This window comes from Panthera pardus, unplaced genomic scaffold (genome assembly GCF_024362965.1).
Source record: "Panthera pardus isolate Hobbes unplaced genomic scaffold, ASM2436296v1 HiC_scaffold_18, whole genome shotgun sequence".
Classification (NCBI taxonomy): Eukaryota; Metazoa; Chordata; class Mammalia; order Carnivora; family Felidae; genus Panthera; species Panthera pardus.
In genome coordinates, this window is record NW_026526743.1 from 13,886,423 (window position 1) to 13,957,641 (window position 71,219).

General features: G+C 47.7%; 2 protein-coding genes across 3 annotated transcripts in view; both read left to right on the forward strand.

Annotated features, from left to right (window-relative positions):
* The first annotated feature begins 5,993 nt into the window (after positions 1-5,993).
* Positions 5,994-21,959, forward strand: LOC109261906 (cytochrome P450 2B11-like). 2 transcript variants are annotated; one of them, XM_053905896.1, is made up of 9 exons: positions 5,994-6,299; positions 9,629-9,791; positions 9,938-10,087; positions 11,728-11,888; positions 13,676-13,852; positions 14,151-14,292; positions 16,292-16,479; positions 16,679-16,820; positions 20,687-21,959. In XM_053905896.1, the coding sequence occupies exons 1-9, from the start codon at positions 6,009-6,011 to the stop codon at positions 20,875-20,877; spliced, it is 1,605 nt and encodes a 534-aa protein (XP_053761871.1). In that variant the 5' UTR covers positions 5,994-6,008; the 3' UTR covers positions 20,878-21,959. The 2 variants fall into 2 exon arrangements, with proteins under 2 accessions (XP_053761871.1, XP_053761870.1); XM_053905895.1 differs by having other exon boundaries at positions 6,037-6,299; positions 13,676-13,858.
* A 36,500-nt stretch (positions 21,960-58,459) lies between these two features.
* The window catches only part of CYP2B6 (cytochrome P450 family 2 subfamily B member 6), a 15,928-nt gene continuing 3,168 nt past the window's right edge, over positions 58,460-71,219 (forward strand). The window contains exons 1-8 of the mRNA XM_053905897.1: positions 58,460-58,765; positions 62,089-62,251; positions 62,398-62,547; positions 64,190-64,350; positions 66,139-66,315; positions 66,609-66,750; positions 68,515-68,702; positions 68,902-69,043. Coding sequence (XP_053761872.1) covers positions 58,475-58,765; positions 62,089-62,251; positions 62,398-62,547; positions 64,190-64,350; positions 66,139-66,315; positions 66,609-66,750; positions 68,515-68,702; positions 68,902-69,043 — 1,414 coding nt within the window. The 5' untranslated portion in view covers positions 58,460-58,474. The remainder of the gene's footprint in view (positions 58,766-62,088; positions 62,252-62,397; positions 62,548-64,189; positions 64,351-66,138; positions 66,316-66,608; positions 66,751-68,514; positions 68,703-68,901; positions 69,044-71,219) is intronic.

Here is a 71,219-nt window from a genome sequence, read left to right on the forward strand (position 1 = left end):
AGCTTCTGCACAGTGAAGGAAACAATCAGCAAAACTAAAAGGCAACAGACAGAATGGGAGAAGATATTTGCAAACAACATATCAGATAAAAGGTTATTATCCAAACCTATAAAGAACTTATCAAACTCAACACCCAAAAAACAAATGATCCAGTGAAGAAATGGGCAAAAGACATGAATAGACACTTCTCCAGAGAAGACATCCAGATGGTCAACCGACACACGAAAAAATGTCCAACATCACTCATCATCAGGGAAATACAAATCAAAACCACAATGAGATACCAGCTCACATTTGTCAGAATGGCTAACATTAACAACTCAGGCAACAGATATTGGCGAGGATGCAGAGAAAGAGGATCTCTTTTGCATTGCTGGTGGGAATGCAAGCTGGTGTAGCCACTCAGGAAAACAGTATGGAACTTCCTCAAAAAATTGAAATTAGAACTACCCTATGACCCAGCAATTGCACTACTAGGTATTTATCCAAGGGATACAGGTATGCTGTTTCGAAGGGGCACATACATCCCAATGTTCATAGCAGCACTATTGACAATAGTGATAAATGGATAAAGAAGATGTCGTGTATATATACACACAGTGGAGTATTACTTGGCAATCAAAAAGAATGAAATCTTGCCATTTGCAACTATGTGGATGGAACTAGAGGGTATTATGCTAAGTGAAATTAGTCAGTCAGAGAAAGACAAAAATCATATGACTTCACTCATATGAGGACTTTAAGACACAAAACAGATGAACACAAGGGAAGGGAAGCAAAAATAACATAAAAACAGGGAGGTGGACAAGACATAAGAGATTCTTAAATATAGAGAACAAACAGAGGGTTCCTGGAGGGGTTGTGGGAGGGGGAATGGGCTAAATGGCAATGGGTAAAGGGCATTAAGGAATCTACTCTTGAAATCATTGTTGCACTATATGCTAACTAATTTGAATTAAATTAAAAACAAATTACAATTAGAAATGAAAAAAAATTTTTAAAGGAGAGAGAAAGAAAGGGGCTGATAGCCAGGCAGAGACACAGAGAGAGGTGAGGATAGAAAACAATTTGAAAAAATAATGGCTGAAAAAAGTTCCAAATTTGGCAAAAATGTAAAAAACACAGATCTAAGAATCTTAACTAAACTCAAGCGTGCACGCGCGCGTGCACACACACACACACACACACACACACCAAACTTATTACAGGAAAAAAAAAACTACCCAAGACATGTCATAATCAAATTTCTCAGAACTAGTGTTAAAAAGAAAATCTTGGGGTCCTGGGTGGCTCAATCAGTTAAGTGTCTCGCCCTTGATCTCAAGTCATAAGTTCAAGCCCCTGTGTAAGGCTCCATGCTGGGCATGGCGTCTTCTTAAAAAAAAAAAAAAAAAGAAAAGAAAAAAAGAAAATGTTAAGGCAGGCACAGAAGAAAGACACATGATGTAGAAAGCAATAAAGTGGGCATCAGATTTCTCATCAGACACAGTACAGCTAAGAAAACACTGGAGCCACATCTTAAAATCCGACGTGGCAAACCTCTAAATCTAGAATTCTACATCCAGCTAAAAATCTTCTATAAACAAAGACAAGACACAGGTGTTTTCAGATACACCAACGTTAAGGAATTCCTCACCAGCAGCCCTATACCCCCAGAAATGTGAAAGGGAGTCCCCCAGGCAGAAGGAAAATGGTATCAAATGGAAATATAGGGATCTACACCAAAGAATGAAGAACCTGGACATGTAATTGTATAGGCAATAGGTAAGATTTTCCCCCCAACTATCTAAATCTTTTAAAAAGATATTTGAATGTTTAAATAAGATAGTCACAATGTAGTGTGAGGCTTACAGCATATGTAAAAATAATCCATGTGAAAACAGTAGCCCAGAGCTCCAGAATATTTTATGGGCAGGTTCTTATGAGATATGTGACGTGACATAATACTACCTGAAGAGAGACTACGATAAGGTAAGGATGTATTCTGTGAACACTAAAGCAACCACAAAGATAAATCAAACAGTTGAAGCCAGTAAGCCAGTGAAGGAGATTAAAGGGGATTTGTTAAAAAAACAAAACAAAAAGCACAAAAAAACCCCAAAACACATTAAGTTCAAGATGTATGCTGTCAACCACAAAAGTAAGCTAGCAGACAAAATGGAATTATGGAGACTATGTGATCCCAAAGAAGTCTGAAAAAGAAGAAAGAGAATGAAGAGCAAACAGATACCAGACTGAACACCGAGAAACATCTCGGATCATATTCAGTGCAGACGGTTGGAACACCCAAATGAAAAGGTCTGGGAATGGAGGGAAACAAAAGCAAGACTTAACAATATGCCGCCCACAAGAAACATACTTGAGATGCAAAGACACAAGTAAATTAAAAGGGAAGGATGGGGGTGGGGGGAAGGCACCGTAGCAATGCTAATCAGAAGAAATCTCAAAAGGACTAATATTAGTATCAGAAGAATCAGATTTCTGAGAAAAGAATCTTACCAGGGATAGAGAAAGCTATTTCATGATGATAAAAGTCAATTCATCAAGAAGACTGACAGTCCCAAAGGTGTATACGCTTGAAAACTGAGCTTTAAAATGCATTCAGCAAAAACAAACAGAACTGCAAGGGGACACAGGCAAATCTCAGTTATACTCAGAGATGGGATTACCCCTCTTTTAATAACTGATAGAACAAAGGGGGTGGGAATTCAGCAAGGATATAGTAGCAGAGAACAGCACTACCAACCACTTTACCTGAGTGACATTTATTGCACACTGAACCCTGCAAGGGCAGAACACATTGCTTCCATGTCTTGGCTCTTGTAAATGATGCTGCAATCGGCAATATGTTTGTGTGTGTGTGTGTGTGTGTGTGTGTGTGTGGTGCGCGCGCACGCTTGCCCAGGCAGATATCTTTTTGAGTCAATGTTTTCTTTAGATAAATGCCCAGAATTGCAATTGCTGGACCCTATGGTTCATCTATCTATGTATCTTTCTATCATCTGTCTACGTATGTATCTATGTATCTATCTATGTGAGGCGAAGGCGGGGGGGGGGGGGGTGGGGGGGGTGGGGGGGGGTCGGGGGGGCGGGGTTGGCGGGGAGAGGCAGAGGGAGAGAGAGAGTCCCAAGCAGGCTCCTTGCCCAGAGCGGAGCCCAACACAGGGCTCGATCCCATAACCCTGGGATCATGACCTGAGCCGAAATCAAGAGTTAGATGCTCAACCAACTGAGCCAACCAGGTGCCCGGGGAATTTCTATTTGTAATTTTTGGAGGGACCTACCTACTATTTTCCACAGTGGCTGCACCAGCTTACAATCCCACCAACAGTGCACGAGCGTTCCCTTTTCTCCACATCCTCGCCAACACCTATGTTTCTTGTCTTTTTAATAACAGCCATTCTAACAGGTGTGAAGTGATGTCTCATTGTGGTTTTGACTGGCATTTCCCTGATGATGAATGATGTTGAACACATTTTCACGTAATTTGGCATCCTTATCATTGGCCAAGTGATTGCAACATTGGCCTATTTATATAGTCCAGGATAATCTCCCCATTTGACAATCCTTCATTTAATCCCATCTCCAAAATCTCTTCTACCATTTTAGGTAACACTCACAGGATATGGGGATTAGGACAAGGACATATTTGAGAGGCCACTATTCAGTTTACCCAGAATGCAAAATAATGAATACCTGGTGGAAAGAAGGTAGGCAAAAGAGAGTGTATACCATATGATTCTACTTAACAGAAAATTTACAAAGTGCAAGCTAATCTCTAGAGACAAACAGCAGATCAGTGGTTGCCTGGGAAGGGGATTAAAAATGGGGGAGGGAGAGGAGTGCCTGGGTGGCTCAGTTGGGTGAGCATTGGACTCTTGATCTTGGCTCAGGTCATGATCTCACAGTTCGTGAGTTTGAGCCCCATGTCGGGCTCTGCACTGTGTCACCACGGAGCCTGCTTGGGACTCTCTCTCTCTCTCTCTGCCCCTCCCCTACTCCTGCTCTTTCTCTCTCAAAATAGATAAATAAACATTAAACAAACAACCAAAACCCCCAACTTTTCCACAGCTGGCAGCCCCACTTGTGCCCCCTGCAGACTCTGTCCCCATGTTTCTGTATCTCTGCCTCTCTCTTGCTCTTCTGTTCTCTTGCTGTTTCTTTTGTTCCCTCCCTTCCTCTGCCTCCATCCCTACACTATATTCCTTGTCTATTTCTTGGCTTCTCCCTGTCCTGCCTCTGACTCTCAGCATATCTTTTTTTGTAATCTGGTGTGTATTTCACACTTACACAACACCTTGATTGGGACCTTGACTTTTCTTCAGAAATACTTAATCTGTGTTTAGATTTCATGAAATTTGTAACTGAAAAACTAGGTTCACATACCCAAGTTGCTCCAAATGTACTTGTAAGTTTTCTAATCACTGAAGTGAGTATCAATTCTAACTAAAATTAAGTTTCACATTTTCTGCTGGCCATGTTTCGAGTGCTTAATAGTTGCATGTGGCAAGTGGCTACCATATTGAATGATGCAGCTCTAACCTGCCGTTGTGTCTCTCGGTAAAACTGTCCACCTCTCTCTGCCTCACTCTCCCCATTTATAAAGTGGGGATGACAACCGTACCTACCTTAAAGGGTGAGGATTGAGTGATTTACTCTGTGTAAAACACTTTATGGCTCTCCTTCAGTGATACCCGGGGCTCGAATGGGGCCATGGCTCAGTGCCAGATACACAGCACAGCAGGGGCCAGGTCCTGGGTCAGGAAATGGGGGCATCTCTCCCACATCAACGAAGTTAGGGCTCCACCCGTGAATTCAAGATATCGGGACTATCAGTCCTTTTCTCCTGGATCGGAAGGGTATGATTCAACCTCTGAGGCCAGGGTCCTGCAGCCTGCAAAGGGTTTGTCCAATATTGCAAGATAGACGTCCCCTCGTGTCCCTCCGGTCTCTTTTGAGGGAGAGAGTGACAGAATGAGGTGGAAAGCCAGGCCCAGGGCACGACAGGTGGATGTGGCCACATTCATTTACATCCTGGGCAAATCTGGACTGAGCCTGCCGGAGGCCCAAAGGCCCAGCGTGATGATGGAGACACACATGAGCCCAGAGGACATCAATCAAAATGCACCCAGTCCCTGCAATACTGGAGCTGAGAGTCTAAAGTCAGAAACAGAGACACCAAGATAGTGAGAGATGGCAAGAGATAGAGTCACCTAAGACTGTTCCAGAGGGTCAGAGAAATGTCCTGCACTGTAAGGGCAGAGCCCGAGGCGGGGACAGAAGTGCCAGGCACTGCTCAGAGCAATCAGAGAGCCAGGGGTAGGCGTGGGCGTGGGGAGGGACCTGAAAGCTGCACCCGCCAGGCCTCCGTCTCTATCCCTCTCTCTCTCTCTCTCTCTCTGAGTCTCTCCAGTTCTGTGCCTCTCCCCTCCTCCTGTCGTCATCATCACTCTCATCAGTGGCTGTCACTGGGGGGGGGTTGACGGGGGGGAATAGGGGGGTGGAGGTAGACACCGGGCACCTAAAAGTCCCACACAGACAGGGACCAGGAGACGCACAAACAACGCAGGCACACCCAGACTCACGCACGGAGACGTGCACCCAGATGCACACAGCCTTTCCCAAATGAATCCACACAAATACATGTAAGCCCCCACACATGCAAAAACATATACGCAACCTCATGCAGACGCATACACAGAAACAGACCAGCACGTTCACGTGAATACAAACACCACTCTGCATATAAACTCCTTCCAGCACACGCACAGACGCAAGCAGGCTTAGGGAAACGTACGCAAGCGCGAGCACGTCAAGGCGAACGCGCATGCTCACCCAGAGCCGCAAAGCAAATACACAATGTGTGCACCAGGCACGTGCACTCTTGTGGACTTTGGAATCGCTACCACCTGGTCTCTGACAACATGTACAGGGTTGTGTGAGCCGGAAGAATGGGACGTCCCATACTTGAAAAAGCACATCACTCTTTCAAGTTCACACTCCTGGACATGATGAGAAGGGAGGCGGGGAATGAATACAGTTACATAACTGGGTGGGGCAGCCAGCTCAGGATAAAAAGCCCAGATCAATCAAGGCTGAAGTTGGGACAAAGACAGTTGGGTCTGGCCATGGAGCTCAGTGTCGTTCTCCTTCTTGCTGTCCTCACGGGACTCCTGCTTCTGCTGGCCAGGGGCCACCCGAAGGCCCATGGCCGCCTCCCGCCAGGCCCCCGTCCTCTGGCCTTCTTGGGGAATATTCTGCAGATGGACAGAAGTGGCTTACTCAAATCCTTCCTGAGGGTGAGATGCCGATGCATGGGCTCTGAGGGTGTCTCCCTGCCCCTGGGTCTGGGGATCACTCCCCAGAAGGAGTGAAGGCATCCTTTCAGGCTCCGGGGGTGGGGTGTATGAAGGTGGCGAAGAAGGTGCATGGAGGTGAAGCATGGTAGCTGGTGGTCAGATGGTCAGAGGCGTCCCTGCTCAGTTGAAGTGTGTGGGCACTGGCCCCGGAGTGGGTGGGTGGGCACGCGGAGGCGTCTGGGCGCAAGCCATGGGTATAGAATTTCATACTCTTCTGCCACCGCCTATGGAGTCTCTGGCGCCTGCCCAGCCCTGGAAGAGAGAGAAGGGGCAGAGTCACCAACTGTAAGTTTCTCCTCTGGCAAGAAAAGAGAGCAGCAATTGGCCCAGGTGGATGCCAGGAGGAGAAGGAAGACGGGAGGAAGCACAAGGTTCTTACCAATAACGGTCACAAACAAATGTGCAGTAATGGCTGACACTGGAGTGTTTACCAGGCTCTTTATCACCGCTTTCCACGCCTGATTTTACATGTGATTATCAATTTATTTATGAATAATGTAATCTACACCGGTGCACCCTCTTGGCAACAGAAGAACTGGGTCACCGACATAACTGCCAGCTTACATACCCCAAGGCCACCACACTCCTGAATCTTGGGTTTGTCATCCCTTTGCTTTTAAGAGAGAGAATTTTCCCACAAGTGGAGGGATGGGTATGCATAGGCCCCGAGTACTTTTTACTTCAGTGCCTCCCAGGGCACCACGTTTTTCTGTAAACTGCTGGGCTTGATTTCTTTGCTCAGATTTACATGGCTAGGATTTATCTGTATCCCCGTGGGAATTCATCAGGTCTGGCTTACCACACGCCTGCGGGGGAGGTGAGGTGCTATCCTTATCTCACAGGTATGGACCGTGAGGCTCAGCCTGGGGAAGACACTTGTCCTCAGTCACACAGCTGGGACTTCATGGAGGGAAAGCTGGGGTCTGGCACAGAGGTGTCCTCATCTCCAATGCCCTCCTAGGCCAAAGCTACCTAATGATTTGGGGATCACAAATCCTTTGAGAATTTGGTTAAGCTGTGGGCTCTCTCCCTTCCAAATGTCCACAAAGATTTTTACATAAAATTTTGAGAGTTCCAGACCCCCTAAAGTTCTTCCATGCAACCTCCAGGATTCTTTAGGGGTCCATGATCCTCCATTATTATTGCATCTTTGGAGACAGGAAGGGAGAGAATGGACTAAGGGGTGTCACGATGGGACAGGTCGGAGAAGGTGGCCCCGCTCCTCCTCCATTCCCTAGTATGCTCCCAGATCTTTCTAGAGTCAGACAGATTTGGATTTTGTGTTCCAGAGTCAACTCTTACTCATTGAGTCTCAGTTTCCTCCTCTGTTAAAATGAGATGGTGGTAAGAATGTGTGTCTCATAACATTAATGAGGACTGGGTGGCATACTGCATAGAGAGCCTGGTGTATAGTAAGTGCTCATTAAATGGCAGCTCTTTTGATCCATTCATTCAAAGGTCATTTACAGGGCACCTTCTGTGTCCTGGGAACATTCTACACATTGATGATGTGGCTTTAGACAAGGCATACAAGTTAAGCAAATTAGGAAATACTAGGTAGACAAGAGCTATGATTAAAAGAAAGCCAGGTGCTATTTTAGAAAGTGGTGGAGCTACTTTAGATTGAATAGTGGGGGAGAGGCTCAGTCTCGCTGTGTCTGTGAGCAGACACCCTGCAAGATGCAGGAGCAAAGCACCATAGAGAGGCAGGTGTCAGTGCAAGAACACTGAAGCGAGAGCAAGCTCGGCATGTTTGGGGGAAAACATGGAGGCTGGATCTGAAGGAGGGAAGGGGCGAGGGGGAGGACAAGCAGAGGGGTGACGCAGCCACCTCATGCAGGGCGATGTGGATCAAGGTGGAGACCTCAGATCTTACCCTCAGTGCAGTGGGGGGCATTGGAGGGTTTGGAGCCAGTTAGGGGTATTAATTAATTTACATTTTCATAGGGAATACTCTGGCTTCAGACTGGGGTGAGGTGGGTGGCCAACTGATTATAGGAGGATGGGAATGGCAGTAGGGAGACCATAAGGAGGCTCTGCAGAGATCAGTGGGAGAGATTTTGCAGTAAACTTAATCTTTTCATGATTTTAAGTCAATTTTTAGTGAGGCTTAACATGACCCCTAAAAGTGCACAAGTTGTAAACGTTCAGCTCAATGAATTCTCTCAAGCGGACATACTCATGTAATTGACATATAGGTAAATAACAACACGTCCTGTCCCCAGAAACCACCCTCCAGTCCCCTTCCAGTCACCACCCTCTCACTATCTTGACTTCATAGAAATAGAGTTAGGACATATGGCACTTTTGTGTCTGGTTGATTTCACTCAACACTACGCCTGTGAGGTTCATTCAAGTCTTGGCTGTAGCACGGGTTCTTTTTCATTGCTGCATAATTATTCCATGGCATGACTATATCGCCATATATTTATTCTCTATCAGTGTTGCTGAGAATTTTATTTGAAAAACTTCAATGGGCGCCTGGGTGGCTCAGTCCGTTAGGCTTCCGACTTCGGCTCAGGTCATGATCTCGCGGTTTGTGGGTTCAAACCCCGCATCGGGCTCTGTGCCGACCACTCAGAGCCTGGAGTCTGCTTCGGATTCTGTGTCTCCTTCTCTCTCTGCTCCTCCCCTCTTCACGCTCTGTCTCTCTCTCTCAAAAACAAGTAAACATTAAATTTTTTTTAAAAAACCTTCAGCGAATCAGGTTGTTGGTATTTTGGTGAACCTACATACACATTTTGGTTGGGCGTGCATCTGGGAGTGAAGTTAATGAGTCGTTGAATATACATGTGTTTAGCTTCAGTAAATACCACGGAGCAGTTTTGCAAATGCCTGTGCTGATGTTATGTCACAATCATCCCCGAAGCCGTTGTTTTCTCTTCATGTCTACCAAGCAGTTTAGGGTAGTTCCCTGGGGACATTGTCAGGAGGCAGACAGCAGGTTGACGCTGGGTCACAGGAAGGATGACCCTTCAGTTTCAATGCTGGGGAGATTTGGTTCGACTCAAGGGTATAGGCAGAAGTAAGAGATATTTAACCATCTGTACTGCTTAGGGCACCAACCATGCAGACTCTGTCTGGGTCATGGGTTAATCCTTTAGTTGCTGGGTCCTGGGAAGGGGAAGGCACCCTGGGGTGGAGGGTCTTGGGGTACTCAGTAGCTAATTGCCAATCTATACATGAGTGTGTTTATGGTTTAACAACTGGGATGGCCACATGGGTGCACATTGGCTAACAGTAACCTTGGGCGTGGATATGCTTCACAGCTCCGAGAGAAATACGGGGATGTCTTCACGGTGTACCTGGGGCCAAGGCCTGTGGTCATGCTGTGTGGGATAGAGGCCATACGGGAGGCCCTGGTGGACCAAGCTGAGGCCTTCTCTGGCCGGGGGAGAGTGTCTGCTGTAGAACAAATCTTTCAAGGCTATGGTAAGGACCTCAAAGACACCTGGAGGGGAATGATGGAAGATGGAAATTGGGGAGGGTGAGTCTGGGAAGGGGGGATAAGAGGCGCAGAGGAGCCCGGAGTCCCCTTCCAACCCTCTTGGCAATCCATGCCTTCCCTACACCTGCAGGTGTGATCTTTGCCAACGGGGAACGCTGGAAGCTCCTTCGGCGATTCTCTCTGGCCACCATGAAGAACTTCGGGATGGGGAAGCGGAGTATAGAGGAGAGGATTCAGGAGGAGTCTCAGTGTGTGGTAGAGGAACTGCGGAAAACCCAGGGTGAGTCCCCGGGGAATGGGTATGCTGGGTGCGTGGCAACAGAAAGACTGAGGTGTATCTGTGGGCAGAGAAAGAGAGGCAGAGATAGAGAATGACCCTGAGAGACCATCCAGCAGAGGGACAGACAGAGATGGGTAGGAATGGAACACAGGGAGCCAGAAGAGATGTGGGGTGTATAGTGTCGAGAGTAACTCAAGGACATAAACTTGGTTATGTATTAGCACGCTATTTACTTGGGTTCAGGGAGACCAACCCATGGGTGAATTGTATCTGCAAGGGCAAAAATAACACTTACATAAAAGCAGGCAAAGAGAGAAAGGGGAAAACGATAGACACTTTGAAAATGCCAAAGTGGGTTTTTATTCTTCTTGAGTGGACTATTGACAAGCTGTCAGCGAGCAAGATGGGCAGCTGGGGCGTCCTGCCCTCAGGCAGCTGGGATGGGCTGTCAAAGAAGCACTTCTGAGGGGGGCCTGGGTTGCTCAGCCGGTGAAGCATCTGACTCTTGATTTCGGCTCAGGTCATGATCTTACGGTTTGTGAGTTTGAGCCCTGTGTCCGTCTCTGCGCTGACAGCACAGATTCTCTCTCTTTCCCCCTCTCTCTTTGCCTCTCCCCCACTCATTCTCTCTCTTTCTCTCTCAAAATAAATAAATAGACTTAAAAAAAGAGAGAAGCACTTCTACTTACTTTTGGATTCTCCATATAAGGGTGTTTATGAGACATAAAGATGACAGGGTCCTTTCGTAAGAGATTTTGAGACGTAAATGTACAGGCTGGGAGGGAGAGGCAGAGGCAGAGACATAGGGGGTAATAGAGGACTAGGGGCAGCAGACCATGAAGACAGACTCAGGTGGAAAAAGAGGGACTCAGATGGAGAGAGATAGGGAAGGGAAAAGAGACACAGATGGAGAGATGAAGACAAAGAGAGAGACTGGAAGAGACCGGGAGAAGCAAAAAGAAACCAAGGCAGACAGAAACCAAGGTAGAGAAAATGAGACTGACAGACAACCTCAGGAAAGGGTGTGCAGGGGAGCAAGAGAAGATGGACAGGTGAGACCCGCAGAGAGAGGCTGATGCCATGACACTTCTGGGTGGGTGCACAGTCCCTGCTCCCCTCCCATCCAGGGAGGTCAGGATGTATACAGACATCGGCTGTCAAGTGCAGAACGATTCCATGGAGACCAAAAGCCCTGGAGGTGGAGAGAAGAGATGAAGGGAGGGGATGACAGACAAGGGACAGGGAGAGCAGAGCTTTTCAACTTGCGCATGTGATTGACTGAACACCAGCCCTGCACCCATCTGCCCCTGGGACTTAAGTACCTGCCCCCAGGGTCAGAGCTGAGGCCTGAGAGGGACCCACCACACAGCCTCCATAGCTTGATGACCCTGCAGACAATAGCAGAACGGCACTTTCCCCCCAGGGTTGTGGTGGGAATTTAGTAAAATAATACATGAAGTGCTTAGAACAGGACCTGGCTGGCCCATCATCTGGGCTAGTGAATGTTAGCAGTTCCTGCTCCTGCTTCTTTGTCACCACTGAGCCAGGGAGGGCAGTCACATGGAGATGGGGCAGTGGTCAAGTGCTCCCAAGGCCTTTGTTTGAGTCCGTGTCCCATGACCTGTGCCTCCTCCTCCTAGGAGCCTTCCAGGACCCCACCTTCCTTTTCCACTCCATGACTGCCAACATCATCTGCACCATTGTCTTTGGAACACGCTTTAGCTACAAAGATCCCAAGTTCCTGCGGTTGCTGGACTTGTTCTACCAGAACTTCACGCTCCTCAGCTCCTTCTCCAGCCAGGTCAGGGAGCTGGTGTGGGAGGCTGGTGTGTGAGGTGGATGTCTAGGGCACAGGGAAAGGGGTGATCTGCTTTGGTGTCCCAGAAATACAGCTTTGGGCTGGAAGGGGGGCACAGACAGCAGGGAGGGACAGGGACACTGAGCAGTAGAGGGCGGGAGGGACGGGAGACAGGGATGGGGAGCCTAGGATGAGGAGACAGAGATGGAGAGTCAGAGAGTCAGCAAGAGAGACCAAGACATGAGGGTTTGGAAGAGGAGAGAGAAGGACAGGGCGAAAGCGACGAGGAAGAGCAGAGATCAGAGACTCTGAGAGGCAGAGTGGAAGAGACAGAGGGAGAGAACAGGACTCAGACTGTCAGGCTGTCTATTCTTCTGTTCCTGATTCCTGCAAATCTTCACCTCTGTCTTTGGCAAATCTCCTCAATTGAAGAAATTCAAGGATACGTGAAAATAAGGGACCACATTTCTTCATTTTCCCCATTTCCCCGCCCACTTTTGGTCTTTGTAAAAATATCTCCCAGATTATAAAGTAATATGCTTCTCTTTTAAAACAAAATAGTGTGGTTTCTCTTTCTCAACCAATCTGGAAATACCCCGATTGTACATTAAGTTTAAAAAATTAAACTGCAGAACAGTATGCCTCATTATGGTTCGTACCCAGGAGTGTATGTCAGATTTGTGTGTAGGACTGTTCCTAATGGTTAGTCACAAACTCCCATGACCTCCTGCTAGACAGTCTGATCCAAAAAGCTAGGATGGGGCCCAGAGTGAATATTTGCAACAGGTGCAGCAGGTGATTTCACTTTTCTCTTCCCACAGAAAACCACAGGGAGAGAAAAATCTAGAACGAGATTGACTAGAGAGTTATCAATGGTTATCGCTAAAAATTAAGAAAGATTGGGGTGCCTGGGTGGCTCCATTGGTTAAGTGTCCAGCTTTGGCTCAGGTCATGATCTCTCAGTTCAAGTGTTCGAGCCCCGCATCGGGCTCCGTGCTGACAGCTCGGAGTCTGGAGCCTGCTTTGGATTCTGTGTCTCCCTCTCTCTGCTCCTCCCCTACTCATGCTGGTGTGCTCTCTCTGTGTCTCTCAGAAATAAAGAAACTTAAAAAAATTTTTTTTAATTAGCAAAGAATTTTGCATTGCCCTCTCTGTTTCCACCTTTTTTTATTTGCAATTATTTGCAACAGGTAGGTATTACATTAATCCTAGACAATCCAGTAGAAATATGTTCCAAAATAAATAGTCTTAAGCAGGCAGTAGGCTCATCTTGTGTATGCATCACGGTATCAATGTTTGGTGCAACAAAGGAGATGTGAGGGGTGGAAAGAGTCAGAGAGGTCTGAGCCAAACAGATCCACTGGGCGAGGTAGGCAATAGAAGCACAGAGAGCCAACCACCTGGCTGACTCAGTCAGTAGACCAGGCGACTCCTGATCTCAGGGTCGTGAGTTCGAGCTCCACACTGGGTGTAGAGATGATTTAAAAGAAAAAAGTAGCTGCAGAGAGACAAGTGAGAAGAGACACACATGGGTAAGGAGAGGCGCCAAGGAGAGAGGTGTGGCAGCAACCAAAACAGGACTCGAGGATGAGGGAGGAAGAGACAGAAGGAGAAAACTGGGAGAACAACAGATCAAAGGAGACTTAGAATCAGTGAGTGAGAGGCAGAGACAGAAACAGAGAGGCAGAGCAAGATGAGATTCTGCCCTACCCAGGCCCCAGGAGGGCTCCCCTCCCTGTGACTCCCTGGCTCCACCCCAGGAGGACCTCACAGCCCCTTCTCTGCTGCAGGTGTTGGAGCTTTTCTACAACTTCTTGAAGTACTTTCCAGGTACACACAGGCAAATCTACAAAAACGTGCAGGAAATCATAGCCTTCATTGAGGACGCTGTGGAGAAGCACCGTGAAACCCTGGACCCCAGCACCCCTCGGGACTTCATGGATGCCTACCTGATCCGCATGGACAAAGTGGGGGTTGGCGGAGGGGAACAGGAGGGGGCAGGGAGGGAGGAAAAGATGGCGGCGAAGAGAAGAAGGGTGGGGAAAGGGGGAAGGGAGTGGGGAAGAGGGGAGGGAGATGGGAAAGGGAGGAGAGACTCAGGAACCAACTGAGGGGAAGAGGAAAAAAGGGGAAAGTTGGGAGGAGAGAGGGAGAGAGATACAGGGGGTGTGAGACCCAGCAGCAGGGGAGGGCGCCCCCAGGCAAGAGCGTGCAGCAAAGCCCACCCCCCCCTCCCCTGACACGCCCCCTACCGCTCGGATTCAGGAGAAGTCCGACCCCAACAGCGAATTCCACCATCGGAACCTCATCTGCACGGTGCTCTCCCTCTTCTTCGCCGGCACGGAGATCACCAGCAGCACGCTCCGCTATGGTTTCCAGCTCATGCTCAAGTACCCTCATGTCACAGGTGGGTGGGCGGGGACTACCGATCGAGGCAGGGGGCGGGGGCTTCTCACCCCTTTGGGAGCTGCAAAAGTGCAGCTGGGATCCTTCCTGAATGAGGGAGGAAGTGTTCACCTCCTATATATACCAGGAGCGCTGCAGGTTTTGAATGAGCCCCTGACTAAGGCAGCCCCGCCGGTGGATGGATGAACAATCTGTCGGTGTGTTCTCCCATCATGTAAAGGCAGACTCCTCTCTCTGCCCACCCATCCATCCATTTGTCTATCCTTTTATTTGTTACCTGTATTGATTACCTTATACTCAGATTCTTTCACCTATGATTGATTCAAGGACCTAGGCTTTCATTATTTATTTGGATTAATTGATTCAATTGTTGATCTTTTGAAACAGGGATTAATGAATGAAGTACTTGTCATTGATTCATTGGCTCGTTTGTCCATGCATGCATCCATCTGCCCTATGAACTAGATTTCATTCCTTAATTCTTCCATCGGTCTTTCAATCCACCCTTCATCCATTTATTATGCATTTAATTCAGTTAATTCATCACTGATTATTTATCTGTCATTCAGTCCCTCCATCTACTTGTTCCTTTTTATACCTATTTTATTTTATCTATTTTTATACCTATTTCATCACTTTTTGATACCTGTTATTTCACTAATTTATTTATTTATTTATTGCTCTATAGATCTAGTCATCCATTCATTTATGCAATTGATTTACTGGTTAATCAGGTTCACTTATTTGTCTGTGGGCCATTTATTAATTAATGACCCAATAACTCATATATTGATTGGTAAACAAATACACACATCCATTCACTAATGTTCTTCCATTCATCACTCTTTTCATTCATAAGTCGACTGGCTTATGTATTCATTTATCCAGGTGTTTGTGGGTTAATCTATTGATCTATTTCATGGTTATATTCCTGACACCTAGCCCAGTGTTTCATCTATAATACACACACAATAAATATTAGGTCATTTTCTACTCTTTTTGTTTTTTTTTTTCTTTCCAACGTTTTTTTTTTTTTTTTTTTTTTTTATTTTTGGGACAGAGAGAGACAGAGCATGAACGGGGGAGGGGCAGAGAGAGAGGGAGACACAGAATCGGAAACAGGCTCCAGGCTCCGAGCCATCAGCCCAGAGCCTGACGCGGGGCTCGAACTCACGGGCCGCGAGATCGTGACCTGGCTGAAGTCGGACGCTTAACCGACTGCGCCACCCAGGCGCCCCTCTACTCTTTTTGTTTTTAAAAATTTCAATGTTTATTTATTTTTGAGAGAGGAGGAGAGGGGAGAGGGTGAATGGGGGAGGAGCTGAGACCCAGGGGGACAAAAAATCCAAAGCAGGCTCTGTAATGACCGATGTGGGACTCAAACTCATGAGCCTTGAGATTAGGACCTGAGCCGAGGTCAGACATTTAACTGCTTAATAGACTGAGCCACCCAGGCTCCTCTCCAGTCTTTTTTAGAGGGAGAATTTTGACAGGTTTATAGCCTTGAGTTCTTAATGTGAAATTCTGTGCAAAATTGTGGTGTGTGTGTGTGTGCGCACGCACGTGAGTGTGTGTGTGTGTGTGTGTGTGTGTGTGTGTGTGTTTACCTGTGCCTGTGGGAAGAGAATTCATAACATTCAATAGATTTGAAAGGGTGAGAATTCTTGCTTCCCACCGCCCCCACCCCCCCTGGACTCCCCCTCTTCCAGGGTTGTTTGCTCTGAGGGGTGTCAATGACCTAATCCTTTATTACAGGTTTTTCCTGGCTCATTAGCCCACACAAAGCAGTGTCCCTGCTGAAATGTCTCTTTAAAATGAGGTTCCCTCAAACTGAGGGTTGATGGGGGGTGGGAGGGTGGGGAGGGTGGGTGATGGTTATTGAAGAGGGCACCTTTTGGGATGAGCACTGGGTGTTGTATGGAAACCAATTTGACAAAAAATTTCATATATTGGAAAAAATAAAATAAAATGAGGTTCCCTGGTCCCACTCTTCTGTACAGAGAGAGTCCACAAGGAGATTGACCAGGTGATTGGCCCACACCGCCTTCCATCCCTTGATGATCGAGCCAAAATGCCATACACTGACGCAGTCATCCATGAGATTCAGAGATTCAGTGACCTCTTCCCTATTGGCGCGCCGCACATGGTCACCAAAGACACTCACTTCAGAGGGTACTTCATGCCCAAGGTGAGGCCAGCTGGGCTCCCACATTTTTCCTGTGTGGGCATCCTGGGTTCTCTTAATCTCTGCACTTGACCTGTTTTTGGTTTTATCACTAGGGCCCTCTTGGTTTTTTGTTTGTCTGTTTGTTTTGTTTTATTTTGTTTTTAAGGGTGGGCTGAGGAAAGGAATGGCAGTATCTGTTGACCTTGTGACTCTCCCTCAGGGCACTGAAGTATATCCCCTCCTGCACTCTGCTCTCAATGACCCACATTACTTTGAAAAACCAGATGCCTTCAACCCTGACCACTTTCTGGATGCCAATGGGGCACTGAAGAAGAATGAAGCTTTTATCCCCTTCTCCATGGGTAAGCCAGGCCTGCACTCTCTTTCCCAGACACCAGAGTGAAAGGCCACTCTCTCTTTGAGACAGTCCAGGAGAGATCTTGGTTCATTGAGCAGCTACTATATGCCATTTGCTTTACCTTTAACCCACTTCATCTTCCCTGCAGCCCTAGACAGGGCTTAAGAAGACCACATCCCGGGGCACCTGGGTGGCTCAGTCGGTTAAGCGGCTGACTTCGGCTCAGGTCATGATCTCACGGTTCGTGGGTTCGAGCCCCGCATCAGGCTCTGTGCTGACGGCTCGGAGCCTGGAGCCTGCTTCGAATTCTGTGTCTCCCTCTCTCTTTCTCTGCCCCTCCCTCACTCACACTCTGTCTCTCTCTCTCTCTCTCTCTCAAAAATAAATAAACATTTAAAAAAAAAAAAAAAAGAAGACCACATCCCAAAGGCACATCTTGGTAAGCTGGACCTTGGGAAAGTATTTTAACGTCTCTACGCCTTGGTATAGAGATACAGCTTGGTATAAAATAGCTGGTGAGCACTACTCTGAGCTCAGTGCTCTATTGGGGGCTGAAGATGATGCACTGGGCAAGTCACATAGGGACACAGTCTCTGCCCTGGGAAATTTACAGCCCAGCAGGGGAGATGGGCATTTATCATTTGACCACAAAATAGTACCTAATTAAACTTAATTAATGCTTGCAATGTGCTTAGAACTGCTTGGCACAAAGTCGGTGCTCATGGATGTGATGATGATTATTATCAGTAATCATAACTGTGATAAATGCTGTGAAAGGGACTTTGGGAACACAAAGAGGAAATACTGACTACTCTTGGTGGTTCGGTGAGGAAAAGCTTTCCTCGAAGCACTGGCTTCTAAGCTAAGACCTCAGGGGTGAGTATCAATCAGCCACTAGGAAGTGTTCCAGGCAGAGGGAACAGCAAGTCAAAGCCTGAAGGTGGAGACAGCATCGCGTTTTTGAGAAACAAACCCAGGGAGCCTGGAGTGTGGATTCTAAAAGGGGAGAAGGGTGAAGATCTCAGCTGGAGGGCCTTGGAAGCTGGGGGGAGTTTGGGTTTATCTTGCTGGTACTGGGAGCCAGGAGTGGGTCTTGACATGCTCTGACCTGTCTCTTTCCCCGTTCTGCACTATGTGGCCCCGTCTTGAGAAAACCCCAGTGCCCAGAATCCTCATCCTTTGGGAGAAAGGAGGACCCCCGAACCAAGCCCTAGTCTTGAGTTCCATCAGTGACCCCAGTGACCCAGATCCCCTGGCTCTGCCCAGTGCTATGGCTTCCCTCATTTCATCTTAAGTGAGAGTTGGGGGACTTGTGGGATGGTGGGGTGGGGCCCATGATCCCATTCACTAGTCCTGTTCTAAGGTTAGAGAGAGAGGCAGAGATGTAGAGAGGGAAGGAGAGAGAGAGACAAAGAAAGAATGAGTGAGAAAAATGGAGAGAAGGACAAAGACAGACACAGAGAGAGATAATGACAGGGGACAAGTGACAGAGACTGAGTGCACAATGAGACAATACAGTGAGGAAGGGGAAACAAGAGAGAATAGGAGACAGAGAGAGAGAGGGGGAAGGAGGGAGAGAGTTTCAGATGGAATCAGATCCAAATGGACAGAGACAGGGAGCTTAAGGTTGAAGAAAGTGGGCAAAAGAGGAAGGAGACAGAGGAGCAATGTCTGATGGGAGGTCAATCAGAGCAAAAGACTGATGCAAGATTGCCAAGATGGAAAGAACGAAAACCAAGCCGAAAGATGTTAGGGCAACGGGATAGTGAAGGGTGTCCCAGTGGACAGTCCCAGGGATTGGGATTGGAAGAGAGGATGGGAGGGAGACAGTAGGAGTCAGGCTGTTCTGGAAAGAACTGGGTCACAGAACCAGTCACAGGAGAACCAGTCTAGAGCCCTGCTCTGAGTATCTCTAAGTCCATGTTACCTAACTTGTGATGTGCCAAAAAGATACAGACATTTCCCCCAGAGATGTCCACGTAGGCATAATGTCTGACACCTTGACTGGTCTAGGAAATATCTGAATGGCCTTGCCATGGTGGTCAGCTTGCAGATCAAGAGCCATTGAGGTGGGGTGCCTGGGTGGCTCGGTCAGTTCAGTGTGGGGCCTTAGCTCAGGTCATGATCCATCCTTGGTGAGTTTGAGCCCTGTGTCAGGCTCTGTGCTCAGAGCCGAGAGCCTGCTTCAGATTCTGTCTCCCTCTCTCTCTGCCCCACCCCCCTGCTCCCACTCTGTGTATTTGAGAGAGCTCTCTCAAAAATAAGTAAACATTAAAAAAGAAAGAGCCACTGAGGTAAAGGAGGCTTTCGGTGCCTCTTCCTGGGGTTCCTACTCCCTTTGTGTTTATTTCTCTTCAAGCCCATGCTTCATAACCTACTGGAGGCTCTCACACCTCTGAGAATCCAAGGAAGCAGACCCATTCACACTTCTTTTTATTCATTTATTTATTTTAATAGCACGTGAGCATGGGCTCCTGAGCAGGGTAGGGGCCGAGAGAGAGGGAGAGAGAAAATCCAAAGCAGGCTCCGTACTATTCATGCAGAGATCAAGACCTGGGAGCCAAAATCAAGAGTCAGACACTTAACCAACGGAGCCACCCAGGTGCCCCGCCCCATTCACAATTTTAAGTGTAGTTTGGTTTTTCCCCCAAACTTTTGAAGCCCGTGGCTCTCGGACTGAGATAAAATGACAACCCAGATATAGACAAACACACACAGTGCCAGATACACCCTCATGCTCCCAACCGCACACACTCCCCCCATGCGCTCCCTGCCCCCCAATCCTCCTCACACTCTCCCCCCACATACACTCCCCACACAACTCCCCTCCACACTCCCCTCCATACTCTCCCCACATGTTCCCCACACAACTCCCCTCTACATTCCCTCCACACACTCCTCCCACACACCCCCACACATACCTCCCGCCCCTCCCTTTCCTCCTTACACACTCCCCCCAACACACTGCCCACCCCCACCCCTCCTCACACCCTGGCCCTCCCCCACTCCCCACACAACTCCTCTTCACACTGACCCCCATACTCCCCGCACACTCTCCCCCCCCATATTCCCCTCCCATTCCCCCCTCCCCACTCCCCGCCAACACACTCTCTGCCCCCACCCCTCCCCACACCCCTGCCCAGCTCTCACACCACACGCTCCCCACACAACTGCCCTCCACATTCCCCCCACTTCCTCCACACACACACCCACACTCCCCCCCACACCCCCTACACTCCCTCCCACACAAACTGCCCACCACACATACATTCCCCACCACAGGCACACACACTCCCCACCAGACACACACTCCCCCCCCCCCCACCCCACACACACTTCTTACCACACACACCCAGAAACAAACACAAACAATATCTACACCTATAGTATCCTTAGTACAGGCCAGGTGCTAGTCTGAGAATTTTTACAAATATTAATTTCTTTACCTTCATAATAGTCCTTTGAAATAAGTACCATCCTCCTCATATTAGAGATGAAGGACATTAAAAATGTTGTCAGAAATGTGCACACACCTGCACATGTGGAGGCAGACACACACACACACACACACACACATACATCTAACCTGAAGTGAGTGTTTGTTCTCCAAGTGGCCACTGAAGCCTCTGGAAATCTCACAGAAGCTACAAACTCTCCTGGAGAAACGTGCAAGGCACCTCCACCCAAACGTTAGCCCCTGGTTTCAAAGGGCTCGGGACCCCCCTAAAACACTACCCTGGGTTGCAGGTTGAAGGCCAGTCCCATACAAATCTGTTGGTGATGGACACAGATGTCTGGGCTTTGGGATGTGACCGGGCAAGGGAGGTGCATCGGCTCTGTGCCCACACTGGTGATCTTCTGTGTTCACAGGGAAGCGCATTTGTCTTGGTGAGGGCATCGCCCACATGGAATTATTCCTCTTCTTCACCACCATCCTCCAGAACTTCTCTGTGGCCAGCCCTGTGGCCCCCGAGGACATCGACCTCACACCCCAGGAGAGTGGCATAGGAAGAGTGCCCCCAGTATACCAGATCAGCTTTCGGTCCCGCAGAGGGGACTGAGAGAAGGGCCTCAAAGGATCCCAGGATCAGGAAGTATTCCCAGCTCTGCAGAAGCCAGTTCCTTGACTGGCCCTGGGTCTTCCTGCTGTTGAGAGACCCACCACAAGCCAGTGTCTTCCCCCTCCTCAGTTGCTGCCTCTGTGGGAGAGTCCTTTCTGCAGCCTCATCTCAGACCATCACTCTGCAGCTCTTGCATAGACTCATGGAAGTGTTTTCCTTTCCTTTGTTAACAGAGTTCCCAGTGTGGTGTATATATAGAAGCTGGGGGCTAAGACGGGAGACTTGACTCAGATGCTCTTTGCATTTGTGCCTCCCAGGCCACGGCTTCCCCCAGGAACTTCTCCCTTCCTCAGAACAACCACAGTCTCCATTTAGCAACTGTTTGCGCTCCATGATCTGTGCATACGTGACCTCCCTGGAATCCTCCTTCCAGTAGTCCCATGGGGCAGATACAATGATCATGCCCATTTTACACATGAGTAAACAAAGGCTAGACAATGGCATCAGTTGTCTGAAGTCCTATCATATGGCTCGCAGTGGGGGAGCAAGATTCACACTCTCTCCCTGGCTCTCCACCTCAAATTCTTCACCTAGTCATACCCCCCCTCCAATATATTTTCAAATTACTGTGAAATTCATATAACATAAAACTAAGTGTTTTCACTTTTTAAAAATTTACTTAGAGAGGGAGGGAGAGAGAGAGAGAGAGAGAATGCAAGTGGGGGAGGAGCAGAGAGAGGGGGAGACAGAACCTGAAGGGGGCTGGAACTCACAGACCTCGAGGTCATGCATGACCTGAGTGAAAGTCAGGTGCTTAACCAACTGAGCCACCCAGGCACTCCAGAACTAAGTGTTTTAAAGTGCATGATTTGGTGGCATTGGCTCATTCACAATGTTGTGTAACCACCGCCACTTTCTAGTTCCAAACATTTTCATCACCCAGGAAGAAAACTCCGTACCCACTAGCAGTCACTCCCCATTCCCCCTCCCCCTCAGCTCCTGGCAACCACCAATCTGCTTTTGGTCTTTATGTATTTGCCTATTCCGTGTGATTCATGCAAATGGAATCATACAATACGTGCTCTTTTGTGTCCGGCTTCTTTCACTTGGCATAATATTTTGGGGTTCATCCACATTATAGACCATTGCTTGTACACTGCCATCCCCATTCTTACTGAATTTCCCTACTTCCGTCCCTCTATGCAAGGGCCTCCTCAGCCCCTTCAGCTGCATGTTTCTCCCCTGGTGCCTTGGATTCCCTGGTATTCCCCTTCAAATCCCCTGAGACTGAAACAAACATCCAAATCCTGACATCCCCTGGGAAGATGGTGATCCATGCCATCTTACATGAGACCCACTTATTGTCAGGTCACTAGGGATCCTTCTAGAAGATGAGAACTTCTTCGCCTCACAACAGGCCCAAGAAGGCAAATATTTGCTAAGGAATGAATGAATGAATGAATGAATGAATGAATGAATGGTTCAATCAGTCAGCCTCAAACCCGCCCAACATGGAGCTAGGCTTCCCCCATCAGACCTTATCTTTTTCTTCATTTCTCATTCTCTTCTGAGGCCCATAGCAAATCCTTCTTTCCAGCGATCTCAGGATGCCTCAGTTCGGTCTTCTAGCGATTTCCAATCCCTCATGATGCAATGCCACCCTCTAAGAAAATCAGCCAAGAGCCACCCTTGCAGTAGACCATCCTACACCAGGCTCTGCCAGCTGGCACCACCGCCCTTCCCTCAAGAAGGTACCCCAGGTTCAAGGGCATTGCCTGCTAAGATACCTCCGGCCAGCCAGGGGCCAATGGGAAGCCAGTTTGGGGATCCAATAGAGAGGCTAAACTTCCTGGCCTCTGCAGCACCTGCCATCTTTGGGTTCCCTGATGCCACTGGGGAGTTACCAAGAGCTGTGCTAAAGTAGATTTTTGGCACATCTGCCCCGACGATCACAGAAAAGAGAAGGTGACACACGACAGAGCAGCCTACCTTTTAAGAGGGACAGCAGGATGGAAGGAAGACATAGGCGGGACCATGGCAGTCACAGCCCCTTGCTGCTCTGGGGTCACCCGGCTTCTTGGAGTCAAGTCCCTCTGGGACTGTGGCCTCTGCCCTTCCTGGGGAACTTTTTGCAAATAAACCCCAAGGGCTTTCTCAAGTCCTTCCAGGCGGTGAGATGGGATGGGGAAAGCTGGTGGAAAGCTATCATCTCTCTATCTTATACTTTTTCTGGATCATTTGTGATCAATTACACACAACATGGCTCTTTACTCCTAAATCCTTCAGTGTGTATTTCCTAGGAACAGACATGTTCTCTGATATAGCTGCCATAGTGATCAACTTGAGTGAAGTTAACATTGGTACAATACTTTCATCTCTCCCGTTTGTATTCCAGTTTTGTCAATTTGAGAAGCAATTTGACAACTTTGAAAAGAAATGGCAGAGTATTTTCGTGGTCGGAGTGATTCCACACTCCAGAGACATCACCATAGTTAAAGGCACAGGCTCTGGAGCCAGACCTCAGAGGTTTGGTCCAGCCTCTGCACCCCATCAGCAAAGTGACCTTGGTGAGGTTATGTAACCTCTTGATGCCTCAGTTTGCCCAACAGTAAAAATGGGGATATTTCTAGCGATACGTAAGTGAAAATATCGATAACAGTGTTTGGGTTTTGCTTCAAAAGAATCCTGATTTTTGGGGGTGTGGAAGGAGATGGTCAAGAGCATAGATGAAACAAGATTAGCCATGAGTTGATTATTGCTGAAACCAGATGATGGATATATATTTTTTTAATGATTTAAAAAATTTTTTTAAACATTTATTTATTTTTGAGACACAGAGAGAGAGAGAGCATGAACAGGGGAGGGTCAGAGAAAGAGGGAGACACAGAATCTGAAACAGGCTCCAGGCTCTGAGCTGTCAGCACAGAGCCGGACGCGGGGCTTGAACCCACGGACCGCGAGATCATGACCTGAGCCGAAGTCGGACGCTTAACCGACTGAGCCACCCAGGCGCCCCAGATGATGGATATATTATATGTCTATCTTTGTATATGCTTGAAATCTCCCATAGTACAATTTTTTTCAAAGAAAGAAAAGTAAAATAGACGTGGGGAGGGGTGGAGATTATTAATTATCACCCACCTACCTTTAAAGGTAATTAATAATTGGAGTTAGGAAGAGGGATGAAACAAGTTACTTTAAATTAAATCTAAATTAAGCACTGCCTGGAGCCTGGCAAATGTTGTTAACTATTAGTTTTTATTTGTTACCACCAGGTGGCGCTGTCTCCCAGCTGCATAGGGAGCGGGGCTTGGGAGCCCATGATTATTAGCCCTGTGTTTGAGGGATGCTTGGCTGGCCCCTACAGTAGACTCTTTAGGGAGTCGTGAGTTCAAGCCCCATGTTGGGAGTGAGGATTAGTTAAACACACACACACACACACACACACACACACACACACCACACAGGTTACACAGTTTCATTAAAAATAATTAGCCCTGGGGCGCCTGGGTGGCTCAGTTCAACTTCCAAGTCCAACTTTGGCTCAGATCATGATCCCACGGTTGGTGAGTTTGAGCCCCGCGTTGGGCTCTGTGCTAACAGCTCAGAGCCTGGAGCTTGCTTCAGATTCTGTGTCTCCCTCTGTCTCTGCCTCTCCCATACTCATGCTCTGTCTCTCTCTGTCTCAAAAATAAATAAACATTAAAAAAAAAAATTAGCCCTGAGTTTGAATTCTGCTTTGCTGCTTCCTAGCTGAGATCTTGAACGTTTACTATCTCTGAGTCTTTATTAGTTTATAAAATGGGGGTAATCATATTATCAACTTCTGAGTTGTTAGGATGTAAAGTGCCTGATGACGTATTGGAGTATACTTTTCTGAGCATCTGTTTCTGGGGCTGGTCCGTCTCTGGGCACAGTGTTCCTCCTTTCCCCTATGGGGAGAGGCTACAAACAAATGGTGGTGAGAACTTTCTCTCCTAGGCCCCGCAGTATCCATTCTTATTGCAGGTCAGTCCTCCAACCATGAGATGGCGTCATTTCCCAGAAGACTGGAACTTTTAGAAATCCAGTGTTGAGAGGTGCTTAAGATTTGAGATTCTGAATCAGAGTTAGAATGCCCATCCCAACACCTGTAATCTACCTGATCTTACTAGTCTGCCCTTCAGTTCCCTCCTTTATAAAGTGAATTATCTCGGGGCACCTGGGTGACTCAGTCCATTAAGCATCTGACTTAAGCTCAGGTCATGATCTCATGGTTTGTAAGTTCGAGCCCCACATCTGGCTCTCTGCTGTCAGTGTAGAGCTCACTTGTAATCCTCTGGACCCCTGTTCTTCTGCCTCTCCCCTACTAGCAGTAGCTGTCTTCTTTCAAAAAATAAATAAAAACAGGGGTGCTTGGGTGGCTCAGTCGGTTAAGCACCCAACTTTGGATCTGGTCATGATCTCACAGTTCATGAATTTGAGCCCCGTCTCTGGCTCTGTGCTGACAGCACGAGGCCTGCTTCAGATTCTCTGCCTCCCTCCCTCTCTCTCTTCCCCTCCCCACCACCTCAAAAATAAATAAACATTTCAAAAGTTAAAAAAAAAAAAGATTAAAGGGGCTTGGATCCCAGATCGACCACATGGAGGGGAACCACTTGCCATCTTGGACAACCCAACTTCAAAGGGATCACAAAGGAGAGAAAGAAACTTCTGTTTTATTTAAGTCACTGTATCTTGGGCTCTGTTGGTTTCAGCAACTTGGGCCTTGACGTTAATTAATATAGACATTCTCCACGCCTTCTGCTTGGAGATTCTCTGATGGGTACCCTTGATCCCACCAGCCATTGATGACTTTTGCAACATTTGTCAGCAAGTCCAGCTCTGTTGACTCCCCTCAGGGACCCAGAGCTCCAATGACCATCGCTGTAGAGGCAGACCCTCCAAGGTGGGGCTTAAATAATCAATAGCTGTGCAGTTATGCAGGTTGTCCACCGTGCAGGGAGGGAAAGGTCACCGCAAGCTGCTCACACTTCACTTGCCAAGTCACACATCTTGGTGCAGAGCTGCATCCAACCACAGGAAGACATTTTTTTTTTTAATTTTAAACTATTTATTTTTGAGAGAGGGAGAGAGACAATGTGAGTGGGGAAGGGGCAGAGAGAAAGGAAGACACAGAATCTAAAGCAGGCCCAGGCTCTGAGCTGTCAGCACAGAGCCCGACACGGGGCTCGAAATCATGAACCGTGAGATCATGACCTGAGCTGAAGGCCGATGCTTAACCAGCTGAGCCACCCAGATGCCCCAAGACACTTTTTTATTTTTCAAAAAACGGTACTCATCTAGAGTAGCATTCTGATGAATGGATCTGCCGGATGAGATACTTTTTTTTTTTTTCCTTCTAATTTATCCATCTGGAGGGAGCTGTTTTCTAATTAACACAAGGGCACCTGACTGAGCCTAAGTTCAGATTCAAGAAGCAGGACTTGTCAAGATTCCTGGCGTTACAGGCAACCTCCATGGAACTCCCAAGAAATTGAAACATCTCCCAGAAGTTAAAACAGTACAACCTTGGAAGGGAAATCCTCCTCTCAACCCCCTTCAGGTTGGACCTGGAGGTCAAGATGGAGAATTAAGTGTCAGAGAAGAGGATTAAAGGCAGCCATGTTGGATGTCAAAGGCAGTCACTGCACTGCCAAGATGTTGACCGTTAGAATGCCAACTTTCTGCTTCCAGTAGCAGAATTGCTGCGAAACGGCAGTCAGTCTCTTGTGGGCAGTCTTTCCACACCCGCTCAGTTGCATAACAACACGCCTTGGGCCTGGAACTATTCCTAATCAAGAGGTAAGGAGCGCTCGCAGCTTGTGCTGGGCTTACTGCCTTGTGAGGAAATATTTTTCCCTGTGTCAAACTTAATGAGTACTCCCTTGTTCTTTTTTTCTTAAGATTATTTTTATTTATTTAGAGAGAGAGAGCTAGAGAGCAAGCAGGGGAGGGGCAGAGAGAGAGGGAGAGAGAGAATCTCAAACAGGCTGTGTGCTGTCAGTGCAGAGCCAGAGGCAGGACTCAAACCCATGAACTGGGAGATCGTGACCTGAACCCAAATGAAGAGTCAGACGCTTAACTGACTGAGCCACCCAGGTGCCCCAGTACTCCCTTGTTCTACTTAAGTGCATGTGTCAATGGCCCTCAGACAAGTCCCTAGCTTTCTGGATTTCAGACCCCCTAGGGGAGGGGTCTGGGTCTTTCGAGCGCAGCATAAAGTGGGGTGTGTGCATTTACATGGCCAGTGTTGGCCGTGGAGTAGATCTTCCAGTCATGGGGGCCTGGATCTTGTGCACTCGATCTCCTCCCTTGCTGTAAGTAAAGGCTGTATCACTTGAGCCTGGTGTGTGTGTTGTCTGTTTCAGTGACCTTGAATTATGCAGCCGTTTCTCCCCTGGGTGGCATGAACTGCCTCTAACCTTCGCTGTACAGCCTGGTCACCTAGTGAACAGTGAAAGAAGAATCTTGGACCAGGGGCACCTGGGGGGCTCAGTTGGTTGAGCGTCTGACTCTTGGTTTCATCTCAGGTCATGATCTCATGGTTCCTGAGATCAGGCCAGGCGTTGGGGTCTGTGCTGGCAGCACAGAGCCTGCTTAGGACTCTCTATCTCCCTCTCTCTCTGCCCCTCCCCTGCTCACTTATGCGCGCTCTCTCTCTCTCTCAAGATAAATAAACATAAAAGAACAAAAATCTTGGATCAACAGTGCATTTAACAATAAGGATATTTAATTCTCTTACAAAACAAAGTCTGGAGGTAAGCAGTGCCAGAACTGATTTGGTAACTCACAAGGTAATAAAAAACTGTTCATTCGCTCGCTCCATTGTCCTCTTTGCTGACTTTTAGTCCTTGCCCAGCTGTCTCCAAAGTCAAGCAGCGAGCAGCCTGCACCTTAAGAGGACTTTCTGCACATCCTACTCCCTTTTTATTAAAGGGGAAGAATCTTTTTCTTTGGAACAACATAGCATGAATTCCCCCTTATGTCTTTTTGACCAAAACTTTGACACATGAATACCCATAGCTGCAAGGAATGCTGGGAAAATGAGTATTTCCAAGCTTTTTTGTGGGACCCAAACTTTGCAGTCCAAAAAAAGAGCATGGGAATGTCTGTGGTGTAGACAGTCAACAGGCTGTACCGCAGGGGTACAGCGCATGGTTTCAGTGGGCTGAAAGGTTTTGGACATCTGACTGACACCTTGCCACAGTGTGCACCTCACACCCTGCTCAGAGTTCCTTTGTTAGATGCTGGCTCAGGGATTAGCCTTTTTATGGGGACAGAGGGTAAATGAAATTTTTGGTCGTGTATGGGAGAGTTGCTGTTGTGTTGAACAGGGACATTTTTTAAAAGTTTATTTGTGAGAGGGAGTGGAGAGGCAAGGGAGAAAGCGAGCGAGAATCCCAAGCAGGCTCCACACTGTCAGCGCAGAGCCCGACTCAGGGCTTGAACCCGTGAACTGTGAGATCATGACCTGAACTGAAATCAAGAGTCAGACGCTTAAGTGACTGAGCCACTCAGGTGGCCCCAAGTGGGGCTGCTTTGGGGCTGCATGTAGGAGCAAATGGGTGTGTCTTGATTCTGGTCTAAACGTGGACCACAGTGGACTAGGACTGAGAGGTCTACTGTTTATTGTCATCTGAGTGCTCCTTCACTTCCTTCCACCTGATGTGTGGAACTTCCTCCACAACACAGGTACTTGGTCCTAGTGGGGCTGTAAGACCAGACACTGTCCTCCCCTCCCACCCTCCTCAAGGGGGAACAATGGCTCTGGCTGCTACTGTCATAGACTCATGGTGATTGGACCAAAGATGGGCATGTGACTCAGGCGGGGCCAATCAGGGTCTCTCTTGAGTTAATAGGGGGTCGGGGGCGGTAATGAACAACTTTCCCTCCAAAAAACGTGAGAGTGACCCAGAATGAAGCCATAGCACAAAGGGAGGGACAGAAGCACCTTTCCTCTCAAGGGTGGTGGTGGTAGTGAAAGAGTTGCTGAAGCTGGTAAACCTCCCGGAATACCCAAATTAACTAATATGGGAGCTAATCAATACTGCCCCGTTGCTTTCTTTTTTGTTTTTTTAGCTGGTTTGAGGTCAGTTTCTGCTATTTGCAACTGAAAGAAAAATAGCACATATGTGTTTATTATCCGTCTCCTCCCTAAACATCTAAGCTCCTTGAGGGCAAGAACTTTGGTTCCTGGCTGAATTCCAAGGAATTAAAACAGCGTCCGGCACATATCGGGAGCTCTATAAATATTTGTTGACTTAAGAAACAATTCCTGACCATTCAGCCTCCACGACTGGAGCCGTGGTGTGCCCTAGGCACAGTGAGCCGGCCACCAAAACAGTTGTGCTGTGCCTTCTGGAGTTGTTGACGAGAAGCCACTGTCCAGGTAGCATTACGTCGATGAGATCCGTGTGACCCGTTCTCACCCCCAAAGTATGAGAGGAGAAGTGACACGTGTTACTTCTGGCTCAAGGCGACTATGCATCCAGAGTGAAATCCTCTGCACGCTTTCTGTCCACCAGCAAGATTGAAGAGCCACAAAATGGAGGAGAAAAAAACAAAAAACCCCCAAACCCATCTGTGTCCAAAGTCACCACTAGGGGGAGACCCTCCAAACCCTCACCCAAATGAGATGTGAATGAGAAATAAACTTCTGTTGCCTTACGCCACTGAGATTTATGAGAATCTTTGTTACAACAGTTAAGCTACTCTGATTATTACACCATCGTGACCATCCTGGGGGCTGTCTCTCCTCCACACCCCACAACCCGTGTCACCCTTCGTTTTTTTAATTTGTAATTTAATTTTTTAAATTTACATCCAAATTAGTTAGCATATAGTGCAACAATGATTTCAGGAGTAGATTCCTTAGTGCCCTTTACTCATTTAGCCCATCCCTCCTCCCACAATCCCTCCAGTAACCCTCAGTTTGTTCTCCATATTTATGAGTCTCTTCTGTTTTGTCCCCCTCCCTGTTTTTATATTATTTTTGTTTCCCTTCCCTTATGTTCATCTGTTTTGTCTCTTAAAGTCCTCATAGGAGTGAAGTCATATGATATTTGTCTTTCTCTGACTGGCTAATTTCACTTAGCATAACACCCTCCAGTTCCATCCACGTAGTTGCAAATGGCAAGATTTCATTCTTTTTGATTGCCGAGTAATACTCCATTGTATCTATATACCACATCTTCTTTATCCATTCATCCATCGATGGACATTTGGTCTGTTTCCATACGTTGGTCATTGTTGATAGTGCTGCTATAAACATTGGGGTGCATGTGACCCTTCGAAACAGCATACCTGTATCCCTTGGGTAAATACCTAGTAGTGCAATTGCTGGGTCGTAGGGTAGTTCTATTTTTAGTTTTTTGAGGAACCTCCATACTGTTTTTCAGAGTGGTGCACCAGCTTGCATTTCCAGTCACCCTTCTAACCCAGTCTCCAAGGCAGGGAATAGTCTAAAGCACAAAGTGATTGTGACCTTCTCTGCTTAAAATCCTCTGTGGTTCTCCAAAGCCCTCCAAGAAAAAAGTCAAAATCGCTCAGTGGGATTTTCAAAGCTTTTGCTGAGGGCCAAAGGGACCTCTCTGGGTCCATTTTTCCAAAATTTCTCCCGATACCCGCTTTGGCCTAAGCACTCACCCTACTTACCTCCAACCAAACGTGGCACACAGGTTCATATCTCCCTGCCTTTGCTCTTCTCCATGAGATGCGTTTTGTGGGCCAAGCAGTGTTCAAGATCACTATGGGGGTAGCAGCGTGTGAGACCAGGGTCAGAATTCACTGAGTGACTAGGACCCAGCTCAGTGCCCAGGCTGAATCCGGGCTTGGGCTTCAGATTGTCAATTTCTCATTTTCTCAAAGTATCAACCGACCGGCTGTCAGCTGATATTTGGAGATATCTGAGCCCTGGCCCAACAGGTACGAGAAGAATCCAAAGTCTGGGGTCACAGGAGTCCATATCAGATCTGAGCACCTCAGTGACCTGCCTGCCCTGGACTTCCAGGACCCGTCCTTGTCCAGCTATCCCTGTGCCTCAGATCCACCCCCCTGCCCCTCCCCTCCCCCTCCCCCCCCCCCCCCCCCCCGCACCATACATGCATGTGATTGATTGAGAATGAGTCTAGGAGAGGTTAAATTTTTGAAGAACTTATCTGCCAGATCTAGAACACCTTTGTCCTCAGTGAGTCTCTAAAACCACCCCATAAGGGGCGCTTGGGTGGCTCAATCAGTTAAGCATCCAACTCTTGATCTTAAGATGAGGTCATTAATTGGCTAAAATCCAATATGAGTGTGTCTTTTTTTTATTTTTTAACGTTTATTTTTGAGAGAGAGAGAGAGAGAGAGAGAGAAAGAGAGAAAGCAGAGGAGGGGCAGAGAGAGAGGGAAACAGAATCCCAAGCAGGCTCCAGGCTCTGAGTTGTTGGTACAGAACCTGATGCAGGGCTCAAACTCAGGAACTGTGAGATCATGACCTGAGCTGAAGTTGGATGCTTAACTGACTGAGCCACCCAGGTGCCCATAAGTGTGTCAGGGAAACAGAATCCCAAGCAGGCTCCAGGCTCTGAGTTGTTGGTGCAGAACCTGATGCAGGGCTCAAACTCAGGAACTGTGAGATCATGACCTGAGCTGAAGTTGGATGCTTAACTGACTGAGCCACCCAGGTGCCCATAAGTGTGTCTTTATAAAAAGAGGAAATTGAGGGACATATGGGTGGCTTGGTCAGTTAGGTGTCTGACTCTTGATCTCAACTCAATTCATGATCTTCTGGTTTGTGAGTTTGATCCCTGCAGGGGACTCTGCACTGACAGCTTGGGGACTGGAGCTTCTTTGGGATTCTGTTTCTCCTTCTTTCTGCCCCTCCCTTGCTTGTGCTCTTTCTCTCTCTCAAAACAAATAAACAAACTTTAAAAAACTAAAAAAGGAAATTCAGAAGGACTCTACATGAAGAAGAAGGCAGAGATCAGGTGATGCTCCCACAAGCCAAGGAACACCAGAGATGGCCCACCAATCACAGAAGAGTCTGGAACAGACTCTCCCTCACAGACTTCGGGAGGAACAGCCTTGTGACCATGATTTCGCGCTCTTAGGTAACACATTTGTGGTGTTCAGCCCACCCGGTGTGTGGTACTTGGGTGTGGCAGCCCCCGCTGGGTAGCCTCCTAAGGGTAGCCCTCTGCCCTTTTGGGCTGCCCATGCTGCTCTCTCTCAAGGCAGCCACAGCATTCTCGTCAAAATACAGGTCCGATCGTGTCCCCACATTGCACTTGGGATAAAAGTCCAAGCCATGGCCCGGGCATTGTTGGCTCAACCTATGTGTCCAGTCCATGGGGATTTCCATGACTCGTACCCTCAGTGCCTTGGGGCCGCCGCCGTGTGACATCCCCTCATCTGACTGCCCAGCTGAGGCGGCAGCCTCACCGAGCTCTGGTTTCCTTCAGAGCATTTACTGCCCAGCATGGTGTTTCATCTGTGCTTACTGATGTATTGTCTGCCTCTCCCACTAGAATGCAGGCCCCAAGCATTCGAGAAATGAACATCAGAATGTGTGGAATAAATGAAGGAATGGGTGGGTGAACTCGGAGTGGGTGAATTCTGTGAAGACCTTTGGTATTAGTTTCCAGGGCTGCTGTAACAAAGTGCCTCAGACTGGGCACCCTCAACAACAGAAATGTATCATCTCGGTTCTGGAAGCCACGAGTCAACCAGCAAGGTGTGGGCCAGGTCCGTTCCTTCTGAGGCTGTGTGCGATAACCTGTTCCCTGCCTCGCTCCCAACTTCTGGTGGTTTGCTGGCATTCATTGGCATTCCTTAGCTTGCAGAATGCATGTCCCCGTGCATGTATCTGGGTCCAAATTCCCCCCTTTCATAAGGACGGTGGCCATATTGGATTTGGGGCCCACCCTACTCCAGTATGACCTCATCTTCATTAATTACTTCTGCAAAGGTCCTATTCCCAAATAAGGTCACATTCTGAGATACTGGGGGCTGAGAGTTTAACATGTGAATTTTAGGGAGGAGGATGGAGACACAAATCAGCTTCTGACCCAGTCAGTCACTTCACCTTGCCATTGCCTTGGGCTTTACTCTGCATCAGAATCGGGCTTTAAGGTGTCCTCACTCTCTGGGCCAAAGCCCCTCACAAGAGGCCTGGCACAGGCAGTCAGTGGGGTCTGGCTGCCCCCAATCAGCGTGGGTCCAGTTCTCTCTGAACCAGAACAGCCATGTCCAGGAAGGCGTGTGGACAGGAGAGAGAGAACCGATGCCCCCTTTTCAAGGGTACATGGCATTCTCCCATTCATTTCCGCTCCTCACCTTGAGGTCAGAAAATCTCCCTTGACTTCGGGGACAGAGTCGATTGTCTTCTTCCCTGAATGACTTGGATCCCACTGTGGGCTAGATTTGAGAAACTCCGGAGCAGAGAAATGACTCCTCTTTGTCCTGTTTCTCTTTTGTCCTCCCTTCCACAAAAGCAGTCATTGCAAAATATTCTCAAATATCCTGGCAGGCCAAAGGGGCCAAGGGCTGAAGACACAGGAAGACACAGAATGGAAGCAAAATCTTGGTTACTATCTGTCTCAGGGTTCTAGCAGAAAACCAGCGTCATCCTCCCCTCAAGCCAGGTAGTCAGGAAGAGTTTCATACAGGGCCTGTCAGCATGCCAGGGCTGCCATAACAAAACACCACCGACTGGGTGGCTTGAACAATTGAAATTTATTTTCTCACCGTTCTGGAGGCTGGAGGTGCAAGATCAAGGGGTGGGTAGGGTTGGCTTCTGGCCAGCCCTGTGTCTTGGGCTTGCATATGGCAGACTTGTCACTGTGTGACCACGTGGTCCTTCCTCCATGGTCATGTGCCCCTGCTGTCTCTCTGTGTGTCCAAACATCCTCTTCTTATAAGAACACGTGGGTTTAGGGCCCAACCTCATGGCCTCATTTTTGTTTATGATCTTTCTGAGAGATTGGGGGTTTCCACATGGCTTCCACATGTGAGTCCAGCCCATAGCACCAATCCCTCCTCTCTCCCTACCTTCTCTCTAATTTTCTTTTTTTAAATTTTTTAATGTTTCTATTTGAAGGAGAGAGACAGAGAGTGAGTGGGGGGGAGGAACAGAGAGAGAGGGAGAAACAGAATCCAAAGCAGGCTCCAGGCTCTGAACTGTCAGCACAGAGTCTGATGCAGGACTTCAACTCACAAACCATGAGATCATGACCTGAGCCGAAGTTGGACACTCAACCGACTGAGCCACCCAGGTGCCCCCCTCTAATTTTCTGTTGTGGTTTCTCATTAGCCCACTCAACTGGAGTCAAGGGCAGATGGAGAAGGGCAGAGAGTGGATCCAGAAGGCAAATCAAAGATACTTTTCATGGTGTTCTGCTGCCAGATTTCCCATCCTCATCAACTTTTGCCTACTTAGAAGGAATCAGAGTTCCTCTTCCACCACTCCCCCGACCCCGAACTATATTTCAAAAGGGTGGGAATCAGGGCTCTAGCCCCAAAGGGTTTATTTTGTTTTGTATTTTACAGAGAGAAAGGGAGGGGGGGGAGCATGAGCGGGGTAGAGGGGCAGAAGGAGAGAGAGAGAGAATCTCAAACAGGCTCCACACTCAGCACGGAGCCTGACAGGGCGGCTCAATCCCACGACCCTGGCATCATTACCTGAGCCAAAATCAAGAGTTGGTCACTCAACCGACTGAGCCACCCAGGCACCCTTTAAAACAGTTATTCTCACATGAAAGCAGCACGTGGCTATGCAGGAGCTCCTTTCCCACCCTTGACCCCTCCAGCTCTCCAGGTTAGACAGGTGAGCCAGGAAACCAGCCACTACTCAGTCATCCAAAGGACTCCTCCTTCCCAACATGGCATGCATCCACATTCTATATTCTTCCCAGAATTTGGGAGCCCCATACATCTCCCCCTGAGCTACAATAGGCTCCTAATGGAATGGTAATCACTTATCGCAAGTAGCAACTAATTGTCTTTGTTCAGGTGATGACCATGGGATGCTCACTCTGTGTCTTTATCTGTACCCTCTTCCTCCTCCTCAACATATCATCCTCCCCTTGGCCCTCAAATGTCTAATATGAAAAGGGAAATGGATGTTTACTGAGCTCATGCTCTTCTACTGTCCCCTTCTGCCTTCCCAAATTCCTAGTGGAGTCATGGAAATTGCCATCCACTGATACCATCCATGGTGAGTTTTCTAGAGCATAGCTAGATGGTGCCATTCCCTGCTTAAAACCTTTCCTGGCTCCCCATCTCCTTTGGGTGACAGTCACCTCTCAGCCTGACACTGAAGACTTGCACTGTCAACCCTCAGCCCCTTCTCCCACCATCTTCTCCACATGTGTCTCTTTTCTAAGTAGCCCATGCTTCTCATCAGGCTCCCAAACACTGTCCAGTTTCATGCCTGCTGGCTTTTCTCCTGCTGAATCTTCTGGAATGTAGAGGCTCATTCTGGAGCCAGGATAAGAACCCAGACTGCTAATTTTCCAATCTCTCTACTTTTTGGCAGTCACCTGCTATTCTGAGATTGTCCTGGCTCTGTTTATTTAGACCCAGAGGAAATATTTTAATTTTTAAGCATCAGATATGGAGCTCCCCAGAGGTCACTTTAGCCATGCCCCAGCCTCCACAGTCAGGGAGCACCAAATCCTTAGACTCCTGTGATACCTCACTTATGGAAGTTCCCTCTCTCCTGTGGGCATATTAGAAGAGGAAAGAAGGGAAAGTATGAGTACATATTGAACCGAAATGTCTACGTCTCAGAAATACTCATCCACCATTTTGCTTAATCTTCTCAACAACCCATGGGTGTCATTATTACCATTTCAAAGCTGAGAGGCGAGGTGATTTTGCCAAGCTCCCGACAATACTGAATTAGGATAAGTAACACCAGTTTCCGTAACAGATTCCAAAAGACCACTGACTTAACTCAATACAAGTTTACTTTCCACTTATGTAAATTAGGTGTATGTAGTTGGTGGGTGGACTTTCACGTGATCATTCAGAGACCCAGGCTCCATGCGTCTTGAGGCTCCATCCTCTCTCTCCTGGGTTCACAGAATCCTTGCCGCTCAGCCAGCAATTGAGGTGGAGAGAGAATGAGCCCTGCACGTGGGAGGTTTTTGCAGAGCAAGTTTGCAACCTGGAGAGAACACTACTTCCGCTTGCATCCCATTGGCCAGAACGCATCACATGACGAGGCCTCCCCGCAAGGGAGACTGGGAAATGTCCTGGCGTGCGCGGGGGAAGAGGAGGGAAGGTGGGTGTTGGTGTTTGTTAGCAGCCTCTGCCTCAACCATGCAGAAGGCGACCCTCGGAGGGGCGCGTATGCGGTGTGTTGGCCAAGGTTGGCCCCAAGAAGCAGGAGAGGAGCCCGCGTCCTTCCCTTCGTTGCAAGGAGTGGACCTATAGCTGAAGCATTTTGGTGGACGACACAGAGGATATTGGCAGGCCCCAGTAATGCTGAGTGGAGTACGTGGTCTGACCTCAGACCTAGTTCTGAAAGAAACTCCTCAGGAGATTAAGGGCTTGTTGCCCAGAGTATTTATTTGACCTTACAGGTGGTTTCAAATGAGGCCTGCGCTCAGGAATGTCTACTGAGAAGACGCCCTGGCTTTGGCCCGTGTTCCTACACTTCTGCTGGGTGAACTTGATGTTAATTTTTGGGCTGAAGATCCCACTTCCTTCCAGAAATGACACATGATAGGTCCCAGTAGGGGTGCTATTACGAGTGTCTGACACCTGAACAATAAGAGTAGACACCTGATGGATGGTAGGAGCAAGGTGGGGAGACTGAGGCTCGTGTTAACCCTTTCGGTGCTGGATTGTGGGAGGTCTGGAGGTGCAGGGGTGGGCCCGAGCCATATGGGAGCCACATGGGGAGATCCTCAGGGTAGTAACTCTTTACCAACCAGCATGGGAAGTACTTAGATATTTTACCGACATTACAACCATGTCGCCCTTGGCCCCACGATCCTAAAATGCTGTAGTTCCATAATTTAAGGACTCCATAGCTCCTTGTGTCAGTGCAGCAATACCCGGGAAGAACGTGGAGTTAAAATCTAGACAAGCTCGCTTTCAATTCTGCCCTTTCCAGTTCCTCCATCTCTTGGAGTTCCTGCATCGTGTAGCATGCCATACATAATAATGCCTATCATGTATGAGGGCAGGATTCACACGCAGCAATGACCACAACATGGAACGGTTGCTGGGTTATTGTGACACAACATGATGTTATGGTTAAAAGCTTGACCTCTGAGGTCATGCAGGTCCTGTTTAAGTCATAGGTCTGTTGCCTACTAGCTGCGTGACCTTGACAAAGTCCTTCTTTTCTCACCTACCTCTCCCCCTCTTTCTTACTAAATTCCACCTGCACTGGCTCCCTTGCTGTTTGAGAGCACACCAGGCCCCCTGCCTCAGGGCCTTTGCACTGGTTATAGCTCTTCTGCTTGGTATGCTGTCCCTCAGTATATCCAAATGGCATATTTGAGAGACAAATGTCTAGACTCAGATATGATCAGACAGGCTTAAAGAACTAAGGTTGACTTTATGGAACCAATGAAACCCCTTGGAAAAATTGGCCTGATACCTTGCTTGCAGGGTTCCTGGCAGCTTTAGCAGGTGAGTAAGGAAGGTCACTTCCTGGTAGGCCCAGGAGCCTCAGGAGATTTGGGGGACCTCGAGAAGAGAGGAATTCATTTAAATCTATAGGTTTTGCAGGCAAAATGTGGTGATGAGTGCTTGGCTTGGCTCCTTAGCCTCCAGAGGCTTTTAAACATTCGATCTGAGATTCCTTATGAAACGTTCCAGCAAAGCAGACTTAAAAGTGTCTGTATGGTCAATCACTATTCTTGCTGCACTTACGTAGATGACCAGGCCAAGTTTAACGAGATTAGTTAGTCATATTTTGATTATCTTTGGTAGAAATGGGGGTTATTGTAGAGGGAAAAATATGTTTCAGTGACACACCTTTGTGGCTATCAGATTCTAGTGCTGTTGTCTTTGAGGTTTTGTTTTCTAGCTATAAATTGGACTGGATACTGAATTCTTCCTACTTCCTCCCATATCTTGCTACAATTCTTCAAACTAATGATTCCAAGTTTTCTCCCACCTTCTGACTTGTGCTCATTGAAAACAAACACTGCCTTTTTCCAAGGCCATGTAAGCTGAGGTGGGACAATTTGATAGAAACTTCAAAGAAGTCACCCCAGCAGCTCACGTATGGGCAATCTTTGTGCCTGTTCCTGTGTGGGCCACTCAGAAAGACCAGAGACTTTCAAATTTCAAACCAGGAAAAGCATCAGACTGTCACTGCCTGCCCTCAGTCCATCTGCAGATGCTTTGAGCCTGACATCTGGAAATCTCCACTGCCTGCTTTCAGAACTCAGAAGTGGGGATTATAACCTACTCCAATCATTAAACTTTGTTTTTTCTTTTGTTTCTGTAGAAATCACTCTTACTAAATACCTGAGGGGCACCTGGCTGGTTCAGTTGGTTAAGCCGTTCGACTTCAGCTCAGGTCATAAACACACAGCTTGTGGGTTCGAGCCCCACGTTGGGCTCTGTGCTGACAGCTCAGAGCCTGGAGCCTGATTCAGATTCTGTGTCTCCCTCTCTCTCTGTCCCTCTCCCGCCTGCTCGCTCTCTCTCTCTCTCTCTCTCTGTCTCTCTCTCAAAAATAAATAAACATTAAAAAAATAAATAAACTTAGGGGTGCTTGGGTGGCTCAGTCAGTTAAATGTTCGACTTCGGCTCAGGTCTTGATCTCACGGTTTGTAGGTACGAGCCCCGCGTCAGGCTCTGTGCTGACAGCTCCGAGGCTGGACCTGCTTTGGATTCTGTGTCTCCCTCTGTCTCTGCCCCTCCCCCGCTCATGCTCTGTCTCTGTATCTCTCAACAATAAATAAATGTTTTAAATTTTTTTTACAAATAGATAAACTTAAAAAAAATACCTGATGCACCATGTAGGCTTAACGTGGGGGAACTCACCCACTTCCTCATCTCCTGAAATGAGACACAGCCCTTTAACTGAACTGGCCTACTCTCAGGAATAAAAAACTGGTCTGATGAGATATGAAGCAATCTACCAACTCAGGACAGTTTCAAACCTACCTATACCAGCTGGCCCAAGGTGTTAAAATATCTTGTAATATTAGCCAAATCCTTGAACAGATTTCCCCATGGTCACTAACCTGTTTTCATGGCTTGACCTTGTCAAGTTTGGGGCAATGTTTACAGACTGGATTTCAAATACTGCCTGTATAATTATTATAAGATTTGCTACTATCCCACTTCCTGGTTACCGTGGGCCCTCCTCCTGATTTAGCACATCAGCTACCTAGGCAGTTAATGTCCTCACTATTGACTGGTGCCTTGGCATCACAAGGTGGATGGTAGTGTAAACCTTGACACTTTTTTTCCCTTTTCCTTTTTATAATGCAAGAGCCTGACTTAAGATTTGATTCCCAAAGCATCCACTTGGATGGCTTTCTCCAAGAAGTACACTACCAGACACACATCTAGATTAAGAGGCAGGCCATCTCCCACTACTCAGGCCCCTTACTTTTAGAGATCTTTGTTGATTTTGATAACTGTGTCATTTGGAACATTTCTTTTTTCCCTTTCCATGCTTTAAATTTCTGCTCTCATGGGGTGCCTGGGTGGCTTAGTCGGTTAAGCGTCCGACTTTGGCTCAGGTCATGGTCTTGCAGTCCATGGGTTGGAGGCCTGTGTCGGACTCTGTGCTGACAGCTCAGAGACTGGAGCCTGCTTTGGATTCTGTGTCTCTCTCTCCCTCTTTGCCCCTCCCCTGCTTGTGTTCTGTCTCTCTCGCTCTCACAAATAAATAAACACTAAAAACATTTTTAATTTCTGTTCTCAATTCACCAATAAAGAGTAAATCTGCAAAACCCTATTCCACCACCCTTAAGATCCCAATAAATGCAGAACCCCAAGGCCATGGGCTCCCTTTCTTTCTTCCTGCAACTTCACTGCATGGCCCCAGGTGTGCTGTGTAATTCCCAGGTCCTTTAAGTAATGCATCTTTAGTTTTTTTCAAAATTTCCTGATAGCTACTGCTGAAAGGCATCTTGCCCTCATAAGAACCACATGGGCCGGTCCAACCACAACACTGATGATTGACAGATGGAGATTGCACAGAACAGCAGGACATTTCAAGTCCCAGCTTCCCCACCTACTAGCTGGTTAACCTCTTTGCTTTCCTCAACTGTAATATGGAGAGAACAGTAATCACCTCTTGAAGCTGTGGGAGCATTGAATGGCCTAATAACTGTAAAATATTGACATTGCCTGGCACAGAGTCAGTGGTTAATAAAGGCCAGCTGTTTTGGGGGCACCTGGGTGGCTCAGGCGGTTAAGCGTCTGGCTCTTGGTTTTGGTTCAGGTCATGATCTCATGGTTCATGGGTTTGAGCCCTACAAGGGTCTCTGTTCTGACAGGAGCCTGCTTGGGATTCTCTCTCCTCTCCCTCTCTCTCTGCCCCTCCCCAACTCGTGCTCTCTCTCTGTCTCTCTCTCTCTCAAAAAAAAAAATAGATAACTTAAAAAAAATAAAGGTCAGCTATTTTGGTTGTTTGAAAGACCTACATTTCTAACATTCAACCTATTTATGCTATTAATGATTTAGTATTAAAGCCTCTAAATCTTTTTTTTTCCTAGATAGCTAGGCTGTAAAGTCAAAGTGCATTTTTTTTTTACTTTAAAAAAATTTTTTTAATGTTTCTAATTTATTTTTGAGAAAGACAGAGCACGAGCGGGGGAGGGGCAGAGAGAGAGAACGAGATACAGAATCTGAATCAGGCTCCAGACTCTGAGCTGTCAGCACAGAGCCCAACGTAGGGCTCGAATCCATGAAGTGAGAACATGACCTGAGCTGAAGTTGGATGCTTTACTGACTGAGCTACCCACATGCCCTAAAATCAAAGTGCATTTAAGAGTCTCTTAGGTTTTGGCTCCCTCCCTCTCTAACCTTAATTTTTTCCTTCCCCTCCCCCATGGTACTGAGGAGGGCACCTGTTGGGATGAGCACTGGGTGTTGTATGGAAACCAATTTGACAATGAATTTCATATTAAAAAATAAAAATAAAAAATAAAAAGCATTTGTATAAAGCTGCAAAAAAAAGTGCATTTAAACCAGAGACAATATAATTTATTATCTTCACTAGGATCGTTTTCAGAGCAAAAGAGATGCTATTAATAATTAAGCCAGGGGCACCTTGGTGGCTCAGTAGTTGGGGCCTGAGACTCTTGATCTTGGGGTTGTGAGTTCCAATCCCATGTTGGGTGTAGAGTTTGCTTAAAAATACAATATATTGTTTATTTATTATTATTTTAATATTTTTTTATTGTTGAGAAATAGAGCGTGAGTAGGGGAGGGTCAGAGAGAGGGAGACACAGAATCCGAAGAAGGCTCCAGGCTCCAAGCTGTCAGCACAGAGCCTGATTCAGGGCTCCCACTCAAGAACCCCGAGATCATGACCTGAGCCAAAGTCCAATGCCCAACTGACTGAGCCACCCAGGCGCCCCTATAGTATTTTTAAATTAGAGCATGTACATGGTTAAAAAAATTTTTTTTAATGTTTATTTTTGAGAGAGACAGAGTGCAAGCGGGGAAGGGGCAGAGAGAGAGAGAGAGAGAGAGAGAGAGAGAGAGAGAGGGAGACACAGAATCCAAGCTCTGAGCTGTCAGCACAGAGCCCAATGGGGAGCTCAAACTCACAAACTGTGAGCTCATGACCCGAACCGAAGTTGGATGCTTAACCGACTGAACTACCCAGGCACCTGTACATGTTTTTATTAAAAAAAAAAAAAAACTTTTAAGTTTATTTATTTTGACACACACACACACACACACACACACACACACAGCAGCAACATGAGTGTGGGAGGCACGGAGAGAGAGGGAAAGAGAGAATCCATGCTGTCAGCACATGGAGCCCAATGTGGGGCTCGATCTCATGAACTGTGAGATCATGAACTGGGTGGAAATCGAGTTGGATGCTTAACCAACTGAGCCACCAGGTGCCCCTGTTTTTTAGACATGGTGCTATTGCACACTTAACAGACTATAGCATAGTATAAATGGAACTTTTAAATGCACTGGGAAACCAAAATATTAATTTGACTCATTTTATTGCATTAGTAGCTTTATTGCAGTGGTCTGGAACTGCACCTGCAATACATCCAAGGAAGGTCTGTTTTTCTGCTGTAACTCAGGCCTGGAGAGGGTGTCTGAGGGGGCTTCTTAGAAACAGATCCAGGCCTGGGGCGCCTGGGTGGCTCTGTTGGTTACACTTGTGACTTCGGCTCAGGTCATGATCTTGTGGGCCGTGGGTTCGAGCCACACATCAGGTTCTATGCTGACAGCTCAGAGCCTGGAACTTGTTTCAGATTCTGTGTCTGCTTCTCTCTGACCCTCCCCTGCTTGTGCTCTGTCTCTCTGTCTCTTGAAAAATAAATAAATGTTAAAAAATTTTTTAAAAAAAGGAAAGGAAAAAAAAAACCCAGATCCAGGCCTGGGTATATATCCAAAATATGTGAAAGCAGACAGAGACTTGGAAAGATAGTTGTATGTTCGTGTTCATAACAGCGTTATTCACAATAGCCAAAAGGTGGAAGCAACTCAGGTGTCCATCAACAGATGAATGGATACACAAACTATGGCCTATCCATACAACAGAATATTACTCAGCCTTAAGAAAGCAAGAGAGTCTGAGATGAGCTAGAACATGGATGAACTTTGAGAACATTATGTTAAGTGAAACATACCAGTCACAAAAGGACAAATACTGTATGGTTTTTCTTTTTCTTTTTAATTTTTGATGTTTTATTTATTTTTGAGAGAGTGCAAGTGGGGGAGGGGCAGACAGAGGGGGTCAGAGGATCTGCAACAGGTTCTGTGCTGAGACTAGCAAGCCTGATATGGGGTTTGAACTCATGAACTGTGGGATCATGACCTGAGCTGAAGTCGGATGCTCAACTAACTGAGCCACCCAGGTGCCCTTGGTTTTTCTTACATGAGCTGATTCACAGAGACAGAAAGAGTGGTCCTTACCAGGGGCTGGAGGGAAGGAGAAAGGGGAGGTGATACGTAATGGGTAAGAGTTTCAGTTTTGCAAGGTGATGAGTTTGGGAGATGGATGGTGGTGATGGTTTCACAAAACGTGAAGGTACTTAATGCCACCGAATTGTACACTTAAAAAATGGTTAAAATGGTAAATTGTATGTTAGCACAATGTAAAGAAAGGAGGAGGAGGAGGAGGAAGAGGAAGAAGAGGAAGAAGAAATAGATCTAGACCATCTGACCCTCCTCCAGCCATGCCCAGGAGGAGGGAGGAGCCTGTGAGCTGAGGGTTCCTGCTTTCCTGGAACCCAAGACTCTGCTGTGGACTTTCCCTTTGGGACTGTAGAATTCCCTGTCTGATGGCCTCAGATGCCTCTTCTCCAGGTCCACCCTCCAAGGGCAGTCTACGTCTTTGGCGTGTGCACACCTTGACTTGAGGGATGGTCAAGAGGTAGCTGGATATGGGTGCGGACAGAGCTTGGCACATATGGGCTGGGGGACAGGACAGAGCTGTAAGTGGGAAGGAAACAGAGGTGGGTCTGGGGCAGAGTGACTCTCTCCGAACGGCCACATCCCCTTGAGGAGCTCAAGATCATCCAGAACTCCAGAGAACATCCAGATCAAACTTGCTTTCCAGGTTGTTGGGAAGGGTTCTTTGTCAGGGAAGGAGAAGGCAAGCTTTACTGGGTGGTCGTTGGTTGATGTGATGTTTGCAAATACTCAGAGAAGGCGGGACCTTCCTTGGTGTCCTGCCCTGTGTAGGGGAGGCTAAGGTGGCCACCCAGGCCTGCTTTGTGACAGAGATGCTCACTTCTAGCCCCTGCGAGTGTCCACTGCTAATGGATCAGAGCTGATTGATTTATAAGATTCGAAGAAAGGCCTTTGGCCAAAGGGAGATACCTCACCAGGCCGGTGGTCTCCCTCAGAGGAAGCCACATCCAGCCACTGGTTGATGCAGGAGTATGAAGCCAGCCCCTTGCTTCAGTTTGGGACAGCTCCACATGGGACTGACTGGGTCCTCTGCACATCCGGGTCACAGTCTGCCACCACCTGTGGCCCTGACTTCCCTGCAGGTGTCATTATGTGCACCTCCATCTCAGAGTCTGTTTCTAGGGATCCGATCCAAGACATTCTGTGCTCACTGATGGTAGTGATGGACCTGGGACTTCTCTCTCTAGGCAATTCCCTGAAGGCCAGGAGCCTCATCTCTCTTTCATGGTGACATCTCCACTACTCCTTCCCCCTGACAGACACAATGCCCCACTTGGACCAAACCAGACAGACTATAAAAATTATACAGTCCCGGATAAAGTGTACAAAGAGTTGTTCACTTGGGGGCCAGGGAAGCCCTCCCTGAGAAGATGATTTCTGAGCAAGTTCTGAAGGAGAGGAGAGGGTGAGCTGTGAGGGTGTCTGAGGGAAGGGCAATCTAGGTAGGAGAACAGGCAGTGCAAAGGCCCTGAGGTGAGAGAAGCCCTGGAATATGCAAAGATAATGAGGAGGCTGAGTGTTCTGGAGTGAGTTAGGAAGAGAGAGTAGGAGATAAACTCAGCGAGGGGGTCTGGAGGCCATACAGGGTCATTTGGTTTTTACTCAAAGTGAGATGGGAGCCAGAGGGCAGTTTTAAGCAGAGGAGGGATGTGACCCAACAAGTTGTATTAGATCACTCTGGCACTGGTATTGACAACAGACATCTGGTTATAATAATAATCAAATACCTAAAAATGTTGAGCCTTTACTATGTACCAGTAAGCCGCTGGATCATGGAGGCAGTACTATTGTGTCCACTGTATGGAAGAAGAGAGCAAGTCTCAGAGAGGTTGAGTCACTTGTCCAGAGTAACAGAGCTGGGAACTGGAGGTGCAGGGATTCGAGGGGACTCCAGAGCCCTAGATCTTAACTGTGGCACTTTGGTGCTCCATCAGGGAGCTGGCAATCTCAGCCCTGGTTGGGTTGAAGGAGGTCAGGTGGGGATCAGGCTCTGGAAGGACCCAGGAGCCAACACTCCCCAGTCTGGCAGCCCTACCTAGGAGATCTGAAACACCAGCTGAACTCAGAGGACCCATACTCAGCCTATACCTTGAGGATGTGGTATGCCCAGAACTGGGTGTCCTGGTTGACAGCATGGGGCACACCCAGAGGCAGGATGTCTAGGAACCTAAGGATCTCGTGGAGGACAACATCTGTGTCTGGCATCCAGGCCCCGTCCCCGAGGCAGGGTGGTCTCTCTGACCTCATGACTCAGTCAGTCTCTCACTCTATGAGCTCCATTCAGAAAAGGGTGGGAAAAAGTTCTGACCACGGGAAGGCTTATTGCCTTGGGCATCTATCTCCACCCTCAGCATCCCAGTCTTCAAGCCCATGATTGTGATCGCGTTAACAGCAGTCATCCTGCATCCTCTCAAATGATACTCTCCCCATCCCCCAGCAATGTGCTGGGAGTCCCAGGTCCTTGTACCCAGCCTGCTGACTTCAGGCTGAAAGTCTGAATACTTTAAAGGGATCAAGAGCCCATATGTGAGGGCGGTATTGGTGGTCTCCATCCTGGCAAAAAAAGATGTCACGAGCAGAACTGAACAAATTCTCTTAGCTGAATTGTGTGCGTGGGTCCCCTTGCTTCTACACACAAAACCACACAATGCCAGAATCAGAGAGAAGCCAAAAGAAGCCATCTATCTAGACCAGGGACGGCAGACAAATGGCATTCCTTAGTACACTTCCACTTCCTTGGTCTTTGTCCACAGCAGGCATTATCAATCAATCTCAGCACTCTTTTTTTTTTTTTAATGTTTATTTATTTTTGAGACAGAGAGAGACAGAGCATGAACGGGGGAGGGGCAGAGAGAGAGGGAGACACAGAATTGGAAGCAGGCTCCAGGCTCTGAGCCATCAGCCCAGAGCCCGACGCGGGGCTCAAACTCACGGACCGCGAGATCATGACCTGAGCTGAAGTCGGACCCTTAACCAACTGAGCCACCCAGGCGCCCCTCAATCTCAGCACTCTTGTGCACTAAACCTCAGAATCTTTCTCAGACTCTCATGAAATGAACGTTGACACATGAGATGAAGCCATTTATAGTCCTAGATCTAGATGAAAACCTCTGTTATCAGGACATCAATGTTACTGATGGAAAACCCGAGATCCAGAGATGTGGGGAAAACTAACTGGTCACGCAGGCAACTAAAAGGTAGAGTGGGGGATTTGGGACCCAGGTCTCCTGAATCCCATCCAAGGATGCTCCAAGACCCTCAGCCCCCACAGACCCCAGAATGGAATGAATCTTACTCCAAGGCTCCCCTGCTCCCCATGTGGATAGGAAAGGTGTCAGTGAAGATCCAGGGAGAAAGGGGCCCTGGAGGGAAAGTATCTTGGTACCTGTTGCTCCCTCTCCCTTGAACACTGTTCCCCACCATTCTTCTCACTTCTCCTGGGTCATGCCTATTTATCACTTGGGTCTCAAATTAGATGGAGTCTCCTCCAGAAAGCCTTCTCTGACCTCCAGACTGGCAGGCACTGCTTGAGCTTCAACTCTGACCCCTCTCCCCGAGCCTCCCTACCCCCAACACTGTCCATGAGCCAAACGCTGAACTGGCCACTGAAAACACCAAACAGACTAGGCCCTTGCCCTGTAGGAACCAGAATTTGTACATCTGAAAATCTGCCTCCTGCCCCTCACTCTTCACTTCCACTTCTGAAGACCTCTGTTTATTGTTGCTAATTCTGTGGTACATTTGGTCCATATTCTTGTTTCATGCTTGTAACAATTTGGGAAAAATTTACGACTCCCCATTTTATAGATGAGGGAACTGAGGTCCATCAGGGAGGACAGCCACTTGCCAAGACTTACACGTGGTAGAACTTGCTTTTAAATTCAGGCGTACAGGACTCCAGGGTGGCTCAGTCGGTTAAGCGTCCGACTTCGGCTCAGGTCATGATCTCACGGTTCGTGGGTTCGAGCCCCGCGTCGGGCTCTGTGCTGACAGCTCAGAGCCTGAAGCCTGTGTCAGATTCTGTGTCTCCCTCTCTCTCTGCCCCTCCCCAACTCGCGCTCTGTCTCTCTCTGTCTCAAAAATAAATAAACACTAAAAAAAATTAAAAAAAAAAATAAATTCAGGCGTACAGGACTCCAGGGTGCAGGTTTGAAGCCTCTAGAGCAAGAGTTCTTGAACTGGGGTCCAGGCACCCCTAGAATTCAGGGGGCCCTTGAACTTGGATGGAAAATAAAATTGCAGTTTTTCACTTCCCTCTATCTGAAATGTGGCCTTTCCTTCGGTTATGAAGGCAGATGACGGTGACCGTGGTGTTAAGCCGTAATGGTGCCTTTATCACCCGTGGAGACCATAGGCATTCTCATAGCACATTACAGCTCTAGTTCTTTTTCTTTAATTTTTAAATGTTTAGTTATTTATTTATTATTTATTCTTTTAATGTTTATTTATTTTTTTATTCTTTTAATGTTTATTTATTGTTGAGAGAGAGTGAGACAGAGCATGAGCAGGGGATGGGCAGAGAGAGAGAGAGAGAGAGGGAGACACAGCAGAATCCAAAGCAGGCTCCAGGCTCTGAGCTGTCAGCACAGAGCCTGACACAGGGCTTGAACTCACGGTGCACGAGATCACGACCTGAGCTGCAGCTGGACGCTTAACCGACTGACCCACCCAGGCGCCCCGAATTAAATTTTTTTTAGAATCAAGTTAGTTCACATACAGTGTAGTCTTGGCTTCAGGAGTAGAAACCAGTGATTCATCTCTTACGTACGACACCCAATGCTTATCCCGAAAAGTACCCTCCTTTAATGCCCATCACCCATTTAAACCATCCCTCCACCCACCTCCCCTCCAAAAACCTTCAGTTTGTTCTCTGCATTGAAGAATCTCTTATGGTTTGCCTCCCTCTCTGTTTTTATCTTATTTTTCCTTCCCTTCCCCTATGTTCATCTGCTGTGGTTCTCAAATTCCACACATGAGGGAAATCATATGATATCTGTCTTTCTCTGCCTTATTTCACTTAGCATAATACGCTCTAGTTCCATCCATGTTGTTGCAAACGGCAAGATTTCACTCTTTTCATTGCTGAGTAGTATTTCATTGTGTATATACACTACACCTTCCTTATCCATTCATGGACGTCGAAGGACGTTTTGGCTGTTTCCATAGTTTGGCTATTGTTGATAGCACTGCTATAAACATTGGGCAGGCACATGCACCCTAATGAATTAATTTTTTCTAAGTTTATTTATTTTGAGAGAGAAAGAGAGAGCACACGTGCACAAGCAGGCAAGGGGCAGAGAGGGAGAATCCCAAGCAGGTCCTGCACTGTCAGTTCAGAGCCTGACACAAGGCTTGAACTGATGAACCAAGCTGTGAGATCACGACCCGAGCCGAAGTTGGATGCTTAACCTACTGAGCCACGCAGGTACCCCATGAATTAAATTTTTTTAATTGTGGTAAAATACACATAAAATTTACCATTTTAACTATTTTAAATTGCATAGTTCAGTGGCATTAAGTCCATGCACGATATTGTACATCCCCCCCCTGGAGCTAGTTTCTGAACTTTTTCATCACCCCAAAAGGAAAACCCTGTGGTTTCAGGCAGTTGCCCCCCCACCCCCCTTACTCCCCTGGTCTCTGGCAAAGACAGATCTGCTTTCTGTGTCTGTGGATTTGCCTCCTCTGGACATTTCATATCAAGAGAATCATAGTCAATATGTGCCCTTTTATGTCTGGCTTATTTCATGAATGGAATTCTATGCAGTTTTAAAAAAATTATCCTAAGAAGCCCATGGTACCATCTTGCACTGTAATGCGTAAATGGGCCAAAGAGGATTTGTAGCAAACCTCTTGTCTCATGAGTTGGGTTTTAGCAGAGAAACATGTTCAGTGAGCACATACTATGTGTCAGGGTCTATCTAAGTGCTTTACACACATAACTGACTGAAACCTCACGGCATCCCTGGGGATGGGGAGAGAGCATTTTACAGATGAGGAAAGAGGCACAGAGAGCTTAAATACCCCTCTAGCTGTCCTATGGAAAGGGCTGGGGCTGGGATTTGAACCCAAGTCCTCTGGTTCTAGCAGCCAGTGGTTAACCACTGGGCCATGACGCACTGGCTCCCCACTTAGCCTCTCAGCCTGGCTCTGAACTCTCACTGCCCCAGCTCCCCACTCAGGCCCCCTGACCCTCACTAATCTCTCACTAGCAACCCCTACACCTTACTAGTCCCTCAGCCCCTCACTAGTCCCTCTGCCCCTCATTAGCTTCCCCTGCCCCTCACCAGTCCCTCAGCCCCTCACTAGCTCTCCTGGCCCTCACTAGTCCCTCAGCCTTTTATTAGCTCCCTCTACCCCTCACTAGCTCCCCCTGCCCCTCACTAGTCCCTCAGCCCCTCATTAGCTCCCTCTGCCCCTTACTAGTCCCTCACTAGTCCCTCAGCCCTTTATTAGCTCCCTTTACCCCTCACTAGCTTCCCCTGCACCTCACCTGTCCCTCAGCCCCTCACTAGCTCCCCCTGCCCTTCACTAACTTCCCTTACCCCTCACTAGTCCCTCAGCCCTTCACTAGTCCTTCAGCCCCCACTAGCTCCCCCTGCCCCTCACTAACTCCCCTTACCCCTCACTAGTCCCTCAGCCCCTCACTAGCTCCTCCTGCACCTCACTAGTCCCTCAGCCCCTCACTAACTCCCCCTGCCCCTCACTAACTCCCCTTACCCCTCACTAGTCCCTCAGCCCCTCATTAGCTCCTCCTGCCCCTCATTAGTCCCTCAGCCCCTGACTAGCTCTCCCTGCCCCTCACTAGGCCCTCAGTCCCTCTTTAGGTCCCTCTGCCCCTCACTAGTCCCTCAGCCCTTTATCAGCTCCCTCTACCCCTCACTAGCTCCCCCTGCCCCTCACTAGTCCCTCAGCCCCTCACTAGCTCTCCCTGCCCCTCACTAGTCCCTCAGCTTTTTATTAGCTCCTTCTACCCTTCACTAGCTCCCCTTACCCCTCACTAGTCCCTCAGTACCTCACTAGTCCTTCAGCCCCTCTTTGGCTCCCTCTGCCCCTCACTAGTCCCTCAGCCCCTCACTAACTCCCCCTGCACCTCACTAGTCCCTCAGCACTCCTGTCTTTCCTGTTCTGCCTCTCAGTGAGACTTCAATCTCCGTGGGTCTGTGTGTCTGTCTGTCCTCAGTCTCTGGGCTCCCGCATTTCTCTGGCCATCTCCTCATCTCTCCACCTGCCTCTGTGCCAAATTTACCTTCACAGCCTCAGGTGTCATGGTTCCATCTTTGTACCTTCTGCCCTGATAGTGACACGTGCCGCTCTCCAATGTGAGGGTCTCGCTACCTTCCATTCAACACGTGCAGCCACTGAGGACCATACCGGGTGCTGGAGGGGAAACCACCAGGAAGGACAACCGAGGGCACGGTGCCTGGATATTGCCCTGTCACTCTGAATCATTCTATATTGATTTCTGTCTTATTGTCGTCTGTCCCTCCCACTAGCATGTTAGCTCTGTAAGAGCCAGGTATTTATTTACCTGTCCTGTTTATTGCTGCCTCCCCCATGCCTAGAATAGCGCCTCCACACAGGTGTCCAATAAATGTTTGTTGAATGAATGAATGAGTGTTTACCACGTGTCTTGTTGTCTTAGGAGAGCGGGTTTCTCATTCTCTTACCATCTTGTCACATGACGAGTCTCCTTCAGGATCTGTCTGATCCTCCACTCCCTTTAGCCTTGGCCTCTGGGTCTCTGGGTCTCTCCTGTGGCCACTGCGCATTCACCGAGCACTTAGTGTGTCCCAAGCCGTGCACATTGGGTCTCTTCTCCATCCTCGCGGTGACCCCATAGGGTAGGTACTCACACTTTCCAGAGGGAGAAACCTGACGCTTGTCTAGGTGTCTCTGACACAATAAATACATGACAAGGCTGAGGTTTGAGACTGAGTCTGCCTGACTCAAAATTAGTGCTTTATTTTCACGTATGAACACTTCCTAGAATGTGTTCCCTCAGAGTCCCTAGACTCTCAGATGTGCTGGGGAGCTGCTATTGACCCTCCTGCCCTCTTGCTGGGTTATTAACAGTGCAAATTCGCATTCTAAAGGCCCTGAGAAGTCCTGGAAGAAAGGAACCTGCTTGCCTTTTTCAATCCAATCTCTCCCTAGTTAATTTTTCCAAAGAATCCCTTTTCCCCAGAATTTACAGTTCTCTTCTGTCTCCTGTCCTCTCTGACTCTTTTTCTCTCTGCTTCTCACTGTCTGCTATCTCTCTCCATGTCTCTGTGTCTCTGTATCTCTCTCAGAAAGGCAGCAGAGGGAAGTGGTTGAATACCAGGTTCTGCAACGAGACCAGATTTGACACTGGATTCTACTTCTAGACTGCTATGTGAGCTTGGGCAAGGTCTTAAGCTCTCTGGGTTTCACTCTCCCCGTCTATGGGGATGACAGCAATACTTACCTCAGAGGGTGAGGATTAAGTACCTTACTCTGTGCAAAGCACTTCATGGCTCCCTATCAGTGACTCCTGAGGCTGAAATGAGGCCCCAGGCTCAGTGCTAGATCACACAGGACAGAGGGAACCAGGACTTTGCTGGGGGCAGGAAAGTCCACAGTGGCACCTCTCCAAGGTCAGGAGACCTTGGAAAAGTACAGGTTCCACCCCTGATTTCACAATATCAGGATTATCAGTGCCCTCCTGTTGGGTTAGAGGTGTATGGGGTGAAGCTGGGCCTGGCAGTTTTGACTTTCAGACTCAGATAAAGCATAACCTTGCCTCCCCCTCATGCATGTGGGGTGACTCAGCCACCTCACCTCCTAGATCAGGATTTTTGTTGCTGGCAGGTGGCTTGTTTAGCTTTGTAAACAAACTGCTGGTTCCCCATTTTAAAGGAAAGAGAAAACAGGCACCTGGATGGCTCAGTCGGTTAAGCGTCCAACTTTGGCTCAGGCCATGATCTCACGGTTTGTGGGTTTGAGCCCCGTGTTGGGGCTCTGACAGCTCAGAGCCTGGAGGCTGCTTCGCATTCTGTGTGTGTCTCTCTCCGCCCCTCTGCCCACTCTCTCTCTCTCTCAAAATAATAAATAAACATTAACAAAACATTAAAGGGATGGCACAAAAACAGACACTCAGATCAACGGAACAGAATACAGAGTCCAGAAACGGATCCACAAACATATGGCCAACTAATCTTTGACAAAGCAGGAAAGAATATCCAATGGAATAAAGACAGTCTCTTCAGCAATGGTGCTGGGAAAACTGGACAGCAACATGCAGAAGAATGAACCTGGACCACTTTTTTACACCATACACAAAAATAAACTCAAAATGGATGAAAGACCTCAATATAAGACAGGAAGCCATCAAAATCCTCAAGGAGAAAGCAGGCGAAAACCTCTTTGATCTTGGCCGCATCATCCTGTTACTCAACATGTCTCCAGAGGCAAGAGAAACAAAAGCAAAAATGAACCATTGGGACCTCATCAAAATAAAAAGCTTCTGCACAGTGAAGGAAACAATCAGCAAAACTAAAAGGCAACAGACAGAATGGGAGAAGATATTTGCAAACAACATATCAGATAAAAGGTTATTATCCAAACCTATAAAGAACTTATCAAACTCAACACCCAAAAAACAAATGATCCAGTGAAGAAATGGGCAAAAGACATGAATAGACACTTCTCCAGAGAAGACATCCAGATGGTCAACCGACACACGAAAAAATGTCCAACATCACTCATCATCAGGGAAATACAAATCAAAACCACAATGAGATACCAGCTCACATTTGTCAGAATGGCTAACATTAACAACTCAGGCAACAGATATTGGCGAGGATGCAGAGAAAGAGGATCTCTTTTGCATTGCTGGTGGGAATGCAAGCTGGTGTAGCCACTCAGGAAAACAGTATGGAACTTCCTCAAAAAATTGAAATTAGAACTACCCTATGACCCAGCAATTGCACTACTAGGTATTTATCCAAGGGATACAGGTATGCTGTTTCGAAGGGGCACATACATCCCAATGTTCATAGCAGCACTATTGACAATAGTGATAAATGGATAAAGAAGATGTCGTGTATATATACACACAGTGGAGTATTACTTGGCAATCAAAAAGAATGAAATCTTGCCATTTGCAACTATGTGGATGGAACTAGAGGGTATTATGCTAAGTGAAATTAGTCAGTCAGAGAAAGACAAAAATCATATGACTTCACTCATATGAGGACTTTAAGACACAAAACAGATGAACACAAGGGAAGGGAAGCAAAAATAACATAAAAACAGGGAGGTGGACAAAACATAAGAGATTCTTAAATATAGAGAACAAACAGAGGGTTCCTGGAGGGGTTGTGGGAGGGGGAATGGGCTAAATGGCAATGGGTAAAGGGCATTAAGGAATCTACTCTTGAAATCATTGTTGCACTATATGCTAACTAATTTGAATTAAATTAAAAACAAATTACAATTAGAAATGAAAAAAAATTTTTAAAGGAGAGAGAAAGAAAGGGGCTGATAGCCAGGCAGAGACACAGAGAGAGGTGAGGATAGAAAACAATTTGAAAAAATAATGGCTGAAAAAAGTTCCAAATTTGGCAAAAATGTAAAAAACACAGATCTAAGAATCTTAACTAAACTCAAGCGTGCACGCGCGCGCGCACACACATATACACACACACACACACACACACACACCAAACTTATTACAGGAAAAAAAAAACTACCCAAGACATGTCATAATCAAATTTCTCAGAACTAGTGTTAAAAAGAAAATCTTGGGGTCCTGGGTGGCTCAATCAGTTAAGTGTCTCGCCCTTGATCTCAAGTCATAAGTTCAAGCCCCTGTGTAAGGCTCCATGCTGGGCATGGCGTCTTCTTAAAAAAAAAAAAAAAGAAAAGAAAAAAAGAAAATGTTAAGGCAGGCACAGAAGAAAGACACATGATGTAGAAAGCAATAAAGTGGGCATCAGATTTCTCATCAGACACAGTACAGCTAAGAAAACACTGGAGCCACATCTTAAAATCCGACGTGGCAAACCTCTAAATCTAGAATTCTACATCCAGCTAAAAATCTTCTATAAACAAAGACAAGACACAGGTGTTTTCAGATACACCAACGTTAAGGAATTCCTCACCAGCAGCCCTATACCCCCAGAAATGTGAAAGGGAGTCCCCCAGGCAGAAGGAAAATGGTATCAAATGGAAATATAGGGATCTACACCAAAGAATGAAGAACCTGGACATGTAATTGTATAGGCAATAGGTAAGATTTTCCCCCCAACTATCTAAATCTTTTAAAAAGATATTTGAATGTTTAAATAAGATAGTCACAATGTAGTGTGAGGCTTACAGCATATGTAAAAATAATCCATGTGAAAACAGTAGCCCAGAGCTCCAGAATATTTTATGGGCAGGTTCTTATGAGATATGTGACGTGACATAATACTACCTGAAGAGAGACTACGATAAGGTAAGGATGTATTCTGTGAACACTAAAGCAACCACAAAGATAAATCAAACAGTTGAAGCCAGTAAGCCAGTGAAGGAGATTAAAGGGGATTTGTTAAAAAAACAAAACAAAAAGCACAAAAAAAACCCCAAAACACATTAAGTTCAAGATGTATGCTGTCAACCACAAAAGTAAGCTAGCAGACAAAATGGAATTATGGAGACTATGTGATCCCAAAGAAGTCTGAAAAAGAAGAAAGAGAATGAAGAGCAAACAGATACCAGACTGAACACCGAGAAACATCTCGGATCATATTCAGTGCAGACGGTTGGAACACCCAAATGAAAAGGTCTGGGAATGGAGGGAAACAAAAGCAAGACTTAACAATATGCCGCCCACAAGAAACATACTTGAGATGCAAAGACACAAGTAAATTAAAAGGGAAGGATGGGGGTGGGGGGAAGGCACCGTAGCAATGCTAATCAGAAGAAATCTCAAAAGGACTAATATTAGTATCAGAAGAATCAGATTTCTGAGAAAAGAATCTTACCAGGGATAGAGAAAGCTATTTCATGATGATAAAAGTCAATTCATCAAGAAGACATGACAGTCCCAAAGGTGTATACGCTTGAAAACTGAGCTTTAAAATGCATTCAGCAAAAACAAACAGAACTGCAAGGGGACACAGGCAAATCTCAGTTATACTCAGAGATGGGATTACCCCTCTTTTAATAACTGATAGAACAAAGGGGGTGGGAATTCAGCAAGGATATAGTAGCAGAGAACAGCACTACCAACCACTTTACCTGAGTGACATTTATTGCACACTGAACCCTGCAAGGGCAGAACACATTGCTTCCATGTCTTGGCTCTTGTAAATGATGCTGCAATCGGCAATATGTTTGTGTGTGTGTGTGTGTGTGTGTGTGTGGGCGCGCGCGCACGCTTGCCCAGGCAGATATCTTTTTGAGTCAATGTTTTCTTTAGATAAATGCCCAGAATTGCAATTGCTGGACCCTATGGTTCATCTATCTATGTATCTTTCTATCATCTGTCTACGTATGTATCTATGTATCTATCTATGTGAGGCGAAGGCGGGGGGGGGGGGGGGGGGGGGCGGGGTTGGCGGGGAGAGGCAGAGGGAGAGAGAGAGTCCCAAGCAGGCTCCTTGCCCAGAGCGGAGCCCAACACAGGGCTCGATCCCATAACCCTGGGATCATGACCTGAGCCGAAATCAAGAGTTAGATGCTCAACCAACTGAGCCAACCAGGTGCCCGGGGAATTTCTATTTGTAATTTTTGGAGGGACCTACCTACTATTTTCCACAGTGGCTGCACCAGCTTACAATCCCACCAACAGTGCACGAGCGTTCCCTTTTCTCCACATCCTCGCCAACACCTATGTTTCTTGTCTTTTTAATAACAGCCATTCTAACAGGTGTGAAGTGATGTCTCATTGTGGTTTTGACTGGCATTTCCCTGATGATGAATGATGTTGAACACATTTTCACGTAATTTGGCATCCTTATCATTGGCCAAGTGATTGCAACATTGGCCTATTTATATAGTCCAGGATAATCTCCCCATTTGACAATCCTTCATTTAATCCCATCTCCAAAATCTCTTCTACCATTTTAGGTAACACTCACAGGATATGGGGATTAGGACAAGGACATATTTGAGAGGCCACTATTCAGTTTACCCAGAATGCAAAATAATGAATACCTGGTGGAAAGAAGGTAGGCAAAAGAGAGTGTATACCATATGATTCTACTTAACAGAAAATTTACAAAGTGCAAGCTAATCTCTAGAGACAAACAGCAGATCAGTGGTTGCCTGGGAAGGGGATTAAAAATGGGGGAGGGAGAGGAGTGCCTGGGTGGCTCAGTTGGGTGAGCATTGGACTCTTGATCTTGGCTCAGGTCATGATCTCACAGTTCGTGAGTTTGAGCCCCATGTCGGGCTCTGCACTGTGTCACCACGGAGCCTGCTTAGGACTCTCTCTCTCTCTCTCTCTCTCTCTCTGCCCCTCCCCTACTCCTGCTCTTTCTCTCTCAAAATAGATAAATAAACATTAAACAAACAACCAAAACCCCCAACTTTTCCACAGCTGGCAGCCCCACTTGTGCCCCCTGCAGACTCTGTCCCCATGTTTCTGTATCTCTGCCTCTCTCTTGCTCTTCTGTTCTCTTGCTGTTTCTTTTGTTCCCTCCCTTCCTCTGCCTCCATCCCTACACTATATTCCTTGTCTATTTCTTGGCTTCTCCCTGTCCTGCCTCTGACTCTCAGCATATCTTTTTTTGTAATCTGGTGTGTATTTCGCACTTACACAACACCTTGATTGGGACCTTGACTTTTCTTCAGAAATACTTAATCTGTGTTTAGATTTCATGAAATTTGTAACTGAAAAACTAGGTTCACATACCCAAGTTGCTCCAAATGTACTTGTAAGTTTTCTAATCACTGAAGTGAGTATCAATTCTAACTAAAATTAAGTTTCACATTTTCTGCTGGCCATGTTTTGAGTGCTTAATAGTTGCATGTGGCAAGTGGCTACCATATTGAATGATGCAGCTCTAACCTGCCGTTGTGTCTCTCGGTAAAACTGTCCACCTCTCTCTGCCTCACTCTCCCCATTTATAAAGTGGGGATGACAACCGTACCTACCTTAAATGGTGAGGATTGAGTGATTTACTCTGTGTAAAACACTTTATGGCTCTCCTTCAGTGATACCCGGGGCTCGAATGGGGCCATGGCTCAGTGCCAGATACACAGCACAGCAGGGGCCAGGTCCTGGGTCAGGAAATGGGGGCATCTCTCCCACATCAACGAAGTTAGGGCTCCACCCGTGAATTCAAGATATCGGGACTATCAGTCCTTTTCTCCTGGATCGGAAGGGTATGATTCAACCTCTGAGGCCAGGGTCCTGCAGCCTGCAAAGGGTTTGTCCAATATTGCAAGATAGACGTCCCCTCGTGTCCCTCCGGTCTCTTTTGAGGGAGAGAGTGACAGAATGAGGTGGAAAGCCAGGCCCAGGGCACGACAGGTGGATGTGGCCACATTCATTTACATCCTGGGCAAATCTGGACTGAGCCTGCCGGAGGCCCAAAGGCCCAGCGTGATGATGGAGACACACATGAGCCCAGAGGACATCAATCAAAATGCACCCAGTCCCTGCAATACTGGAGCTGAGAGTCTAAAGTCAGAAACAGAGACACCAAGATAGTGAGAGATGGCAAGAGATAGAGTCACCTAAGACTGTTCCAGAGGGTCAGAGAAATGTCCTGCACTGTAAGGGCAGAGCCCGAGGCGGGGACAGAAGTGCCAGGCACTGCTCAGAGCAATCAGAGAGCCAGGGGTAGGCGTGGGCGTGGGGAGGGACCTGAAAGCTGCACCCGCCAGGCCTCCGTCTCTATCCCTCTCTCTCTCTCTCTCTCTCTCTCTCTCTCTGAGTCTCCCCAGTTCTGTGCCTCTCCCCTCCTCCTGTTGTCATCATCACTCTCATCAGTGGCTGTCACTGGGGGTGGGGGTGGGGGGGGAATAGGGGGGTGGAGGTAGACACCGGGCACCTAAAAGTCCCACACAGACAGGGACCAGGAGACGCACAAACAACGCAGGCACACCCAGACTCACGCACGGAGACGTGCACCCAGATGCACACAGCCTTTCCCAAATGAATCCACACAAATACATGTAAGCCCCCACACATGCAAAAACATATACGGCAACCTCATGCAGACGCATACACAGAAACAGACCAGCACGTTCACGTGAATACAAACACCACTCTGCATATAAACTCCTTCCAGCACACGCACAGACGCAAGCAGGCTTAGGGAAACGTACGCAAGCGCGAGCACGTCAAGGCGAACGCGCATGCTCACCCAGAGCCGCAAAGCAAATACACAATGTGTGCACCAGGCACGTGCACTCTTGTGGACTTTGGAATCGCTACCACCTGGTCTCTGCCAACATGTACAGGGTTGTGTGAGCCGGAAGAATGGGACGTCCCATACTTGAAAAAGCACATCACTCTTTCAAGTTCACACTCCTGGACATGATGAGAAGGGAGGCGGGGAATGAATACAGTTACATAACTGGGTGGGGCAGCCAGCTCAGGATAAAAAGCCCAGATCAATCAAGGCTGAAGTTGGGACAAAGACAGTTGGGTCTGGCCATGGAGTTCAGTGTCGTTCTCCTTCTTGCTGTCCTCACGGGACTCCTGCTTCTGCTGGCCAGGGGCCACCCGAAGGCCCATGGCCGCCTCCCGCCAGGCCCCCGTCCTCTGGCCTTCTTGGGGAATATTCTGCAGATGGACAGAAGTGGCTTACTCAAATCCTTCCTGAGGGTGAGATGCCGATGCATGGGCTCTGAGGGTGTCTCCCTGCCCCTGGATCTGGGGCTCACTCCCCAGAAGGAGTGAAGGCATCCTTTCAGGCTCGGGTGGGGTGTATGAAGGTGGCGAAGAAGGTGCATGGAGGTGAAGCATGGTAGCTGGTGGTCAGATGGTCAGAGGTGTCCCTGCTCAGTTGAAGTGTGTGGGCACTGGCCCCGGAGTGGGTGGGTGGGCACGCGGAGGCGTCTGGGCGCAAGCCATGGGTATAGAATTTCATACTCTTCTGCCACCGCCTGTGGAGTCTCTGGGCGCCTGCCCAGCCCTGGAAGAGAGAGAAGGGGCAGAGTCACCAACTGTAAGTTTCTCCTCTGGCAAGAAAAGAGAGCGGAGATTGGCCCAGGTGGATGCCAGGAAGAGAAGGAAGACGGGAGGAAGCACAAGGTTCTTACCAATAACGGTCACAAACAAATGTGCAGTAATGGCTGACACTGGAGTGTTTACCAGGCTCTTTATCACCGCTTTCCACGCCTGATTTTACATGTGATTATCAATTTATTTATGAATAATGTAATCTACACCGGTGCACCCTCTTGGCAACAGAAGAACTGGGTCACCGACATAACTGCCAGCTTACATACCCCAAGGCCACCACACTCCTGAATCTTGGGTTTGTCATCCCTTTGCTTTTAAGAGAGAGAATTTTCCCACAAGTGGAGGGATGGGTATGCATAGGCCCCGAGTACTTTTTACTTCAGTGCCTCCCAGGGCACCACGTTTTTCTGTAAACTGCTGGGCTTGATTTCTTTGCTCAGATTTACATGGCTAGGATTTATCTGTATCCCCGTGGGAATTCATCAGGTCTGGCTTACCACACGCCTGCGGGGGAGGTGAGGTGCTATCCTTATCTCACAGGTATGGACCGTGAGGCTCAGCCTGGGGAAGACACTTGTCCTCAGTCACACAGCTGGGACTTCATGGAGGGAAAGCTGGGGTCTGGCACAGAGGTGTCCTCATCTCCAATGCCCTCCTAGGCCAAAGCTACCTAATGATTTGGGGATCACAAATCCTTTGAGAATTTGGTTAAGCTGTGGGCTCTCTCCCTTCCAAATGTCCACAAAGATTTTTACATAAAATTTTGAGAGTTCCAGACCCCCTAAAGTTCTTCCATGCAACCTCCAGGATTCTTTAGGGGTCCATGATTCTCCATTATTATTGCATCTTTGGAGACAGGAAGGGAGAGAATGGACTAAGGGGTGTCACGAAGGGACAGGTCGGAGAAGGTGGCCCCGCTCCTCCTCCATTCCCTAGTATGCTCCCAGATCTTTCTAGAGTCAGACAGATTTGGATTTTGTGTTCCAGAGTCAACTCTTACTCATTGAGTCTCAGTTTCCTCCTCTGTTAAAATGAGATGGTGGTAAGAATGTGTGTCTCATAACATTAATGAGGACTGGGTGGCATACTGCATAGAGAGCCTGGTGTATAGTAAGTGCTCATTAAATGGCAGCTCTTTTGATCCATTCATTCAAAGGTCATTTACAGGGCACCTTCTGTGTCCTGGGAACATTCTACACATTGATGATGTGGCTTTAGACAAGGCATACAAGTTAAGCAAATTAGGAAATACTAGGTAGACAAGAGCTATGATTAAAAGAAAGCCAGGTGCTATTTTAGAAAGTGGTGGAGCTACTTTAGATTGAATAGTGGGGGAGAGGCTCAGTCTCGCTGTGTCTGTGAGCAGACACCCTGCAAGATGCAGGAGCAAAGCACTGTAGAGAGGCAGGTGTGAGTGCAAGAACACTGAAGCGAGAGCAAGCTCGGCATGTTTGGGGGAAAACATGGAGGCTGGATCTGAAGGAGGGAAGGGGCGAGGGGGAGGACAAGCAGAGGGGTGACGCAGCCACCTCATGCAGGGCGATGTGGATCAAGGTGGAGACCTCAGATCTTACCCTCAGTGCAGTGGGGGGCATTGGAGGGTTTGGAGCCAGTTAGGGGTATTAATTAATTTACATTTTCATAGGGAATACTCTGGCTTCAGACTGGGGTGAGGTGGGTGGCCAACTGATTATAGGAGGATGGGAATGGCAGTAGGGAGACCATAAGGAGGCTCTGCAGAGATCAGTGGGAGAGATTTTGCAGTAAACTTAATCTTTTCATGATTTTAAGTCAATTTTTAGTGAGGCTTAACATGACCCCTAAAAGCGCACAAGTCGTAAACGTTGAGCTCAATGAATTCTCTCAAGCGGACATACTCATGTAATTGACATATAGGTAAGTAACAACACGTCCTGTCCCCAGAAACCACCCTCCAGTCCCCTTCCAGTCACCACCCTCTCACTATCTTGACTTCATAGAAATAGAGTTAGGACATATGGACACTTTTGTGTCTGGTTGATTTGGCTCAACACTACGCCTGTGAGTTTCATTCAAGTCTTGGCTGTAGCACGGGTTCTTTTTCATTGCTGCATAATTATTCCATGGCATGACTATATCGCCATATATTTATTCTCTATCAGTGTTGCTGAGAATATTATTTGAAAAACTTCAATGGGCGCCTGGGTGGCTCAGTCCATTAGGCTTCCGACTTCGGCTCAGGTCATGATCTCGCAGTTTGTGGGTTCAAACCCGCATCGGGCTCTGTGCCGACCACTCAGAGCCTGGAATCTGCTTCGGATTCTGTGTCTCCTTCTCCCTCTGCTCCTCCCCTCTTCACGCTCTGTCTCTCTCTCTCAAAAATACATAAACAAAAGTTTTTAAAAAACCTTCAGCGAATCAGGTTGTTGGTATTTTGGTGAACCTACATACACATTTTGGTTGGGCGTGCATCTGGGAGTGAAGTTAATGAGTCATTGAATATACATGTGTTTAGCCTCAGTAAATACCACGGAGCAGTTTTGTAAATGCCTGTGCTGATGTTATGTCACAATCATCCCCGAAGCCGTTGTTTTCTCTTCATGTCTACCAAGCGGTTTAGGGTAGTTCCCTGGGGACATTGTCAGGAGGCAGACAGCAGGTTGACGTTGGGTCACAGGAAGGATGACCCTTCAGTTTCAATGCTGGGGAGATTTGGTTCGACTCAAGGGTATAGGCAGAAGTAAGAGATATTTAACCATCTGTACTGCTTAGGGCACCAACCATGCAAACTCTGTCTGGGTCATGGGTTAATCCTTTAGTTGCTGGGTCCTGGGAAGGGGAAGGCACCCTGGGGTGGAGGGTCTTGGGGTACTCAGTAGCTAATTGCCAATCTATACATGAGTGTGTTTATGGTTTAACAACTGGGATGGCCACATGGGTGCACATTGGCTAACAGTAACCTTGGGCGTGGATATGCTTCACAGCTCCGAGAGAAATACGGGGATGTCTTCACGGTGTACCTGGGGCCAAGGCCTGTGGTCATGCTGTGTGGGATAGAGGCCATACGGGAGGCCCTGGTGGACCAAGCTGAGGCCTTCTCTGGCCGCGGGAGAGTGTCTACTGTAGAACAAATCTTTCAAGGCTATGGTAAGGACCTCAAAGACACCTGGAGGGGAATGATGGAAGATGGAAATTGGGGAGGGTGAGTCTGGGAAGGGGGGATAAGGGGCGCAGAGGGGCCCGGAGTCCCCTTCCAACCCTCTTGGCAATCCATGCCTTCCCTACACCTGCAGGTGTGGTCTTTGCCAACGGGGAACGCTGGAAGCTCCTTCGGCGATTCTCTCTGGCCACCATGAAGAACTTCGGGATGGGGAAGCGGAGTATAGAGGAGAGGATTCAGGAGGAGTCTCAGTGTGTGGTAGAGGAACTGCGGAAAACCCAGGGTGAGTCCCCGGGGAATGGGTATGCTGGGTGCGTGGCAACAGAAAGACTGAGGTGTATCTGTGGGCAGAGAAAGAGAGGCAGAGATAGAGAATGACCTGAGAGACCATCCAGCAGAGGGACAGACAGAGATGGGTAGGAATGGAACACAGGGAGCCAGAAGAGATGTGGGGTGTATAGTGTCGAGAGTAACTCAAGGACATAAACTTGGTTATGTATTAGCACGCTATTTACTTGGGTTCAGGGAAACCAACCCATGGGTGAATTGTATCTGCAAGGGCAAAAATAACACTTACATAAAAGCAGGCAAAGAGAGAAAGGGGAAAACGATAGACACTTTGAAAATGCCAAAGTGGGTTTTTATTCTTCTTGAGTGGACTATTGACAAGCTGTCAGCGAGCAAGATGGGCAGCTGGGGCGTCCTGCCCTCAGGCAGCTGGGATGGGCTGTCAAAGAAGCACTTCTGAGGGGGGCCTGGGTGGCTCAGCTGGTGAAGCATCTGACTCTTGATTTCGGCTCAGGTCATGATCTTACGGTTTGTGAGTTTGAGCCCTGTGTCCGTCTCTGCGCTGACAGCACAGATTCTCTCTCTTTCCCCCTCTCTCTTTGCCTCTCCCCCACTCATTCTCTCTCTTTCTCTCTCAAAATAAATAAATAGACTTAAAAAAAAGAGAGAAGCACTTCTACTTACTTTTGGATTCTCCATATAAGGGTGTTTATGAGACATAAAGATGACAGGGTCCTTTCGTAAGAGATTTTGAGACGTAAATGTACAGGCTGGGAGGGAGAGGCAGAGGCAGAGACATAGGGGGTAATAGAGGACTAGGGGCAGCAGACCATGAAGACAGACTCAGGTGGAAAAAGAGCGACTCAGATGGAGAGAGATAGGGAAGGGAAAAGAGACACAGATGGAGAGATGAAGACAAAGAGAGAGACTGGAAGAGACCGGGAGAAGCAAAAAGAAACCAAGGCAGACAGAAACCAAGGTAGAGAAAATGAGACTGACAGACAAGCTCAGGAAAGGGTGTGCAGGGGAGCAAGAGAAGATGGACAGGTGAGACCCGCAGAGAGAGGCTGATGCCATGACACTTCTGGGTGGGTGCACAGTCCCTGCTCCCCTCCCATCCAGGGAGGTCAGGATGTATACAGACATCGGCTGTCAAGTGCAGAACGATTCCATGGAGACCAAAGAGCCCTGGAGGTGGTGAGAAGAGATGAAGGGAGGGGATGACAGACAAGGGACAGGGAGAGCAGAGCTTTTCAACTTGCACATGTGATTGACTGAACACCAGCCCTGCACCCATCTGCCCCTGGGACTTAACTACCTGCCCCCAGAGTCAGAGCTGAGGCCTGAGAGGGACCCACCACACAGCCTCCATAGCTTGACGACCCTGCAGACAATAGCAGAATGGCACTTTCTCCCCAGGGTTGTGGTGGGAATTTAGTAAAATAATACATGAAGTGCTTAGAACAGGACCTGGCTGGTCCATCATCTGGGCTAGTGAATGTTAGCGGTTCCTGTTCCTGCTTCTTTGTCACCACTGAGCCAGGGAGGGCAGTCACATGGAGCATGGGGCAGTGGTCAAGTGCTCCCAAGGCCTTTGTTTGAGTCCGTGTCCCATGACCTGTGCCTCCTCCTCCTAGGAGCCTTCCAGGACCCCACCTTCCTTTTCCACTCCATGACTGCCAACATCATCTGCGCCATTGTCTTTGGAACACGCTTTAGCTACAAAGATCCCAAGTTCCTGCGGTTGCTGGACTTGTTCTACCAGAACTTCACGCTCCTCAGCTCCTTCTCCAGCCAGGTCAGGGAGCTGGTGTGGGAGGCTGGTGTGTGAGGTGGATGTCTAGGGCACAGGGAAAGGGGTGATCTGCTTTGGTGTCCCAGAAATACAGCTTTGGGCTGGAAGGGGGGCACAGACAGCAGGGAGGGACAGGGACACTGAGCAGTAGAGGGCGGAAGGGACGGGAGACAGGGATGGGGAGCCTAGGATGAGGAGACAGAGATGGAGAGTCAGAGAGTCAGCAAGAGAGACCAAGACATGAGGGTTTGGAAGAGGAGAGAGAAGGACAGGGCGAAAGCGACGAGGAAGAGCAGAGATCAGAGACTCTGAGAGGCAGAGTGGAAGAGACAGAGGGAGAGAACAGGACTCAGACTGTCGGGCTGTCTATTCTTCTGTTCCTGATTCCTGCAAATCTTCACCTCTGTCTTTGGCAAATCTCCTCAATTGAAGAAATTCAAGGATACGTGAAAATAAGGGACCACATTTCTTCATTTTCCCCATTTCCCCGCCCACTTTTGGTCTTTGTAAAAATATCTCCCAGATTATAAAGTAATATGCTCCTCTTTTAAAACAAAATAGTGTGGTTTCTCTTTCTCAACGAATCTGGAAATACCCCGATTGTACATTAAGTTTAAAAAATTAAACTGCAGAACAGTATGCCTCATTATGTTTCGTACCAGGAGTGTATGTCAGATTTGTGTGTAGGACTGTTCCTAATGGTTAGTCACAAACTCCCATGACCTCCTGCTAGACAGTCTGATCCAAAAAGCTAGGATGGGGCCCAGAGTGAATATTTGCAACAGGTGCAGCAGGTGATTTCACTTTTCTCTTCCCACAGAAAACCACAGGGAGAGAAAAATCTAGAACGAGATTGACTAGAGAGTTATCAATGGTTATCGCTAAAAATTAAGAAAGATTGGGGTGCCTGGGTGGCTCCATTGGTTAAGTGTCCAGCTTTGGCTCAGGTCATGATCTCTCAGTTCAAGTGTTCGAGCCCCGCATCGGCCTCGTGCTGACATCTCGGAGTCTGGAGCCTGCTTTGGATTCTGTGTCTCCCTCTCTCTGCTCCTCCCCTACTCATGCTGGCGTGCTCTCTCTCTCTGTGTCTCTCAGAAATAAAGAAACTTAAAATTTTTTTTTTAATTAACAAAGAATTTTGCATTGCCCTCTCTGTTTCCACCTTTTTTTATTTGCAATTATTTGCAACAGGTAGGTATTACATTAATCCTAGACAATCCAGTAGAAATATGTTCCAAAATAAATAGTCTTAAGCAGGCAGTAGGCTCATCTTGTGTATGCATCACGGTATCAATGTTTGGTGCAGCAAAGGAGACGTGAGGGGTGGAAAGAGTCAGAGAGGTCCGAAGCAAACAGATCCACTGGGCGAGGTAGGCAATAGAAGCACAGAGAGCCAACCACCTGGCTGACTCAGTCAGTAGACCAGGCGACTCCTGATCTCAGGGTCGTGAGTTCGAGCTCCACACTGGGTGTAGAGATGATTTAAAAGAAAAAAGTAGCTGCAGAGAGACAAGTGAGAAGAGACACACATGAGTAAGGAGAGGCGCCAAGGAGAGAGGTGTGGCAGCAACCAAAACAGGACGGGAGGATGAGGGAGGAAGAGACAGAAGGAGAAAACTGGGAGAACAACAGATCAAAGGAGACTTAGAATCAGTGAGTGAGAGGCAGAGACAGAAACAGAGAGGCAGAGCAAGATGAGATTCTGCCCTACCCAGGCCCCAGGAGGGCTCCCCTCCCTGTGACTCCCTGGCTCCACCCCAGGAGGACCTCACAGCCCCTTCTCTGCTGCAGGTGTTCGAGCTTTTCTACAACTTCTTGAAGTACTTTCCAGGTACACACAGGCAAATCTACAAAAACGTGCAGGAAATCATAGCCTTCATAGAGGACGCTGTGGAGAAGCACCGTGAAACCCTGGACCCCAGCACCCCCCAGGACTTCATGGATGCCTACCTGATCCGCATGGACAAAGTGGGGGTTGGCGGAGGGGAACAGGAGGGGGCAGGGAGGGAGGAAAAGATGGCAGCGAAGAGAAGAAGGGTGGGGAAAGGGGGAAGGGAGTGGGGAATAGGGGAGGGAGATGGGAAAGGGAGGAGAGACTCAGGAACCAACTGAGGGGAAGAGGAAAAAAGGGGAAAGTTGGGAGGAGAGAGGGAGAGAGATACAGGGGGTGTGAGACCCAGCAGCAGGGGAGGGCGCCCCCAGGCAAGAGCGTGCAGCAAAGCCCCCGCTCCCCTGACACGCCCCCTACCGCTCGGATTCAGGAGAAGTCCGACCCCAACAGCGAATTCCACCATCGGAACCTCATCTGCACGGTGCTCTCCCTCTTCTTCGCCGGCACGGAGACCACCAGCAGCACGCTCCGCTATGGTTTCCAGCTCATGCTCAAGTACCCTCATGTCACAGGTGGGTGGGCGGGGACCACCGATCGAGGCAAGGGGCGGGGGCTTCTCATCCCTTTGGGAGCTGCAAAAGTGCAGCTGGGATCCTTCCTGAATGAGGGAGGAAGTGTTCACCTCCTATATATACCAGGAGCGCTGCAGGTTTTGAATGAGCCCCTGACTAAGGCAGCCCCGCCGGTGGATATACGAACAATCCGTCGATGTGTTCTCCCACTGTGTCCTCCCATCATGTAAAGACAGACTCCTCTCTCTGCCCACCCATCCATCCATTTATCTATCCTTTTATTTGTTACCTGTATTGATTACCTTATACTCAGATTCTTTCACCTATGATTGATTCAAGGACCTAGGCTTCCATTCTTTATTTGGATTAATTGATTCAATTGTTGATCTTTTGAAACAGGGATTAATGAATGAAGTACTTGTCATTGATTCATTGGCTCGTTTGTCCATGCATGCATCCATCTGCCCTATGAACTAGATTTCATTCCTTAATTCTTCCATCGGTCTTTCAATCCACCCTTCATCCATTTATTATGCATTTAATTCAGTTAATTCATGACTGATTATTTATCTGTCATTCAGTCCCTCCATCTACTTGTTCCTTTTTATACCTATTTTATTTTATCTATTTTTATACCTATTTCATCACTTTTTGATACCTGATATTTCACTAATTTATTTATTTACTTATTGCTCTATAGATCTAGTCATCCATTCATTTATGCAATTGATTTACTGGTTAATCAGGTTCACTTATTTGTCTGTGGGCCATTTATTAATTAATGACCCAATAATTCATATATTGATTGGTAAACAAATACACACATCCATTCACTAATGTTCTTCCATTCATCACTCTTTCCATTCATAAGTCGACTGGCTTATGTATTCATTTATCCAGGTGTTTGTGGGTTAATCTATTGATCTATTTCATGGTTATATTCCTGAGTACCTAGCACAGTGTCTCATCTATAATACACACACAATAAATATTAGGTCATTTTCTACTCTTTTTGTTTTTAAAAATTTCAATGTTTATTTATTTTTGAGAGAGGAGGAGAGGGGAGAGGGTGAATGGGGGAGGAGCTGAGACCCAGGGGGACAAAAAATCCAAAGCAGGCTCTGTAATGACCGATGTGGGACTCAAACTCATGAGCCTTGAGATTAGGACCTGAGCCGAGGTCAGACATTTAACTGCTTAATAGACTGAGCCACCCAGGCTCCTCTCCAGTCTTTTTAGAGGGAGAATTTTGACAGGTTTATAGCCTTGAGTTCTTAATGTGAAATTCTGTGCAAAATTGTGGTGTGTGTGTGTGTGCGCACGCACGTGAGTGTGTGTGTGTGTGTGTGTGTGTGTGTGTGTGTGTGTTACCTGTGCCTGTGGGAAGAGAATTCATAACATTCAATAGATTTGAAAGGGTGAGAATTCTTGCTTCCCACCGCCCCCACCCCTCCTGGACTCCCCCTCTTCCAGGGTTGTTTGCTCTGAGGGGTGTCAATGACCTAATCCTTTATTACAGGTTTTTCCTGGCTCATTAGCCCACACAAAGCAGTGTCCCTGCTGAAATGTCTCTTTAAAATGAGGTTCCCTCAAACTGAGGGTTGATGGGGGGTGGGAGGGTGGGGAGGGTGGGTGATGGTTATTGAAGAGGGCACCTTTTGGGATGAGCACTGGGTGTTGTATGGAAACCAATTTGACAATAAATTTCATATATTGGAAAAAATAAAATAAAATGAGGTTCCCTGGTCCCACTCTTCTGTACAGAGAGAGTCCACAAGGAGATTGACCAGGTGATTGGCCCACACCGCCTTCCATCCCTTGATGATCGAGCCAAAATGCCATACACTGACGCAGTCATCCATGAGATTCAGAGATTCAGTGACCTCTTCCCTATTGGCGCGCCGCACATGGTCACCAAAGACACTCACTTCAGAGGGTACTTCATGCCCAAGGTGAGGCCAGCTGGGCTCCCACATTTTTCCTGTGTGGGCATCCTGGGTTCTCTTAATCTCTGCACTTGACCTGTTTTTGGTTTTATCACTAGGGCCCTCTTGGTTTTTTGTTTGTCTGTTTGTTTTGTTTCGTTTTGTTTTTAAGGGTGGGCTGAGGAAAGGAATGGCAGTATCTGTTGACCTTGTGACTCTCCCTCAGGGCACTGAAGTATATCCCCTCCTGCACTCTGCTCTCAATGACCCACATTACTTTGAAAAACCAGATGCCTTCAACCCTGACCACTTTCTGGATGCCAATGGGGCACTGAAGAAGAATGAAGCTTTTATCCCCTTCTCCATGGGTAAGCCAGGCCTGCACTCTTTCCCAGACACCAGAGTGAAAGGCCACTCTCTCTTTGAGACAGTCCAGGAAAGATCTTGGTTCATTGAGCAGCTACTATATGCCATTTGCTTTACCTTTAACCCACTTCATCTTCCCTGCAGCCCTAGACAGGGCTTAAGAAGACCACATCCCGGGGCACCTGGGTGGCTCAGTCGGTTAAGCGGCTGACTTCGGCTCAGGTCATGATCTCACGGTTCGTGGGTTCGAGCCCCGCATCAGGCTCTGTGCTGACGGCTCGGAGCCTGGAGCCTGCTTCGAATTCTGTGTCTCCCTCTCTCTTTCTCTGCCCCTCCCTCACTCACACTCTGTCTCTCTCTCTCTCTCTCAAAAATAAATAAACATTTAAAAAAAAAAAAAAAAGAAGACCACATCCCAAAGGCACATCTTGGTAAGCTGGACCTTGGGAAAGTATTTTAACCTCTCTACGCCTTGGTATAGAGATACAGCTTGGTATAAAATAGCTGGTGAGCACTACTCTGAGCTCAGTGCTTTATTGGGGGCTGAAGATGATGCACTGGGCAAGTCACATAGGGACACAGTCTCTGCCCTGGGAAATTTACAGCCCAGCAGGGGAGATGGGCATTTATCATTTGACCACAAAATAGTACCTAATTAAACTTAATTAATGCTTGCAATGTGCTTAGAACTGCTTGGCACAAAGTCGGTGCTCATGGATGTGATGATGATTATTATCAGTAATCATAACTGTGATAAATGCTGTGAAAGGGACTTTGGGAACACAAAGAGGAAATACTGACTACTCTTGGTGGTTCGGTGAGGAAAAGCTTTCCTCGAAGCACTGGCTTCTAAGCTAAGACCTCAGGGGTGAGTATCAATCAGCCACTAGGAAGTGTTCCAGGCAGAGGGAACAGCAAGTCAAAGCCTGAAGGTGGAGACAGCATCGCGTTTTTGAGAAACAAACCCAGGGAGCCTGGAGTGTGGATTCTAAAAGGGGAGAAGGGTGAAGATCTCAGCTGGAGGGCCTTGGAAGCTGGGGGGAGTTTGGGTTTATCTTGCTGGTACTGGGATCCAGGAGTGGGTCTTGACATGCTCTGACCTGTCTCTTTCCCCGTTCTGCACTATGTGGCCCCGTCTTGAGAAAACCCCAGTGCCCAGAATCCTCATCCTTTGGGAGAAAGGAGGACCCCCGAACCAAGGCCCTAGTCTTGAGTTCCATCAGTGACCCCAGTGACCCAGATCCCCTGGCTCTGCCCAGTGCTATGGCTTCCCTCATTTCATCTTAAGTGAGAGTTGGGGGACTTGTGGGATGGTGGGGTGGGGCCCATGATCCCATTCACTAGTCCTGTTCTAAGGTTAGAGAGAGAGGCAGAGATGTAGAGAGGGAAGGAGAGAGAGAGACAAAGAAAGAATGAGTGAGAAAAATGGAGAGAAGGACAAAGACAGACACAGAGAGAGATAATGACAGGGGACAAGTGACAGAGACTGAGTGCACAATGAGACAATACAGTGAGGAAGGGGAAACAAGAGAGAATAGGAGACAGAGAGAGAGAGGGGGAAGGAGGGAGAGAGTTTCAGATGGAATCAGATCCAAATGGACAGAGACAGGGAGCTTAAGGTTGAAGAAAGTGGGCAAAAGAGGAAGGAGACAGAGGAGCAATGTCTGATGGGAGGTCAATCAGAGCAAAAGACTGATGCAAGATTGCCATGAGTGGAAAGAACGACAAACCAAACCGAAAGATGTTAGAGCCAACGGGATAGTGAAGGGTGTCCCAGTGGACAGTCCCAGGGATTGGGATTGGAAGAGAGGATGGGAGGGAGACAGTAGAAGTCAGGCTGTTCTGGAAAGAACTGGGTCACAGAACCAGTCACAGGAGAACCAGTCTAGAGCCCTGCTCTGAGTATCTCTAAGTCCATGTTACCTAACTTGTGATGTGCCAAAAAGATACAGACATTTCCCCCAGAGATGTCCACGTAGGCATAATGTCTGACACCTTGACTGGTCTAGGAAATATCTGAATGGCCTTGCCATGGTGGTCAGCTTGCAGATCAAGAGCCATTGAGGTGGGGTGCCTGGGTGGCTCGGTCAGTTCAGTGTGGGGCTTTAGCTCAGGTCATGATCCATCCTTGGTGAGTTCAAGCCCTGGGTCAGGCTCTGTGCTCAAAGCCGAGAGCCT

Bases quoted from the DNA above. Each gene is read 5' to 3' on its own strand.
- LOC109261906 (XM_053905896.1), top strand. From the start codon at position 6,009: ATGATGAGAAGGGAGGCGGGGAATGAATACAGTTACATAACTGGGTGG. The intron at 14,293-16,291 runs GTGGGTGGGCGG...TCTTCTGTACAG, and splicing joins CAAGTACCCTCATGTCACAG to AGAGAGTCCACAAGGAGATT. The intron at 16,821-20,686 runs GTAAGCCAGGCC...CTGTGTTCACAG, and splicing joins TTTTATCCCCTTCTCCATGG to GGAAGCGCATTTGTCTTGGT.